Source organism: Olea europaea, chromosome 14 (genome assembly GCF_002742605.1).
Source record: "Olea europaea var. sylvestris chromosome 14, O_europaea_v1, whole genome shotgun sequence".
NCBI classification, from domain to species: domain Eukaryota; kingdom Viridiplantae; phylum Streptophyta; class Magnoliopsida; order Lamiales; family Oleaceae; genus Olea; species Olea europaea.
The window spans coordinates 4,537,678-4,602,677 of NC_036250.1; the positions used below are offsets into that span (position 1 = coordinate 4,537,678).

The window sequence follows — 65,000 nt, forward strand, 5'->3', positions numbered from 1 at the left end:
GGTGTTGATCTTCGTATCATTTCTGATGTTATTCAAACATTTGTCTCTGGTTTTGAAGAGTTTCTGCTTCTTGTCTTCTTGATTCATTAACTATGTCTGTCTTCAGATTATGACACGAGCCAGACATATCTGACACTACATGCTATCTATACATACTGAACATTTCTTTCGTTTCTTCTCTTCTTACATAGTTGAAATCAAGAGAAGAACAACCAGGCTTCTGAACTCCAATTGAAGTCTGTGCTGTTGAACTACCAGCACCACCTGTTTGTTGCTCGTCCATTGGAATTTGTTGACGTGCATTCTTAAATTCTACACTAACAATGCATCTAAAATAGTATGTTGGTTATCAATTAGTAATGATAAAGTCATATACTAAACTCTGTCCAATTCTTCATCAGTGGGTGCTAACACTGCAAGTACTTCAATCTACAAATATAATAAAATATTAGAATACTTTCCTCTTCCACGATTAAATAATTAGATAATTGATAATTAATTGTATATCTAAAATTATCGTACCTCTTAGGTAGTGAAAAATTGCTTTAATCTTCTCTCACTCATTATTTTTTTGGCTTCCATCTATGCATTCTTGGAGTCTGTAATGTCTTATACAGACGTCGTCCAAATTTGTCTTCAATTTGAGGAAATGCTTCGTATATCCAAAACTACAACAGAGAATTCAAAATCAATATTAAATACATATAAAATCAAAATATAGAGTAAATAAATTAGAAAGAAAAAAAATACTCGAAAGGCAAGGGGATATCCATGTAGTATATATCTACATTCATTTTGGCCAGACTGTTGCATTCTTTGTATTCTTTCAATATGTGATTGTTGCAATGACTTCAACAAAATGAAGTATGTCTTACGGCTCCAAGGATACAGTAAAAAATCGTTTAGCTGCTCAACCATGCCTAAAGTGCTGTAATCAATATATCTTGCCGTTGGTGTTAAAACACATTCTACCAACATCACCAATTGTAATTTTAATTTATTCTCTGGATTTTCACACAATTGGAATGCGTCGTAAAGCATTCTCATGTTAATTCTTTTTTTTCTTTCAAAATATTGATTTCTAAGTCGAGAATTATTGGGATCAAGATTAACAGATACTTCATGACAAGGTAACCCTGTGATTAGACAATTCTTGCAAGTCAAAACGAGCAAAATGACAGTCCAACCTCACCCATACATCATTCGTTTTACCACAGTCAACAAACCTCATTGTAAATTCATGTATTAGTTTACTGCTGAATTGTTGCTCTTCATCTTTATACATAAATCCATAAAGAAATCTATGAAAACTGCTACTGCTAGAGAGTAAAAGTGATTGCTCATCTACTTGAAGCAATTTTATACAATCTTTTACATATTGGTAATTGGAGTATTGAGTGATAGTAGCAGAAAACCATTGGTTTGGTGACAGTATTTAATCTAGAGACATCTGCATAAATAATAGAACATATATATGAAAAATGTCATAACGCATACCAACATATGTTTGTGATTTCATATACTTATATATGATATATCATGTAAGTTGGAAAAAAAAAATTGCTGTCAATGCATATCAATCATCAGATTTAATATATATTTTCTAATTCTGAGATTTTCTCTCCAATTTATATAAAAAAAATTATAATTTAACTTTAAAAAAAAGAATAAAAAAAAAGAGTGAGTTCTGGTCCCCGCAAACTCTCTGTATGAAATTGGTGCGGAGTCCCCGCACAGAATTGTTGCGGAGTCCCCCCATAGACTGTGCGGGGACTCCGCACGGATCGAGTGCGGAGTCCCTGCACTGCAGGCAAATTCCTCGCATGAAGCGGGGACTCCGCACGAAGCCACTTATTTTCCACACCACCAACTTCATTGTCGCCACAAACTTCACATTTCTTTCACAAATACCAACAAATTAAAAATAGTAAGTTATTCATATAAATAAAAATTATTCATAAAAATCAACTTATCTTATAATTTGTTGCTTAATTCGTTTGAAATAGACTGTAATTAGTTTGAGATTTGTTTGAGATGAATGAATTGAAGATGCAAATGAAAAATGAATGAGTTATGAATTTGAGGTGAAGAAATGAAGTAGGTTGGTGAAATAGTTACTAACATTAATTGTATTTGGCATTCTTGCAGCAAAATTCTTTCTTTTTTGACATTTATATTTTGCTTGCAAGATTCTTTGCTTTTTCTTTTTCTTTTTCTTTTGCTGTGCTCTGCAACATTTTATCATCCAAATTATTATCTTCTTTGACCATTTATATATATGGACCATGTCCACTGTCTCTCTCTTCCACTTCCAAGAAACCATCTCCAGACGCTTCCAAATATACACCTTCATTTGGTTTCTGTCGAAATTCAAATTATAAGTCTAATCTCTTCATATCATTTGCTTTCTAAATAATCTTAAGATTCCATCTTTACTACAGCAAAATTATAAATTATCTTTTACTTATATTCCCACAATTTTAAATCTAATTTATACTAACTGCCAGAGAAGATTCATACCAAAAAATTTAATTTAAACTTCAAAAGCATGTTAAAATTATGTCAAGAAAACTAAAATCTCTACATCACGCAAATAAAGACACATTAAATACAATAATTGTGCAACGCACGTGGGATCGACTAATTTATCTTTTATAATTTAAGAGGCCATTGTACTAATGAATGGTAAAAAAAATTTGGTCAAAGTGAAAATTGGTTAGTTTGACGTGGCTAAACTAAAAATACCCCGTTGGCTGTTGGTTAGTCCATGTTACCCATTTTTAGCAGCTGCTGAAAGTTTATGACAGTGTGCATCTAAGGAGATTATTGCCCGTCGGTCGGCGGTTGAAATTTGGTTGAGTAGATGGAGAGCAGCAAGAAGAAAGGCTACACGTGGGCAATTTCTGCTGGAGTCAACGCTGCTTTGGCTGCCATTTCTGCCAAATTCTTCTCATCTCAGGTAACTTGAACAATCTTTGATTAGTAACTCAAAACCCTAAATTGAAATGTTGTAGAGACATGAATCTTCGTTAAATTTAGAAATAGCATCTGCTTTCTGGGATGAGTGATGAATTATATCATTTGGTGGTATTATTATAGGAATACTTCAGCGACAAAACTAATTCGATACAAGAGAATTATCCCAAAATGGAGGGGGGGAAATCTCCCCTACTTTTGAGAAAGACATGAATGATACAAATCAAGACACATTTCCTACTTTTCATTAAGATATATACACATAGTTATTAATTTTGATAGCAGTACCAGAACTGTATTGATGATTAGGTTAGATGCCATGTATAATGTGGCTGCCTAAGATGTTTACAGCCTCTGTTGTTCTCTTCAGTTGTGTATTCTCTGGTTGATTGTGGATGTTACTGCATTTGGAAAATTAATAATATAGTCCAAGTTGCAAACAAAGGCGTCATTGCTAGTCTTGCTTTACTCCTTTACCATACTAGATTTATTTGTGTCGTATAATTTATTGCTTTCAGCATATAACGTGGGCAATGCGGGACTTATAGAGGGAGGCAAATATGAATTCAGGCCATTTGCCACCTGCTGAGGCAAATTGAAGACTGTATTATGGAGAATGGTGACTCAATTGGCTACCAACCTTCTGTACCTTATGTGTGTGTTGAAATATTGCCTAAGTTTCTTTCCTAATGGTTATGTCCCTGAGTCATGTCCATTTGAATAGTTGCATCGATTTGAAATGGACTGATCTCTTATAACATACAATTTTTGTAGCTATGGTGCACGACCAGTTGCCAAGCAAAATTGCTATGACTCAAATTAGATGTCATATGCAACTGGCTCGGCTTATCCTTTGAATTAATTATGTTAAAGCCTTCATATTATGCATTATTATGTATATGTTTACTAGGATAGGCAATTGCCTTCCATAAATATCACAAGGAAATGCCCTTTGATTTTTCTTATAATCAATACGATGAAATTTTATATGCGCATTCTTTCTCTAGTTTGATTATAACTGCACATGTAATATTTGGGTTGCTGCAATCTACATATGCATAAATCAACTTTGATGTATCATTGGTCGTTCTCAAAATGCTTGCAGTTCACTGAACTGGTACTGTCACATAAGTTGTGAGATACTTAACTGACACATTTACTTCTTGTTGACAGCTTAAATACGGCGTGGTTATAATTTTCAATGTTATAATGTGGGGATGTTATGTTAATAGCATGAAGGCTCTTTCATCTTTACAAGCTACAGTGACAAACTTTGCTACCAACTTCCTCTTTTCTGGACTGGCTGGATTCTTTCTCTTTGAGGAGGCACTACCTGCCAAGGTGATTTATTGTTTAATTTAAGAACCTAGATTGCTTGTTATACATGCTTGAAACGTTGACAGACACCCTTTGATGCTGATTCTTTTATAAAGTGAGATGCATCTGGCACTGCTAACTTTTCTGAGCTAGCAATACACTTTTCTACTATACATCTTGTAGCCATGGGACTTAATAGTGCCAAGGGATTGAATTAATCATTTGTACTAACCTTTGCTCTTGAAACAAAGCCCAAGTTCGAAGAAGTAGAGAAAACGATGTGATTTAGAACTACACAAGTTCCTGCAGTGGCCACCATGACAAAATGATTGGGATGTAGTCTTTGATTTGTTTTGTTGGTGTAGAATTTATGACAATAAGGTAGGATATCATCAGTAGATAATCTTTTTCAGGTCTGGATTTCTTTTTAGTGTAATTGAAGTATTTTCTTCAACATTTACCTGATTCTTGACTCTCCATGCTACCCCTTCTTGTTTTCCGCTTGAAGATCTATTCACCTTTGAGGCATAACCAAGACAGATTTTTATTTATTTATTTATTTATTTTTAAATAGGGAAAACGGATATAGTGGAATGGTATCAGTGGAGTATTATGAATTAGATTACAAGATTATTTTCCACATTCGTTGTTTGAGTGCTAATATATATTTATGAATCCTTTGATCTGACATTTACCACTGCCTTTGTACGATATACCCTTTGGATTTGTCTTCTTTTGGACCAAAAGGGAATAGACAATATTAAATTTTTTCAGGTGAAACTTTGTTCAAATTAAGCACGTTTTATGCCTGTTTAAATTAAGAAATCAATTTTAAATTACTTCAGGAAAATTGATAGAAAATCTTGCGCTTACTGAGTTTTTATCCAATAAGCAATTTTATCAGTTGCTTTTCTGAATATAAAATTGTTTTTGCAGTGGTTTGTAGGTGCCATGCTTATTGTAATTGGTGTAATTATTCTAAGCAAGTCGAGTATGGAGAAGAAAACGCATATGAGTTAAGACGTTTCTGGGCAGTTCTACATCTATTTGCACCTTCAATTGTGGTTAATTGTTCATTCTGTTTCCATAGAATGTAGACCATCAAAATTCTATTGTGATGGAGTCAACACTGCTTGCTTGATCGGCACAAAAGATTTCAGCTGATAAGAGTACTTTCAATGGATTTGTCTTTGTACATTGTGCAAATTTTTGTAGACCGGAGAAGATCATGTCTGATATTGCGATGATCTGATCTTTCTTTTCAGATGCTTTTATATATAAATGAAAAACCACTTGTTATATGTGAAGACTGATGGTTATTCACTATTTTTGTCAGTTGAAACAAGATTTGAACAAAAACTTCCTACGTTTGTTTATCGCCAAATGCAATTCGGAAATATGAAATTTAAGGCTGTTGTGTGGATGCTGAACAGACTAGCGAAAAAGTATCCGTGCAGTCGACTCAACTTTTTGGAAGTGATATTTTAGTGTCATGATTGTTGTTATGATTCTTTGTGAAATGGCTACTTTGTGGGCAAAAATAAGAAAATATTGCCAAATATGAATTGACCCAATCAATTTCTAGATATAATCAATAAGTCAACCTTACTTTTCAGCTGAAAAGTTAAAACCAATTCATATTTGTACAAAAGAAAAGGGAATCCAACAATAAGTATCAGCTATAAATGAAAAATAAGAAAATTATGTCAAGATTCATATCAGGTGTTTCTCACCATTTCAACTCTTGAAAGTAGTTATTCAATGTTTGTCAACTATGTTTGACATGGTAAATCATATAAGTTAGATTGAAAGGGGCCAAAAAAAAAATAAAAAAATACAGGAGTTAACGAGATATTTCAATTATGCATTTCATTAATTTTTATCAAAACTTATTAAAAATTTGATTTTTAGCTAAACTACTATGGACTAAATGTAATTCAAAGCTACTTTTTAAAAAAGTAAGGGGCTGTTTTTAAGCCGTTTTTTATTTTTCGATTTTCTAAAATGGTGAAAATGCGTTATCCTTCTCATTTTCGAAAATAACTTTTCGAAAAAAAAAATTGTACTAAAAACACAAAATGTAGAAAACATGGTAAAATTAAAAACATGGCAAACATCCTCTTTTCCATTACCGTGCGTGAGAGCAGAGAAGCAACGAAAATACCTCCCTCACGATCGAAGACCTGCTACCTTCTTCCTCAACAATCGACCACCACCCGCTACCTAGAACACCAGATTTCATAACCATTTGAACCCCCTCACCTCCCTCTTCAACCTCTTGTCATCACCTGGCCACGGAGTTGCCCAAAATAGCCCCAATCACCACCCAAAATCGCGCTATTAGTCACGATTTTCGCCATATTTCCACCGTCGTCGGCCACCGTTTCGAGCGCGGACCACCACCACTCCACTCCTCCCAACCAGGCGCATCCAGTACCAACATATGTCACCTGCAATTTTGTCCAGATTCGAGCGAGATTGTGAAAGTAGTCTTGTGTGGCAGATTCGGTCCCAACAAAATTGATGAAATTTTGTTGATGCAAACAATCAATTTTGCTTTCCAAACATCAAGGTTGGTTTTTTGAATGGGTTGGGTTTAGTTTTTGCACATTTATTTATGGTTTTTTGTATGTTATTGCATTTGTTGGCTACTTACTAATATTGAACTTTCGAAATTGGATGTTGAAAATTAGGTGACTCTCATTATCTTGTTGGCTACTTAATGTTTCTTAAGGAGTCTGCAAACTGGTAGTCTTAGTTTTGATAAGAAATTGTTGAAATCTTTTTGCTGGAGATAGGTCTCATTATTAGAGGATAAAAGGGGCATGATTTGGATAGAGAAACAATATGATCTTTGAATGAAAAGAGTTGGGAAGTTTATAAGTTATTGGAAAGTCTTGGACAAAAAATAATAATTTACTTCCATGTTCTATCAACTTTGTAGTTATGTCTTTGGGAATGATCTATGTAAATTGCTCTTGATCCAGAAATTACTTAGACCTTCTAACCTTTTCAATGGGTGATGTTATGAAGTCCATCTAGATTTCATGTCCAAACAAGAATGCAGTTAAAACTTAACATCTAAGCACACTAAGCCTTTGGCTGAATATGATCGTTTATTAAGTTCTTACCTATTTCAACATTCTTCATTTTTTAAAACAACTCCTCTCTTAGGCTTTTGAACTGCGTTACTTGATCTCCCATGAGAATCCAGTAATGCTGTTCAAACAGGATGCTTATTGCATATGGCTTGTGTATAGCTTAATTTTCTGTGATATGTTTCTTATAAGAAGTAGGAAGCATGATCGACTTAATCTCTGGTCATTCTGTTCATTATTTTGAATGGGTGTGTGCATCTTTGAATTAATGGGTCTTGGCTTAAATGTTTCAAATTTTTGAATTTATTGATAGTCAAACTTTATTTGTCTCCTGATCTAGTTCACACTTCTCCTAATCAGTCTTGAATCTGTTTGTGGCTCAAACCCAACCTGATCACTGATTCTGCAAGGTTCATTATATTCCAACCAGAAAGTTTGCCTAACTTATATTACAATAATAAAACCTCACTTTACTTGCAAGGAAAAAGAGCTAGTCTTTCTTTCCTTTTGCTAATCTCTTGTGCCCAGCTAACATATAGCTGTACATAAAAACTGGATTAGGTGCATTAGACTTGTCTTTTTCATTTTATGCTGATTAATGATTATTCTTTTGGTTTCTCAGATGGTGGTGACGATGGATTTGATGATGATTTTGACAAGATATAGCTTGGTAAGTGTAGCGTGTTACTTGCATCTGTGGCTCTGTGTGTGTGCATGCGTGTGTCGTGGGATGGGGCCTCTCTAGTGTTCTCAGAAATTTCATTTTGTTTTATTGAAATTTGCAAATGAAACCAACAAAAAAATTGTTGCCTCTTAACTTTCATTAGTTTTGCTGGCTTTATGAACTGATGTTTGATTACCAAATTCCAGTTGCAAAAAGAGCCAAATTTTGTATATACAGTGGATATGGTTAGGTTGCAGAAAGAACCAAATTTTGGTGATGTGCAACTCAATATAGATGGGATTGTTTCGCATTTGTACATACAAATGTATTATTTGCCTCAAAAGGACTATAGACTTTTGATGTAATTTGTACGCTTGAGGTTTCAATCAAGACAAGTTTTACATTTCACGAACATATTTCATGTTATTGAATTTCGACTTATGTTAGTGGTGGAAGTGAAAAATAATTACAAATGAAATTGGTTTTAAGAACTTCAAAACTATATTTGGCTCATATTTATAAACACTCAAATCATTTTTCATCGACACTTTATTAAATAATGTATAATTAAAAATGAGTTATTTAATACATTTCATCAACACTCAAATCATTTTTCACCAACTTTAAAATTTATATGTTATTTAATACTATATTAACATTAAAATATTAAAATTTATTGAATAATCAGATTTTTTGAATAAAATATTATAAAAAAATATTCTCAAAATTTAAAAGTAAATACGTTTTCCAATTTTATGTTTCCAGAAATAGTTTTCCAGAATGACAAAAAGAACGAATTTTCTACAATTTCAAAACGACCACTCAAAACACAAAACTCAAAAATGAATTCAAAATTCAAAAATACAAAATTGAAACACGAAGAGAACAGATCCTAAATTTGTAGATGAAAACGGCCATTTGAAAATTATGAGATTACTTTTTAGGGATCATTGGGCAAAGCAGAAGATATCAGGCCTGTAGGAGAATAATTCACGGGAAAACATGGACGCCCGATTCTTGATTTTAGCATGTTTAGCCTTGCGCGAGCTCCATTTTAATGAGGTCTTGGAAAAAATATATATTTAGAAATAGTAATTTTTTTTTAAGAATGTGTGATTAAAAAAAGAAAAGTTTTGGGTTGATGTATAACATCATTTTTTAGAAAAAGTTGTAATTGAAAAGAAGAAAGAGAAAAATATAATAAAATCAAAATGGAGCCTAAACATAGGCTTAGCTGATATATTTTAGTAAATTTTGATAGAAATTGATAAAAAGTATGGCTGAAAAGTTGCAAGACCTATAAAATATGTGGTTGAAATAAATTATTAAGTTTGACTTAAATTAAAATCTAAATTTTAATTGATAGCTCTAGTGTTGACAATCAAATGAAGGATTCAATTGATTGCTAAGGTTTATTTTCATCCTTTTTCCATTTTTATGCATAAATATTAATTAAATAGAAAAAGAAATGCTTTTGTTGGTCTAACAACGGACAACATATGCCAAATTATTTGGCTTTCTACAAAGGATTTTGCCAAATGACCCGCATGGTTGACACAACAGGTAATCGTACCCTCACATACCAAGGTGGCTCCCACCTGAATTTACTTCTGTAATGTGTTGTATGTCCCATAATAGGTCCCATTCTTCGACCCTTTCCCGGAAGTTGATGACTATTCATAACTATTACCTTGACACCAAAGAAGAGTTTGACCCAATCGGGTCAAGTTATACTTGTTCAAGTTGATTCTGTAGTAATACGATCAGCTAAGCCTTATTTGGCCACTCTAGAGCAACTGCTCATGGCCATTATGGAAGCGTGGAGGTTCGAGTCCTCTTCAAGGCATAATATTGAGAATGCTCATTGAATGAGCAATACCCATGCTTTAGCAGTTGGCGCAATGGCTCTGGTGCAACAGCAAGCACCAGTTTAACTTGAGACCAAAGGCAAGCATGACATCATTATGAACATAAGGTCCCAAGGTATGGAATCCCAGAGTGGACCCCTTTTTTTATTTCATTTCTTTGGACCTGGAAAGAATTTGTCGATATTTTCGATTAAATCTTCGAAAGAGAGGGGTACCTTCGGGAACGCGGACACAGGTGGTGCATGGTTGTAGTCAGAATTTCTTTTTTCATCTTTACAAAAACAAAAACAAAAAATAAAAAATAGGAGGAAATTGTGGCACGTTCACTAAAAAAAAAAAAAAAAAAAAAATCTTTTTGTAGTCAATCATTTATTAAGAAAAATTGATAAGACTCAATCGTCTTTCGAAAAGGGATGCAGCTATGTTGAAAAGGCAATTATCTCGCTTGCAAACATATCTAAGGAACTCGAATAAATAGCCCCGTAACTTCGGGGAAGGGGTGCCTCCTCACAAAGGGGGTCGCAGTGACCAGGCCGGGGCGATGGTTTACAAAAAGCACAGGTCTCATCAAAGTCATAAGACCATGTATGCCAGGCATAGCTTTTTATGATTATATCGGCAATAATTCGGCAAAAGGAGGATTATTCAAGGCAATTTCAATGGATAACGAAGATGGAATAGTGGTTGGAATGGGATTCCAACTCAGCACCTTTTGAGTGAGATTTTGAGAAGAGTTGCTCTTTGGAGAGCACCATACGATGAAAGTTGTAAGAGCTGTGTTCAGGGGGGTGCCTTCGGGAACGCAGACATAAGTGGTGCATGGCTGTCATCAGCTCGTGCTGTAAGGTATTGGGTTAAGTCCCGCAATGATGGCAACTAACTATCTCTGTTCCTTCCGTTTGAAGAAATGATGAATCCCAAAGAATCGATCTTTCTTTTGGTTGTTGAATCTCTCTTTGATTGATCAATGTGTGATATTCCAAAGGGACGCCTCTTTTGATGAATAAATGGAAATATTCACAAAAGAATTGAAATCTTAGCCCGGTGCTCGAACATTGGCTCAAGGCATTTTCTCTACCACTTCTTACCCTGAAAAAGCAGGGGCACGTTACGTTCTTGAACTGGAATCATAAGATAAAAATTTTTTTTTGATCAATTATTTGATAATTATTAGTAACAATCTAAGTATTTTGATTACTATTGGCATCGATCGTGATTCAGGCCCCAATATCGACCTTTTGGACTTGAGTAGTTTGAAAAAAGATATACAACCTTGGCAAGAACGGCGTTCCCCAGAATATATGACTCATACTCCTTTAGGTTCTTTAAATTATGTGGGTGGCGTAGCTACCAAGATTAATGCAGTTAATTATGTCTCTCCTAGAAGTCGGTTAACTACCTCTCATTTTGTTCTAGGATTCTTTTTCTTCATAGGTCATTTGTGGCACGAGCCATTACTATATTAACATAGTGCTAGAAAGAGTACCATGCCGCATCTAGACTTCAAACGGTCTTAACAGTCCCACATTATTAAGAACTCATACTGAAATTTACAAAGTCGTCTTTTTGAAGATCCAAGAAATTCTAGGACTTGGAGAAAACTTTGTACACAATCGAGTTCGTATTATTAGTTTATGCTCAATAAATTGATTGATAGGAGTCGCGAGATGGATAAATGTTACAAATGATGAATCAATTTCGTTTTATATGCGAAAAGATGTTCCGCTAGAAATATTTTTGTTATTGCTTCGACTCATATTTCCCAAAAAGTGGATCCCGCTCTAATAGCTCCGAATAAATTAAATATGTGCATTAAGATATGAAGGCTTCTTATTCCACAACAAATCATCAACAAAATCGATCTATTGAAATACTGATCATAAGCAAGTCCATAAATATACTCTTGAAAGATAAATGGATATAAGAAGTTGTGTTGTTGAGATCTATCTAGCTGTAAATATCTTTGGATTTCCTCCATTTGAAATTTTATTCGAACAATTCACATCTTCTTAACCTGAAATGAAATGGATGGGGAGGGGAGAGGAAAGGTTCCTTTTTTTTAGGGTACTTCTGAGAACAGATCTAGTGGAGAGGTCTGGTATATGAACCCACACGAAGAGTAGTGATTTAACTCTAAGAGAAAGGTCTAATGATCTCGATGTAACTTAAAAATACAGGCATTTGTGGGTATGCTAACCCAATAACGAAAGTTTCGTAAGGGGACTGGAGCAGGCTACCATGAGACAAAAGATCTTCTTTCTAAAGAGATTCGATTCGGAACTCTTATATGTCCAATGTTCAATATGGAACACATTCCAACCAATTCCCAAAAAATATAAATTTGTATCATATTGGAACTAGTAATCCAGTTCATATAATGTCTTTTTTGGGAGCTAGAGGAAATGCATCTCAGGTACATCAATTAGTAGGTATGAGAGGCTTTCACGGCTACTGAGAACGAATTAAATCAAATGGTTATATTTCTCAATCTTTCTGACTTGCTTTTATGGAACCAAGGTCAAAAAGATTGAAAAAATCAGTCATTCACAACCACTGATGAAGGATTCCTCGATCTCGCGAATTACTTCAACAGGCAATAGCTAGAATTTCCAGAATATTTGCCTTATGTAACACGTTGGGATTATTTAGCTACTGTGTTCACAGAAGCAATAACCATAAATGGACCAGAACAACTAGGCAATATTGTTACCCGGATCTTCTTCCATAATGGTACGGAACAATAGTCTCATTGGGGTAGATACAGAAATTACTTTAATTGACGAAATGCTTCAAGGAGTTGAAAATAAGCATAGATTCGAAGATTTCCGAATAGAGCAACCTTTCGAATTGTTGCTGAATCCATGGGCAAGCAAGAGACAACAGCAAAGTGGTCTCATAGTACTTCCCTCAGATTTAGCCAAGGAAGGCACAACGTTGATGCTCATTGATAAATAAAAAAGATACATATAGAATTCTGCAGAAAGCCGTATTCGATGAAAGTCGTATGAATCGAAAGATTCATGTTTGGTTTGGGAAGGGATTATGGAAAATCGGTGGTTTCTTGGTCATGACCAGTTACAGCTAAAGTTCCATTAAAGAGCGTTTCCACGTGGTAGAACCTCCTCAGGGAATATAAGGTTTTCACGTGAGCTGGGTTCAGGACGTCGTGAGACAGTTCGGTCCATATCTGGTGTGGGCGTTAGTATTTCATTGCTACAAGTATGGATCGTTGAAAATAATAATCCATGTATTTGGCTATTTCCCTTCAACCAATCATGTCAAATAAATGTACAGTTGAAGGAATTCTACCGGCAGAAACGAATCAATTTAGATAGTCCTTTTATGTCCTGTCGATTCATTTCTAGATCGAATTGATACATTATTCATTTATTATTGGATATTTAGAATGAAATGTAAGACAAGAGGTGTGATGTGTGCATTTATTTGCTTTCATATATCCCAAACCCACTCATACTTGGTAAAGCAAGGGAGGCTTATTTGGGTCGTGTATAAATGCCCTGTCTAAACCTTTTGATGGTAGAGGTGAAATTTCAACTTCGAAATCTCGATTAATTGAATCTCTCGCTCTAGGTATTATTTCGTGGTGTTTCGTATATGAGCCTCTTCATATTCCGACTTTTCTAGAGCTTCCGGTAGCACAGTCGAGACAGCGACGGGTTCTCTGCCTTTGTGGGGATTGAACGACAGAATTTTTATTTTTCATATTTTATTGCCTTGGACCTCTTGTTCACTTTTTCAAATTATATCAAGAAAACTATTTGTTACAAATAACATCTTGTTGTTGCATCAAAAAAATAAATGTTAACTAATCTGGCTAACATTAAACTTGGTAAAATGAAGTGGTTGAATAATTGAAAAATGAGATTATTCAGTGACTTTGGCACTGGACGTTCCCAAAATGGGTACAATAAGGTCGGGTGAACTCAATAATAGATGCCTGTTGGCATTCCAGCCTTGTAGATTCGCCAACTACCGATGGGGATCGGCACTACTTCCAACACTAAGATTTGGCTTCGACTAAAGCTACAATCAACATTCGAAACTATAAAACTACTATTACTCGCATGCGTACTACTACTGGTCTAAGAACAAGAGAACTAACACGTACTACCTCGTCTTTGGGTGCCTAGGTATCCACCGTAAGCCTTTCCTCGTTTGAACCTTGCCCTTCTAAGGCTATGCCATCCTAAGGTGCTGCTAAATGGGCCTATTCGAAAGAGAATCCAGTACTTCTTGGTTGTGAATATCTGAACTGGTTGTTCGCTGTTCAAGAATTCTTATTTGGGCAGTTCATACCATCCATACATAGTGTTTTGAACTAAGATTTCAATTCTTTCGTGTTTCAGCAGTAACATATTGCTCCACGGAGCAAATGTCCGAAATATGGAAGAAAGAAGAGTTTTCACGACTCTATCACCCAGTCAATTCTGTTCTACTTAATCCCTCTTTCTCTTTCATGGCCACATATCTTTCTTTTCAGAATTAAACGCGGATATATAGTTCGAAGACGTAGAACAAAAATTTGTTTACTTGCATCAAGCTTTCAAGGGGCTCATTCAAGACTTACTTGAACAATTACTTAACAGAAAATAAGAGCTTTGGTTTCGGCACCCGGATTTGAACTGGGGAAAAAGGATTTGCAGTCCTCTACCTTACCACTCGGCCATGCCGCCAAAATGATACAAAATGGATATGATAATTTTCCTGGATTACTAGTATTTGGGTATTTTTGCTTGAGCTGTACGAGATGAAAGTCTCATATATGGTTCTGAGAGGGGGATTTTTACCTATCTCAATAAAGTCTATGATTGGTTCAAATTCTTTTTACCATTGAACCTCCCCATCAAATTCGTCATAACACTCATAGTGATCAACTTTACGAAGGTCCCATTGTATTCTAGAAGCTCGTAGCATTGGTCCTAACAGTCAAGTGAAATCTAATCCACGATCCCTTTGAATTCCATATTCGAAGTTGTGATCGGATCGATTTATTAAAAAGAATCGATGCAATACATTTCTTACATACCCATAGGTACTATATTGGATTTGAGTCAGATTTCAGATCAATCTATATTGACTGACTGCCTCTATTATGTTATTGCTAGCAAATACCACTATTTTTAGTTGTAAAGGCAGAAGGGAGCTTGACTGCAAGACCCACCCATCGAGCAGGGATGAAAGTCAACCTTAGTGATCCGAGGTGCCGAGTGGAAGGGTCGTCGCTCAACAGATAAAAGTTACTCTAGAGATAATAGGCTGATCTCCCCCAAGTGCTCACATCGACGGGAAGGTTTGGCACCTTGATGTCGGCTCTTCGCCACCTGGGGCTATAGTATGTTCTAAGGGTTGGGCGCCCGAATTTGGAGTATCCTACTTTCACACAATTCACAGGGGTAAAAAAGCAATCAACATTTCACGATCAAGGGTGTAATACTCTTTGTAGTAGTCGCCCACACCAGATATGGATTGAACTATCTCACGACGTTCTGAACCCAACTCACGTATCGCTTTAATGGGCAAACAGCCCAACCCTTGGAACATACTACAGTCCTAGGTTGTGAAGAGCTCACATCGAGGGAAGGTATCTTTTTCTAGTTGCTCTGGAACAATTAGAAGATTCTCTAGAAGAAATACGGGGTTCTGCTTCTGGTGGCAACATGCTTGATCCTGCTTATGGGGTATCTGTGTTATGCTACAAGTCTAAGTTTTGAAAAAAAAAAGGGTTGAGATTGGGTTTCGTCAGATCTAAACAATCTTTTTTTTGAACATGAAGAGATAAAGAAGCCATTGCAATTGTCGGAAATAGTAGGCATAGTAAAGGCACAAAAATATAGGGAAAATTGAAAGTCGTCACATGAAGAGATAAAGAAGCCATTACAATTGCTGGAAATACTAGGCCTACTAAAGACACAAAAATAGAGGAATAATTGAAAGTTGTCATAAAATGGGTACCTCAATTTACTATTTATACCTGCTATTATTTATTTTTTATAAAAAATAAATATCTTATAATAATTATAATTCTTTACCAAATACCGTGGTCTAATAATCAAACATTCTGATTAGTTGATAATATTAGGGGTAATTGGCACAAAACGTCCCTACCTTTCAAGTCTATTGTGGAAAACGTCCCTACCTTTCATTTTTTGGCATTTTTGCCCTCATTTCAACCTTTCTTTGCGCTGGACGTCCTTCCATCCATATTCCGTCAGTTTTTCCGTTAAACATTCGGGTAATTAGCACAAAATGTCCCTACCTTTTAAGTCTATTGTGGAAAACGTCCATACTTTTCATTTTTTGGCATTTTTGCCCTCATTTCAACATTTCTTTGCGCTGGACGTCCTTCCGTCCATATTCCATCAGTTTTTCCGTTAATTAAATACAAAAATACATTTTTCTTTCCATAAACAAGGGTAAAATTGTCCTCACCCACTTCACCCCTTTTTCCCGCCATCAACTTAGTCCATAAGTAACAGTAGCAGCAACATGAATCTGAAAATACTTTAAATGATTAAGTTAAATAAAGAAAAAATATCGTGAACACATTATATTCCACAATTCCATAACTACTGTTGCTGTCATCTTGTGCCACTGGAAAAATTTAGAAAGACATATTAAATGGGTAGTCAATTTATAATGAGTCAATTTAAAATGAGCCATTCATCTTCTCCATTGAACCAAAAAGAGCCATTCACCATTTTGGCTCATTATAAATTGACTATCCATTTAATATGTCTTTCTAAAATTTTCCAGTGACACAAGATGACAGCAACAGTAGTTGTGGAATTGTGAAATATAATGTGTTCACGATATTTTTTCTTTATTTAACTTAATCATTTAAAGTATTTTCAGATTCATGTTGCTGCTACTGTTACTTATGGACTAAATTGATGACGGGAAAAAGGGGTGAAGTGGGTGAGGACAATTTTATCCTTGTTTATGGAAAGAAAAAGGTATTTTTGTATTTAATTAAAGGAAAAATTGACGGAATATGGACGGAAGGACGTCCAGCGCAAAGAAAGGTTGAAATGAGGGCAAAAATGCCAAAAAATGAAAGGTAGGGACGTTTTCCACAATAGATTTGAAAGGTAGGGACGTTTTGTGCCAATTACCCTTTAATTAACGGAAAAACTAACGGAATATGGACGGAAGGACGTCCAGCGCAAAGAAAGGTTGAAATGAGGGCAAAAATGCCAAAAAATGAAAGGTAGTGACGTTTTCCACAATAGACTTGAAAGGTAAGGACGTTTTGTGCCAATTACCCATAATATTAGTATTAGTTGGGAAGTTTGTAGAAGATTCATGTGAAAAGTTTCATTAACGCCTAATTCGTGTCGAGTAGACCTTGTTGTTGTCAGAATTCTTAATCCATGAGTTGTAGGGAGGGATTTATGTCACCACAAACAGAGACTAAAGCAAGTGTTGGATTCAAAGCTGGTGTTAAAGAGTAGAAATTGACTTATTATACTCCTAAATATGAAATCAAAGATACTGATATCTTGGCAGCATTCTGAGTAATTTCTCAACTTGGAGTTCCGCCTGAAGAAGCAGGGGCGGCGGTAGCTATTGAATCTTCTACTGGTACATGGACAATTGTGTGGACCGATGGACTTACTAGCCTTGATCGTTACAAAGGGCGATGCTACCATATTGAACCCATTCCTGGAGAAGCAGATCAATATATCTGTTATGTAGCTTACCTTTTAGACCTTTTTGAAGAAGGTTCTGTTACTAAAATGTTTACTTCCATTGTAGGTAATGTATTTATGTTCAAAGCCCTGAGTGCTCTACATCTGGAAGATCTGCGAATCTCTCCTGCTTATATTAAAACTTTCCAAGGCCCGCTTCATGGGATCCAAGTTGAGAGAGATAAATTGAACAAGTATGGTTGTCCCCTGTTGGGATGTACTGTTAAACCAAAATTGGGGTTATCTGCTAAAAACTATGGTAGAGCAGTTTATGAATGTCTTCGCGGTGGACTTGATTTTACCAAAGATGATGAGAATGTGAACTCTCAGCCATTTATGCGTTGGAGATCATTTCTTATTTTGTACCAAATTAATTTATAAAGCACAGGCTGAAACATCTGAAATCAAAGGGCATTACTTGAATGCTACTGCGGGTACATGTGAAGAAATGATAAAAGAGCTGTATTTGCTAGAGAATTGGGAGTTTCTATCATAATGCATGACTACTTAACAGGAGGATTCACTGCAAATACTAGCTTGGCTCATTATTGTTGAGATAATGGACTACTTCTTCACATTCACCGTGCAATGCATGCAGTTATTGATAGACAGAAGAAGCATGGTATACAATTCCTTGACTATGTAATCTGCTGGGTTATGGGTGGGCATTTTATAGAGGTTTCTAATCTATCCTTGTGTGATTCCTGTTGAAGCATATACTCGGGGATGGGTGTAGGGCAGACGATTTTCAAGGTAGGGCAGACGATTTTCAAGCAGACTCTCCATTCATTAGATAGAGAAGATCACCAAGATTTCGTGATTCCTTGCCGAACTTATTCCATATCCGACCTCTCTTATTGAATTGCTCATTCAATGAGTATTCATAACTTCCCTCTAGACCTAGCTTCTATCGAAGTTCCATTTACAAATGGATAAGACCCGATCTTAGTGTATAGGAGTTATTGAAAAAAAGAAAAAGAAAATAAAGGAGCAATAAATTCTTTCTTGTTAGCCAGGAGGTTTGCGTAGATGCAGCCACCCTTGAAAGAGTGCGTAATAGCTCACTGAACGAGGGCTCTTGCTCCGAAGATGAATGGAGCTAAGCAATCTGCCGAAGCTATGTCTCAAAGGATTGATTTTGAATATCGATTTATTAGTAAAAAACCTTCTCCAACTTTTGAATTGTCCAAACAAGAACTTTATGTAAGAGTCGAAGCACTAAAAGGAAAATTAGGAATTTTTCTGATAGGAGATCAGAGTGTTTTTGCTTGGAGATGGATAAAATTCGCTCGAATGACCCTTTGGGAATGTATATAACCCTATTCTGGTCTGGTCCGGTATGGAATGAACCTATAATCATGGAATCGACTCGATCATCAGATTATAAGTTCATAGCCAACCCATCAAGTAAGTGGAAGATTCATTAAACTGTGAAACGTTACCCTGCCATAATGTGATGTGCTTCCAATGCCAATAAAAAGTAACCCATCCAATAGTATTTAACATCCAAAAAACTGCTCGATATAATAAGTACCTTATGTCAGAATTGAGAAATTCTATGGCTCGGATCTTTAGTATTCTCTTATTTCTTACCCGTGTCTACTAATTGGTAGAATACCGTCATCCATTCTTACTAAGAAATGGAAAGAAACCTCTGCTTAACACATGCAAGTTGGACGAGAAGTTGTGTTTTCAGTGGTGGGCGGGTGAGTAATGCGTAAGAACCCTTGGGAACTTGGAAGTAGAAGTAGAAAAAGAAATAAATATAGTGATAATTTGATTCTTCGTCGCCGTAGTAAATAGGCGAGAAAATAGAATTTCTTTATTTGTCTTTTCGAACAAAATCAACACAAAGATGTTTTTTTTTGCTTTTATTTTATAGGCTCGTTTGATCTTTTTTTTTTCTCCTTTTCAAAAAATTGAAATGATTGAAGTTTTTCTATTTGGAATCGTGTTAGGTCTAATTCCTATTACTTTGGCTAGATTATTCGTTTTTATAGTTTACACACTTTTGTATTGCCACTTCTTACTACTATATTTATGTTAATGCACTTTCCAATGATACGTAAACAAGGTATTTCTGGTCCTTTATAGAGAAGATATATAATAGATATTTGTAATCAATCATTTATAACTTGGAGGAGGAATAATAGTATTTCATTGCTACAAGTATGGATTTCAATGAGGATTTGGTTCATCCGACACGTACACGTCATGGATATCCTGCCTTTCTATGTTCTATAGACTTGCATGTAACTATTGAGAGCGAAGATATTCTACATAATGTAAATATTCCATCCAAAAGTGTTGGGGCAGAGAACCCGTCGTTGTCTCTGCTGTGCTACTGGGGGGATGATGGAAACTATTGTCGTAGCCGAAATGGTGGATTCCCCCACTACATTACAATACCTTGCTCAGCCTTTCCTACATGCCACAAATGAACTACAAAGAAAAAGAATCCTAGAACAAAATGGGAGGTAGCTAACCAACTTCTAGTAGAGACATAATTAACTGCTACCCAATGCCAAATGCAGAGGCGCATAATAGATCGATATTAATATCATGAGCTGTCCCGTAATAAAACTAGTTGTTGTTGATACCTTTTTTTGGTTCCTTCTTCCATAACCTGAGCTCGGAGAAGAAAGAGATAAGAGGGCCCTATGGAGAATGTGGTCAAAATTTTGACTTCTGGTTCCGGCGAATGAATAATCATTGAGTCCTCCTCTTTCCGGACAACACATACAAAGAGACCCGCTAACAATCAAATAATTAGTAAACCTTTGAGAGATATTTCTAATATGATATCTATCTTGTGTGATGTATGGAATATATGACAAGGGTGGAGTATTTCTATTGATCGGCCCTAGTTGGTCATCCAATTGCTTCGATTTGAATTATCCGGAGAATGCCTTATGTATATGTCAAAAAGATGGCCAATCAAACCTATTTCTCAATTCAGTAGAAGCTCAAAGAGGTGAATAGGGTCCCAAATAATAAGAGATATGTAAAAAGTAGGTACGATTACGCCTATTTCTAATCCTAAATAGAATGGAACGACGTAGGATTCCATATGTAAACATAGTATCTATTTAGATACGCTCAAATAACCCCTTGAGAATGTATATAACCCTATTCTGGTCAGGTCCGATATGGAATGAACTTAGAATGGAAAGAATTAGGGAAAGAAGGACCCATAGGAAATGAATGGGAAGATTGAAAGGTTGGAAGAAGAAAGGATTTTTTAGTTAGATGCATGGAATTGGATAAGCATTTTATTTGAACAAATATAGAACCAGAATGGATGGTTTTGTATTTATTACCAGTTCTTCCTCTTGAGTTGAGACCCATCATTCAGATGGATGGAGGTAAACTAATGAGCTCGCACTTGAACGCCCTTGTTGACGGTCCTTTACTTTGACAGCATCTAGGGTTCCTCGAACAATATGATATCTTACACCGGGTAAATCCTTAACCTTTCCCCCTCTTACTAAGACTGAAGAATGTTCGGTGATAAGGGCTAAAAGATCTACTACTTTAATTCCTGTTTCAAAAATAGATAATTTTGTATCTAACTGTATAAAGGCAGGCACAGATCTATGAATAGGACAAGAATATGTGGAGTTGAGCATGTCCGGAAGCACAAGAGAACGTTCTTTTGCCGATATTATTACCAATATTCGATACTGGGTCATTCATAGCATTACTATACCTTCCCTAACATACTGAAACGACTGCTATTATTGGTATCAAACCAATAGCAATTCATACAAGCTAAATCTTCTAATCGATAATTAGGCTAAAGAAAAGACAATAATCACCTCGATAGAGAGATAAATCAATTAATGAAATTGAAGTTCTTTCTTTAGCCTAATTATCGATTAGAAGATTTAGCTTGTATGAATTGCAATTGGTTTGATACCAATAATGGCAGTCGTTTCAGTATGTTAAGGATACATTTGGCGTAATTTTTCCACCACGTGTGCATTCCCATAATGATGGTGTTTTTCCGAAATCAAACTTTGTTGTTCAGCATCTTGAACATGAATTTACCTCCGAAGATTAATGATGAAAGGTTGGTTTGTTTATCCACGATTGGATAAATATCGATTCGATCCATTTTTCTTTCAGTTTTCTATTCTGCTTTAAACGATTCCCATGAATGAGTTTATAGGAATAATTTTGATTTCGATGAACCAACCCAACAGGTCAGTTACAAGCAACAAACAATATTGAAGAAATGAAAATTAGAATATTTTCTATTTTTCATTTTTATTTTATTTTATAGGGCTCTAGGGCTATACAGACTCGAACCGTAGAACTTCTCAGTAAAACAGATCAAACTTATTATTATCAAAATGATCTGAACTGTTTCAAAGACCCAACATGCATTTTTTTGGTTGTCTTGGGCTCTTTCATTAACTGATAGAAATATCAGCCAGTCTGCCATATTTTTCAAAATATGATTCCATTGTGGAAGACACAATTTTTTTTGAAGAATTCGCTATGATATACCTGATCCATGCATAATATCATGAAAAATGGATACAAATTTTTGTCTGCTACTTAGTATTGACAATAGATGAATTAATCTCCGGTTCATTTCGCCATCCCGACTAGCGAATCATTAAGATTTATTTTTTCAATAAAATCTTTTGCATGCACAGGTTCCATCGTTCCCATCGCTTCGTACTTAATGATTAGGTCCGAATTCTACAATGGAGCTTATAATCCAATTTATTCCTGAATCAATCCCTTTGCCCCTCATTCTTCGAGAATTAGAAAGATCCTTTTCAAGTTTGAATTTGTTCATTTGGAATCTGGGTTCTTTTACTTAATTTTTATTTAATGTTTTCCCTCTTTTTTAATTTTTTATTTTTCTTATATATCGTTCCTTAAGTCCCATAGGTTTGATCCTGCAGAATTTGACCCATTTTCTTATTGAACAAAGTGTACGAAATCAAAATATATTGTGTCCAATAGGATTTGAACCCATACCAAAGGTTTAGAAGACCTCTGTCCTATCCATTAGACAATGGACACTGTTCATTCTGATTTTTTTGTATTTTGACTTTTCTACCTCTTGTTTGAAAAAAAAAATTGGATTGTATGTAAGAAATTTTTTGGAATTGTATATTCAATGATTCACTAATTCTAATTAGAGTATATTATAGAATATAATTTGAATCGAATATTTAGAAAAATGATATAAGCGGGTAGTAGGAATCGAACCTGCATCTTTAGCTTGGAAGGCTAGGGTTATAGTCGACGTCGATTCAGCATTTTGAGCGTCTCTAATTCAAAACCGAACAAGAAACTTTGGTTTCATTCGACTCCTTTATCGAAGATGAGTAAATTCCTAGATCTAAGTTGTGAACAAAATTCTACCCATAAAACCTATGCCAACTTTTTGTTTGAATACAGACAAAACGAATCGCTTTCTAGATGATCCTTCTAGAAGAAGGTGATTCTAACAATCTTCATAGTTACTTTGTTCTCTATTGAGGATCTTAAGGAAAAAGATTTTGTTTCCACCGAGCTAAAACAATATGTTGATGTCTCTAGTAAACCAAAGTCATCGTTTAATAGCTTCTTTCTCTACAAATAAAAAATGGAAGATTTAGTTACAATTAGATATTTACTTTCTATCTTCAACCATGGATCCTTTATTCATACTTATGCAATTGGAAGTCTTGATCCAATTCAAAAATTATGTTTCGCAATTTCATAATCCAACCTTTCACTTTCTAAGTGACTCATGGATAGAAATCACGAGAATTTTTATTTTTTTTCTCAAATTTTTTCAATGAGAGGTAAAGGATTAAATCCTTTTAAGAAATAAAGTTTTTGATTGGAATATGAATAAGACCGAAAGACCCTTTAACTATTAAAGGGGTATATTTTTGTTACCATGAGACATACTGGCAGTCGCTGATTATTTGATTGAACTGAAATTTGGAATGGGTACACCTGACGATATGAATCATTTGAAAAATAAACGTATTCGTTCTGCAGCGGATCTTGTAACATTTTCCAAGTCGATACGATCCATTCGTTCATAGAACTATTTACTCAATCGTAGACATTTCTGGAACACCTCTAACAGAGGGACAAATAGTCAATTTTGAAAGAATTTATTGTCAACCTCTTTCAGATATGAATCTATCTGATTTAGAAGGGAAGAACTTGCATCAGTATCTCAATTTCAATTCAAACATGGTTTGATTCACACTCCATGTTCTGAGAAATATTTACCATCCGAAAAGAGGAAAAAAATGGAGTCTTTGTCTAAAGAAATGCGTTGAGAAAGGGCAGATGTATAGAAGAGATAGTGCTTTTTCAACTCTCTCAAAATTGAATCTATTCCAAACATATATGCTATGGTTCCTTACTTCGACAGGGTACAAATATCTAAATTTGATATTTTTAGATACTTTTTCAAACCTATTGTCGATACTAAGTAGCAGTCAAAATTTTGTATCCATTTTTCATGATATTATGCATGGATCAGGTATATCATGGCGAATTCTTCAAAAAAAAAAATTTATGTCTTCCACAATGGAATCTGATAAGTGAGATTTCGAGTAAGTGTATATATAGTCTTCTTCTGTCCGAAGAAATGATTCATCGAAATAATGAGTCACCATTGATATCGACACATCTAAGATAATCAAATGTTTGGAAGTTCCTCTATTCAATCATTTTCCTTCTTCTTGTTACTGGATATCTCGTTCGTACACATCTTCTCTTTGTTTCTCGAGCCTCTAGTGAGTTACAGATAGAGTTCAAAAAGGTCAAATCTTTGATGATTCCATCTCTATGATTGAGTTGCGAAAACTTTTGGATACGTATCGTACATTTGGACTGGATTCTTTCTGGTTAAAAAATCTCTTTACAATTGCTTTGGAACAATTAGGAGAATCTCTAGAAGAAATACGGGGTTCTGCTTTTGGAGGCACTATGCTTGGTCCCACTTTTGGGGTCAAATCAATACGTTCTAAGAAGAAATATTTGAATATCTATCTCATCGATCTCATACCAAATCCCATCAATCGAATCACTGTTTCGAGAAATACGAGACATCTAAGTCATACAAGTAAAGAATCTATTCATTGGTAAGAAAAAGAAAAAACGTGAATGGGGATTGGATTGATGATAAAATAGAATCCTGAGTCGCGAACAGTGATTCGATTGATGATGAAGAAAGAGAATTCTTAGTTCAGTTCTTCACCTTAACGATAGAAAAAAGGATTGATCAAATTCTATTGAGTTTGACTCATAGTGATCATTTATCAAAGAATGACTCTTGTTATCAAATGATTGAACAACCGGGAGCAATTTACTTACGATACTTAGTTGACATTCATAAAAAGTATCTATTAAATTATGAGTTCAATACATCCTATTTAGCAGAAAGACGGGTATTCCTTGCTCATTATCAAACAATCATTTATTCACAAACTTCGTGTAGGAATAATACTTTTCATTTCCCATCTCATGGAAAACCCTTTTCACTCCGCTTAGCCTTATCCCCCGCTAGGGGAGATTTTAGTGATAGGTTCTATAGGAACTAGACAATCCTATTTGGTCAAATACCTAGCGACAAACTCCTATGTTCCTTCATTACGGTATTTTTGAAAAAGTTCCTGGATTACAAGCCTAAAGGTTTTCTTATTGATGATATCAATATTGATGTTAGTGACAATATTGATGCTAGTGACGATATCGATCATGACCTTGATACGGAGCTGGAACTGCTAACTATGATGAATGCGCTAACTATGGATATGATGCCGAAAATAGACTGATTTTATATCACCCTTCAACTCAAATTAGCAAAAGCAATGTCTCCTTGTATACTATGGATTCCAAACATTCATGATCTGGATGTGAATGAGTCGAATTACTTATCTCTCGATCTATTAGTGAACCATTTCTCTGAAAAATGTTCCACTAGAAATATTCTTGTTATTACTTCAACTCATATTTCCCAAAAAGTGGATCTCTCTCTAATAGCTCCGAATAAATTAAATACGTGCATTGAGATATGAAGGCTTCTTATTCCACAATAGCAAAAACACTTTTTCACTCTTTCATATACTAGGGGATGGTGCTAGAACCTTGTTCAGAGATGTTTTTGCCGGTATTGACCCAGATTTGGATGCTCAAGTAGAGTTTGAAGCATTCCAAAAACTTGGGGATCCAACGACAAGAAGACAGGTAGTCTGATACGAGACTGCAAGGAACTCCCAATTCTCTAGTAAATACAACTCTTTTGATCATTTCTTCGCATGCACCCGCAGTAGCATTCAAGTAATGCCCTTTGATTTCACCTGTTTCAGCCTGTGCTTTATAAATTGCTTCGACACAAAATAAGAAATGTGATTCTTTTTGTGGCATATACAAATCCACGCAACTCAATTCAACAACAAGTATAAAAAATTGAACTAATAGATTCAATTAATCTCATATATGAAACGATTTCGAAAGAAAGAATTTTTTTTTAAGTTCAATATTTGTTGGAATTGATACTTTAGATGCAGATAAATCATAGAAAAGAAATAAGGGAGGTCTGTGATATTTTTCAATCTTTTCTACTAGGTAATCTATTATCCTTATGCATGAAGATAATCAATTCGGTCATTATGGTCGGACTCTATTATGGATTTCTGACCACATTCTCCATAGGGCCCTCTTATTTCTTCCTTCTCCGAGCTCATGTTATGGAAGAAGGAATCGAGAAGAAGGTATCGACAACAACTGGTTACCTCATATATATGTCTCTCTTTCTGCCATTTTTCCCATGCAATTTGCAATACTTAAACGGTCGATTCTTTTTTCTTTTTTTTTTTTGTCTTTTCTTTCCCCTTTACAAATGAAAGCGAAGGAATGTTTGATTAGTTCAGGTATAGTAGATGCTATCACACATACAATCATACTCAATTCGATGGAATTGTTTGATCTTAAATGAGATCTTCTATAATTTTGCACGTAAGGGGTGATTTTTTGGTTTCGTCCAGTCATTAATAACTTGATTATTTTTAGATTATAGTAGATAGAAACAACCATTTATGAATCTTTTTTCGGTTTATACCCCTTATCTCAAGTTTTGGATTGAACTAATCCATTGACACAAATAGTTCATGGGAGAAAATTGAGTTATTTAGGCCCTGGAGGACTAACAGAGTGAACTGCTATTCAGATACGAGATATCCATCCTAGTCACTATGGGCGTATTTGTCCAATTGACACATCTTAGGGAATCAATGTTGCAGGTGAACAAAGGAAAGAGAGGGATGGGGTTTCTCTCGCTTTTGGCATAGCAGGCCCCCAGTGGGAGGCTCGCACGACGGGCTATTAGCTTAGTGGTAGAGTGCGCCCCTGATAATTTTGTCGTTGTGCTAAGGCTGTGAGGGCTCTCGGCCACATGGATAGTTTAATGTGCTCATCGACGCCTGACCCTGAGATGTGGATCATCCAAGGCACATTAGCATGACATACTCCTCCTATTCGAACCGTGGTTTGAAACCAAACCTCTCCTCAAGAGGATAGATGGGGCGATTCGGGTGAGATCTAATGTAGATCTAACTTTCGATTCATAGAAAATGCGTATACACTTAACAAAATGACTTCTTCTTTGAATAGTCAAGAGGGATAAAAAAAAGGTCTGGTCTTCCTCAGTATCCATCTAATCTATAAGGATAGTAAGAGCCCCTTAATTGAAATAGAAAATTTCAGAATAATTAGATTGGACTCACAGAAATACCCCGGGTCTGTCCGACGTACAACAATGTGTTGAACTATTTCAACAAGTTTGCGCGTGAGATATCCAGCATCGAATGTTCGTATAACCCCTTTACGGGCTTCATAGCAAGAAATGATATATTCTGTTAAAGAGAGTCCTTCGCGTAAATTACTTGAATGGGAAAGGAAAAAGAATTTCACGCTCTTCCTTTCGAGAATGGAGGATTAGGGAAATCCTCTTGATTGCAGCTTTCTCCATACCTCCGGGAAAAGCATGAAAAAAATGGCTCGAATGGTACGATCCCTCCGTCACCTTGGAATTCTAACATTGTGTCGGGACCTATGGGCCAAGGGACAGTCTCAGGTAGACAGTTTCTATGGGACGTAGGCCTCCCAAAAGGTAATGGAGGCATGCAAAGGTTTCCTCGGGTCGACCAGAATAAATAGACTTTTTCGAAAAAACCTACTAGTGAAGGAAGACCTCCTAGGGATAAGAGACATAAGGCTAAAGAGAGAGCCAAAAAAGGATCTTTTGTGTATAATCCTGCATAATTTCAAATGTTATTAGTTTTGGTATTTTTCCTTTCTATTCACTCAGATTTCTTCCATTTCATCGATTTTGTTTGGATCCTCCTTTTCTTCCGAAAAATAGGAAGGAGAAGGGCCTTCTTCGACGGATCTCTCTTGTTTCCGCTGTTTTTTACTACCCAAGGCTTCGATGCATTTCGCAATCAAGAAATTTCTATTAGTGCAGGTGCTATCCGAGAACAATTACCCGATCTAGACTTACAAATTATTCTAGATAATTTGTTAGTAGAATGGAAAGAATTAGGGAAAGAAGGACCCACAGGAAACGAATGGGAAGATCGAAAGGTTGGAAAAAGAAAGAATTTATTAGTTAGACGCATGGAATTGGCTAAGCATTTCATTCAAACAAATATAGAACCAGAATGGATGGTTTTGTGTTTATTACCAATTCTTCCGCCTGAGTTGAGACCCATCATTCAGATAGATTGGGGTAAACTAATGAGCTCGGATATGATATCCATGGTTTTTTGTGTTTTTTTGTTTAGTTTAGTCTATTTCTTATCCGAAATCCTATTTTTCTTTCTTAATTGTAATTCATTTTAACCCCAAATAGGATTTTTTTCTATTTAAATATGTTATATATAATGTCATTTTTTACGCTTCCTTGAAAGACTAAGATATACTCTGTTCAATCTATTTCTTTTACTTTCCCATGAATCATATGTTTGTAACAATAGGGACAAAATTTTCTCAATCCTAATCGATTAGGCGTATTGTGCCGGTTCTTTTGAGTAATATATCTGGAAATGCCCCTTGATACCTTCTTAACACCATTTCAGACACAACTGGGATATTCCAAAATCATCGTTACTCGCGCATCTTTCCCCTCAGCCATGAACCTCCTTTGGATTTTTAATTTACTCAATTCTTTTATTTTCGATTCGAAACGAAGAAAAGGAAGGAAAAAATTAGAAGTTACTAACTTGAAATCCAATTCTAAAAGATCAAAATCAATAAAGTAATAATAAATCAATGCCATAGTAAACAATAAGTAAGACAACGGATTTCTAAATTATATTTAAAATTGAAATATGGTATTTCAGTTAAAGATCTTGTTCTTGTATTCTTGCCCTAGATCTGCATTTTCTACTCTATCCCCATTCATCTATTATTAATATTCATTATTCATTTAATTCGAACTTGAACCCAAGTCTCGCAGATGTTGGATCTACTTTTATTCTTTCTCTTTCCTCCCTTATTCTAAAAAGGGAAAAAGAGAAAAAGGGAGGGGGGATTAGTCACAGATATTTGATTGTATCTCTAATCTTCTTCATTCCTTCCCATGTCAATAACTAGAATGAAAAAAAGGGAAATGTCAACGCATTCGGAAAAAAATGATTAATCTCTATCAATAGACCTACTAAAGCCCCGAACCATAGCGTACTTAGTACTGGTGCAACGAAGAGATATGTTTTTAGATCTCGCATTAAATACCCTCCTTCTTTATATCGGAAAAAAGAATGATCCATCGGGTTCAGGATTGCTCTCTGATAATGGATCAAATTGAACCAATATCAATCCATTTTCTTCCATTTATTCCAAGGCAAGAATTCAACAAGTTCTTTCTTTGACCTTCCCAAAAGCTTCTTCCACTTTGCGGAGAGTATATCGAAGTTGGATTTGGTATTTGGATATTATTTGTATCAATGATCTGATCAATCATAAATAATTATTCTGAAAGCTTGGAAATAGAAAATTTTCCTAAATTAAATGGATGAAGAAATAACAAAATAAAAATGTGATTTCCACTCTTGATCTTGATACGGAGCTGGAACTGCTAACTATGATGAATGCACTAACTATGGATATGATGCTGGAAATAGATCGATTTTATATTACCCTTCAATTCGAATTAGCAAAAGCAATGTCTCCTTGCATATTATGGATTCCAAACATTCATGATCTGGATGTGAATGAGTCGAATTAATTACCCCTCGGTCTATTAGTGAACCATCTCTCTGAAAGATGTTCCACTAGAAATATTCTTGTTATTGTTTTGACTCATATATTCCCAAAAAGTGGATCCCGCAATTTTTTGAAAGGTAACTATCTCGATTTCATATATAAATTTCTATAGAATCTTTGAAAAAGACTTTCCTTCTTAAGAAAGAAAAGACTTACTATCTTTGGGATATGATGCTGCACCGTTGCTAAAGACTTTAGTGGATCGACTCTATTACCTAAGTTGATTCGAATTTTTATCTCACATCATGAGTAGGTATATCTACCATCATGACATAAGTACGCAGTTATTATCGTATCGGCCCAAAACCTCGCTAATTGATCTTTACGATGCTTCCTCGATCAATTAGATCCTTTTTTATTCATAAAAAAAAGTAGCAAGGCATATTTGTTTCTTCATATTTTGACTTCTATGAAGTTTTTTTCTTTGCTATAGCTGATAAAAATCGTTGTTTTAGACGATGCATATGTAGAAAGCCTATTTTTTTCGTATTTACTAGCAGATTTTTTCTTCTTTCTATAGTGGAGATAGTCGCACGTAATGACAGATCACGGCCATATTATTAAAAGCTTGGGGGTAAGAATGGATTTCGTTCTAGTGCTCGAAAATAATATTCCAAAGCTTTCGTATGTTGTCCATTACTTGTATGGATAAGACCTATATTATAGAGTATATAACTTCGATCATAGGGATCTAGTCAAGCATGGGCTAATTCATAGATCTTTGGTAGCGACAGTAAATTCTTTGGCGTTGAATCAAGATATTCAAGAAGAAGAGGTTGTTCCAGCTCGACACCGTCAAGAATTCCTGACTATTGCATGGGAACAGGTTTCTTTGGGCATTTATTAATTGTATAGTATTCGCGATTTATTTAGATATTCGAACCAATATAAAATGGAAGGGTATAAATTTTGCAATTGTGGCATCTGACGCCTGACCCTGAGATGCTGATCATCCAAGGCACATTAGCATGGCGTACTCCTCCTGTTCGGACCGGGGTTTGAAACCAAACCTCTTCTCAGGAGGATAGATGGGGCGATTTGGATGAGATCCAATGTAGATCCAACTTTCAATTCACTCGTAAGATCGAAGCCTTGGGTAGTAAAAAACAACGGGATGTTGTATTTCCAAGATTGAATTTCAAGTTTGAATAACGTAATCGTAAGAAAGATAAAGCATATATGATCAGATAGATATGTAGTTAAGGACTACTTATAGTTGTACATGGAATCCCTAATTCAAATTGAAATGTACAATGATCCATAAGATTTTCGTTTTCTTAAAACAAAAAAACAAAAAAAGATCCCATTGTAGCGAGTAGTGTCCGAGCGTGTCCTACCGATGTATTAGAAATGATACCTTGGGACAGATGTAAAGCTAAATAAATTGCTTCTGCCCCAAGGACCGATGACTGTGTTGGTTGTAAGAGATGTGGTTAGAACCTCTAAAAGGTCCAAATGGATTGGACTTGAGTAGGTTGTATTGCGAACCGTATGCATCAAAAGGTGCATGTATAGTTCCTAAGGGATACAATTTTACCCAAATCAACCAACTTTATCGAGAAAGATTACTTTTTTTAGGCCAAGAAGTTGATAGCGAGATCAAATCCAAAATACTACCTATGGGTACATAAAAAATGTATTGCATCGATTTTTTTAATGAATCGAACCGATCGTAACTTCGAATATGGAATTCAAAGGGATCAAATAGGAAATGATACTCTGAATCATAGAACTATAATGAAATTTCAGGAGAAATGGAGGTTTGGGCTCTAGAAGGATTGGGTGTTGCTCATATTTTACAAGAGATGCTTACTTATAAACCTGATCATATTAGAGAGAGCCAAGAAGTACTTGGTACTATAAAAATAAATATCTTGTAATAATTATAATTAAGAATTGTAATTATTATTAATTAATTAAATTTCAAATTCTTAGTATAGAAATAAGTATCTATATATATAAGTGAGTATATAGAATAAGTCCAAGGAATGTTCTCACAAACTGAACTGAATTGAGTTCAAATGACACGCATCTGGACTTGAATCTATTTTTTATCAAGTAAGATGAGAACATGGATCAAAACAAAAGAGTTTGAATTCAAAAAAGTTGGGTGGGCTTTTCATCATATGTTCATTCCCTTTGATATTTAGGGAAGTTAGTTACTTGGAAAAACTTTCCATCCTATATCTTCCAAAGATGTCTGTTACTGAGCCATCTTATTGGGAATAACAAGAGCATCTCTCAACACTCAAAGTTTCATATCTAAAGCGAGTTTTCAAGAAACTGCTCCAGTTTTAGCAAAAGCAGCTCTCTGGGGTCAAATCGATTGGTTGAAAGGCCTGAAAGAGAACGTTGTTTTGGGAGGCATGATACCCCTTGGTACCGGATTTAAAGGATTAGTGCGCCCCTGAAAACAAGATAACAACAGTCTTTTGGAAACAAAAAAAAAAAATCTATTCGAGGGGGAAATGAGAGATATTTTGTTTCACCACAGAAAATTATTTGATTCTTGTCTTTCAAAGAATTTCCATGATACATCAGAACAATCATTTATAGGATTTAATGATTCCTAAGAACAGATTCATCTTTTTGATTATCTGTATTTGGTGCAGTCATTTGATTTGGTAATCAAAATAATAATGAATCAAAAAGTAATGGCTTGTTCCTCCTTTTTTTTTTTTTGGAAAAAAGGGGGGGGAATAACAAATTCTTAATTGTTGGTACCAAAAATAAAGCAACTGATTCAGTAGCATGGGCTGCGATAAAGGCCCGGTGTCATTATGTTAATAAAATATGGCTCGGTGGTATGTTAACGAATTGGTTCACTACAGAAATGTGGATTTTTGTTCATCCTTCATCATAATAATATCTCGGGGTTTGCAGCGATAACTTGGTATATCTACTATATGCCCATTAACTAAAATATGTCTACGGTTAACTAATTGGCGGGCTGCGGGAATAGTTGAATTTTTTTTTATGAATGTAATGAGCCTATCCTCTTTTCTTTATTCATATTAAAAAAAACTTAATCTAATGCAAAACCAAAATACTCGAAGGACTCTTCTGACAAAATAAAAAATATGTAATTGTCAGCAAAGTTGTTTCTTTTTTCTTCACTTCAAATCCAAAAAATTCTTCTGACTTATACATAAGACATAGGTCGTCGATTCAGCATTGGATAAAAGAGAGAAAAATGCCCATTTTCGAACAAGTGTTTCAAATCATTTTATCGAGATGAGTGTTCTATATCGATAAAATATTCATTTGAAAACCATCACTGTATTAACATAGTGGTAGAAAGAGGCTCAACACATATACTCTTTACCTACTTATGCATTCATAGCACAAGACTTTACTACTCAAGCTGCATTATGGACTCATCACCAATATATCGTAGGATTCATCATGACAAGAGCTTTTGCTCATGGAGCTGTATTTTTCATTAGAGATTACAATCCGGAGCAGAATGAAGATAATGTAGTTGCAAGAATGTTGGACCATAAAGAAGCTATCATATCTCATTTAAGTTGGACCAGCCTCTTTCTCGGATTCCATACCTTGGGACTTTTTGTTCATAATGATGTCATGCTTGCCTTTGGTACTCCAGAAAAGCAAATTTTGATCGAACCTATATTTGCTCAATGGATACAATCGGCTCATGGGAAAACTTCATATAGGTTCGATTTACTTTTATCTTCAACGAGCGGTCCGACATTCAATGCGGGTCGAAGCATTTGGTTGCTTGGTTGGTTAAATGCTGTTAATGAAAATAGTAATTCAATATTCTTGACAATAGGTCCTCGAGACTTTTTGGTTCATCATGCTATTGCTCTGGGTTTACATACAACTACATTGATTTTAGTAAAAGGTGCTTTAGATGCACGCGATTCCAAGTTAATGCCAGATAAAAAGGATTTTGGTTATAGTTTTCCATGCGATGGCCCGGGACGAGGGGTACTTGTGATATTTCGGCATGGGACGCATTTTATTTGGCAGTTTTTTGGATGTTAAATACTATTGAATGGGTTACTTTTTATTGGCATTGGAAGCACATTACATTATGGCAGGGTAATATTTCACATTTTAATGAATCTTCCACTTACTTGATGGGTTGGCTAAGAGATTATTTATGGTTAAACTCTTCACAACTTATCATTGCTCATAAGTACTATGATATTTATAATCCATCGATGGCATGGGTTCCATTTGGTTATCTTTGGGATGATAAATGACCTACTTAACTCAGTGGTTAGAGTATTGCTTTCATGCAGCGAGAGTCATTGGTTCAAATCCAATAGTAGGTAGAACTTATTAGATACCGGAGTCAATGGCGCCTAGAGGAAAAAAAGTCCGTACTCAACTGCCAAATTTATTTTGTACACGGCGAGGGGTTCCGTTTTTCTTTTAATGGGAGTTCTGGGTATCGATTTATATGGTTCTAATGAACCCACATTAGTTTTAGAAATATTAGCCAATCAGTCCTATCCTGTGGCCTTGGAAATAATATTTTATATTGGATTTTTGTATTGCTTTTGCTATCAAATTGCCGATTATACCCCTACATACATGGTTACCAGATACTCATGGAGAAGCGCATTATAGTACTTGTATACTTTTAGCCGGAATCTTATTAAAAAGGGGAGCATATGGATTAGTTCATATCAATATGGAATTATTACCCCATGCTCATTCTATATTTTCTCCTGGTTGATGATAGTATGCGCAATGCAAATAATTTATGCAACTTCAACATCTCTCAGTCAACAGAATTAAAAAAAAAAAGAAAAGAACAGCCTATTCCTTTGTATCTCATATGGGTTTCATAATTATAGGAATTGGTTCTATCACCGATACAGGGCTCAATGGAGCCCTTTTACAAATAATCTCTCATGGATTTATTGGTGCTGCATTTTTTTTCTTGGCAGGAACGACTTATGATAGAATACGTCTTGTTTATCTTGACGAAATGGGTGGAATAGCTATCCCAATGCCAAAAATATTCACGATGTTCAGTAGCTTTTCGATGGCCTCCCTTGCATTACCAGGTATGAGTGATTTTGTTGCCGAATTAATAGTATTTTTTGGACTAATTACCAGTCAAAAATACCTTTTAATGCCAAAAATACTAATTACTTTTGTAATGGTAATTGGAATGATATTAACTCCTATTTATTCATTATCTATGTCACATCAGATGTTCTATGGATACAAGATATTTAATGCTCCAAACTCTTATTTTTTGATTCTGGACCGCGAGAGTTATTTCTTTCAATCTCTATATTTTTACCCATACTAGGTATTGGTATATACCCCGATTGTGTTCTTTCAAATCAGTTGACAAGGTCGAAGTTATTCTATCTAATTCTTTTTATAGATAGTTTTAATGAATTAAAAAAATCCTACAATTTGTTTTTAATCATTTGTTGTACAATGAAAAAAAGAAGGCTTTTGCTTCTTCTCTTAAGTTAAGTAAATGAATTTGAATCGGCGTGAACCCTGTGAATCACTACAATATTTGATTCACAAGGTTCTCATCAGTTCACATAAAGTTTTTTTTTTTTTTTTTTTTTCATTTGCACTGTACACTTTTCTATTCGTAAGAGTCTTTTTTGAATCCTTTTGAATTCAATTAGATGTTAATGTAAATGAACCATAACCATGTAGTCCTATTCCTAATAGATTGACCCCAAAATAGCATATCCAAATTATAAGAAAGCCAATAGATGCCACAATTGTGGAATTTATACCCTTCCATTATTGATACTGGAAAGCGGTTTTCTTGCTTTTTTGTGCCAGCTCATGATCTAAACAAGTCACACATACACCCTAGTACATGTTCCTCAATGCTGAGGACATCCTTGAAGGGCGGGGGATTTTGTGATATTTCAAATTGACTGTCTTGTGTTTCCAATAAATTGTTTAATAGTTGACATGTTGAATCATATACATAATGGGTTAGTTTAGATTGATCCAAACCAGATGATTATGAATTATTTCTATTTCATAGAATATTAAACTCGTAGATAAAATCTCAAATCACGGATTTTTAGAAAATCCATTTATTTTTATTCAACTGCTACAAGATCAACAATTTCATAAGCTTGGGCTTCTGTTGCTGACATAAAAACATCTCTTTCCATGTCTTTAGATACAACCCATAAGGGTTTGCCCGTTCTTTGTACATAAACCCTTGTGAGGGTTTCGCGTAGTTTCAGTAGTTCTTCCACTTCCAGGATAAATTCTCCCGTTTGTGCCTCATAAAAAGAACTAGCAGGTTGATGGATCATTACCCTGATGATATAACAGTTCTCTATCTAGCGTGATGAAAAGAAGAGAGAAGAAAGAAAGATAAAGAATAATAGGAGAAAAAAGAAAGAATTGAACAACCGTATGGGCATTTTCTTTTGTGTATTGCATACGGCTCTACAATAAAATTGACCATTACCTTCCATTGAAGAAAAAGAAAAATAGAATCTATCAGACCCAGATGGATAAATGATCAAATTGTCACCCTTCTTTTCAGAGGAGTTAAAAAAATACTATGATGGCTCTGTTGCTTTCTATTTTAAAATTGATTCTTTTTTTTGTCTTTGATTCAGTAATCCCAAAGTTTCTTTTTGATCCAATCAAATAAGGAAAAATCTTTTTTTTTTCGCCCTATTTTTTTATAACATAAATATTGTTAGGAGCCCTTCGCTGTAAAAATAAAAAAGTTTATGACGCTGAATTGAACTCCCAATGGATAAAAGAAATCAAAAACACCTTTTATCTCATACTATTCTCTCGATAAATAATCGAATCTTTTGGAAAAAAAAAAAAAGACAAAAATTTTGCATATAGAATTCGAAGTGCCATGCTATTATTACTTAATATTCATATGGCGAAGGCATAGTCTTCTTTTTTCTCTCAAATAAAAAAAAAAACTCATTGGTGCCAAGTGTGAGGGAATGCTAGACGTTTGGTAATTTCTCCTCCAACCAAGATAAAAGATCCCATTGATGCGGCTAATCCCATGCATATTGTATGGACATCTGGTCGCACAAATTGCATAGTATCGTAAATAGCTACTCCAGGTATTACCCATCCGTCAGGAGAGTTTATAAACAAATACAGATTGTTGGTATCATCCTCGATACTGAGATATACCATAAGATCAATAAGTTGATTTGAGATCTCGCTATCAACTTCTTAGCCTAATGTTCATGTGAAACTCGCAAGCGTACGAGATCGTTGACAAGTAATAGATTTAGTGAGTTAGAATATCGTCCCACGAGGAATAAAATTTAACTGAGTGTACTAGTCCTTAATTAGATTCAAAGCGAACAAATTAAAAGTAATTTTTTTATTTTTAATTATTCAAATTTAATATACAAAAACGTATAAAATGTGAATTTAAAATGTATATGGGAAGAGTGCATTGGATTACGAATCCACCTATTATTATCTATTCAAATTCTTAATATACAGCTAGTTTCGTTCTTGCATTCATAACAATCGATAATTCTATTGTAATTAATTTTCTTTTCCAGGCAGTCGCAACACTTTGTAATTCCCACTAGTTGGCATGCAATAATCTCCAGCAACTACCAATATTTTTCTTTAAAAACCCCTTCCAATTGTTTTGTGGGCCATCCCTTTTATTTCTGTAATTTTCCCCAGGATTTGTAGTCACGTTCATATATACACACACACACACACACACACACACACACACACACACACACACACACACACACTCTATAACCGGTGGGCCCCAGGGATCCCTATTCTCATTCAATTCCAGTCACCTACTACTAGTAAAAAAAGGGCCCAATTAGATTGATATTTTCTTTGGAGTCCTCAATTCTTCCATGCAATACAAGTTCTTCATTCTTTCGTCGACTTTTATCCTTCAACTTTTATTCCGGCGAGGTTTAGTCCACAAACTTCAATTTAATAGTCAATTGATCATTTTCTTTCTCAATTTCTTCAAAACAGGTCCTTCACTAAAAACAAAAGAAAATTAACCTAAGTTAAATAGAAATTAATAATTTGATGACTTAAAAGTTTAATAATGTGGTATAAATAAATATACAAATTACACTTATCAAATACCCCCAAACTTAAACTTTTGTTCATTCTCGAACAAAACTATAACTTAAATAACAATAAACATACAAGCATGCAAAAATATTTGGTTAAACGTTTAGTTTTTTATCTCAGGGTTTGAAATCGCGGCATTAAATCTACAAACTGCTTCAAAGTCACAATACCAAATCAATTTCCACTTTCCCAATGCAAAACTAACGTGTGTGTGTGTGTGAAGAACTAAGTTGACATTAATGAATTCACAAGTTGTTCCAATTTCTGACCCTCTATGGTCAAATATATCATTTCATCTCTCATAAGATTCACACACCCCCAAACTTATTCTTTTTCACTGTTTTCCCAGCATGTGATTTAAGATTGAATTTTTCATTACCATCCTTACCCTCTCCAATTTAGGTGGACGTCACTAGTTGCAAGTCAACTTATCAATGAATAAGGATTCTCCAATTAATTGATTGCTTCGATTGTCAAGACTCAATTAAACTAATTATCCTTCGTCAAAAGTCAAATTCACTTGAACAAGTGTTGGGACTTAACAAGGCAATAATTGTTTTCGCCTTTTTTTTTTTAATTTTTTTGTCTCTTTCTTAAGCTTTCTAGGTGACCTATGTAGCAGACTTTAGGCCGATATCTCCTAAGTCAGATAACTTTAGGGCACCAGATTTTCAAATACCCTTATAGGCTTAATAAACCGAGTCAAAAAGGCTTCGAAGAGAACAACTTTTTTTTGTGCAACTTCATCTTTGATTGCTTTTTAAATGACCCCTGTAACGAGCTTCAGGCTGATGACTTTAGGACACCAGATTTTAAGATACCCTTGCAGGCTTAATTGCTCGAGTCATAAAGGTTTCAAAGAGAAGTTTCAAATTTCAAAATATATGCCTTGATCAGTGCAATGTTCTTTATCACACACTCATTCAAGCAAACCGACCTCCAATTAAAGACTTTCATCCAATTTTATCCTGTTAATCTCAGACAATCCACACAAATTTTTTCACACAAGGAATCCATATTCATATCTGTATTTTCTTACAATGGTAAGATCCCCAAATTGTGCTAAATTTGGTCTAAAAATAGATAATTAGTATAGTTTGGGTAAAGCATCTATGTCCAGTTACATCAATCTGTCACATAAATGAATCAACTTATTTCATCACAATGTCAGCTCAGTTCTAGTGTGCATATAATATCAAGTTTTGCAAGTTTAAGTTTCAATCAATCTAGCATGCTCCATATCCACAGTTCATAAATCAATATCAAATCTCAAATTTAATCATCATTGTTAGCCAAACTGTCTAATCCACACAATCACACAACCAAACATAAACAATAAAAAAAATTAACAAAATAAAAAAAAATTTCAATTTTTTTTCTTTTTTACTTAACACACAAAAACATACGAAAACCAAAAACTTAAAATTTTTCCCACCCCCAAACTTAAACCTGACATTGTCTTCAATGTCTTAAAGCATAATCAAGAATGTAAGGGGATGGAAAAAGAAAAGGACGAAGGTACTCCTTGAATTTTTCTGTTAAGTGTGGAAGACTACGGGTGATGGCCGGATAATGTTCCTCATCATGCTTTTCCTTGGTCTATATTGGTTTGAGTGTTCCACGATGTCATGTTCCTGCATATGGCAATCAAATCAACATTAGAGATCAAATAATCTAGAACGTGTCTTACTTAGCCCAAACACTTGAAATAACCAATATTAAATTTAAGGGCCTTAGCGAAAATATGATCAGATGAAGATACCCTATAAATTTAAACATGCCTAAATCTAATACAAACTAATAATCAAAACAAGTCTATATGCAATGTGATGCAGAAAACAAAATAGATAAATGGTAATGAAATTGGGTTGCCTCCCAATAAGCGTTTAATTTATAGTCTTTAGCTAGACTTTGTTGTTTTGGCTATTCATGGTGGCTTGAAGAGAGAAATTTCGACTATGCATTTTATGCATTGATTGTATTTCCTTCTTTTATCTTTCACCCTCCACACAAGTAAGTTTCCATTGTTGTCCCTACCAACAATTCCACCTTCATTTGGCCTGCCTTTGTAGCTCTCTCAATGATCAACTCGTTGAAAATCCTCAAAGTATGATGGTTGCTTGTTTGGATTTTCCATGATGAAGCTCTGTTGCTTATCCTCCACCCTCAAGACAATCTCATTAGCATCAAAATCTAGCAAGGTTCGACTTGTAGAGAAGAACGGCCTCCCCAAAACTATTGGCATCTGAGATGCCTCTTCAATGTCGAGGATGATGAAATCAGCTGAAAAAATAAACTCACCCGCCTTGATAAGAATGTCTTTGACTATTCTGTAAGGGTGTTTCAGTGATTGGTCCACTAGCTAAAGGATAATAGATGCCGCCTTAGGATCTCCTAATCCCAGTTTCCTGTAAAGAGGTAAGGGAATTAAATTAATACTCACTCCTGAATCAATTAAACAATTTATATCATTTAAATTTCCTATGGAACAAGATTGAGCAAAACTCCATGGATCTTTAAGTTTGGGAGGGATCCTGTGCTGGATGATAGTACTGCACTCTTCAGATAGTGCTATTGTTTCATGTTCTGGTAACTTTCTCTTATTAGTCAACATCTCCTTCAAAAACTTAACATAATTTGAAATTTGTAGAATAGCGTCAATAAAAGGAATGTTGACGTGAAGTTGTTCGAGGGTGTTCAAGAAATTCTTGAATTGTTTGTTCGTTTTATTGTTCTGTAACCTTTGAGGGAATGAAACTAAAGTTGTATTTTTATTGCTAAGAGCAGTCGCCTTGACCTTTAGATTGTTTGACTATTCTTCTTGATCAACATTTGATGATTTTTTAGACTGACCCACTTGTTCTTCCCCCGAGGTAGGTACTCGATTTCCCTCAATCCCGTTCTTCTTCACTGTGATTTCTGGAAACTAAACTCTGCTTCTCATTGTGATAGCCTAGAATTGTTCATTTTTAGGTTGTCTTTGAAGCCTTTGAGGGAATGGGATAGGCGGCATATAAGCTTGAACAAGTATAACAGGCTTGATTGATGGTGTCTCGATAGTTGCATAATTTATAGCTTCAACAGCTAATACCTGCTCCTTTGGATTCTTTTCTGTATCGCTCGGTAGAGTACCTTGTACTCTGTTAGCTAATGTAGTTGCTATCTATCCCACTTGTTTCTCTAAGTTATGTATAAAGGCTTGTTGATTCTGTATCATCGTCTCAGTCTTGATGACATACTTGACAAGTAGATCCTCCAATGATTGCCTTTTTTCTTCTTGTTGTTGAATTGTTGGTGGATTGTCCCTTATCTGATTTACTTGATCTGAACTATCAACCCACGCGTAGTTAGGATACTTGTTCAAATTCAGATGGTAGTTGTATGGGTAAGGTCCATTTTGCCCTTGATAGTTTTGCACATAACTGACTTCAGCTGGCTGAGCTATGTGATTAGAAGCCAAAGGGCAACTTGCAGTAATGTGATCTGCCCCACAGCCTGCGCATTTTGGAGCTGGAGTCTGTACTATATTCACAGAATGGGTCAAAGACTCAATCTTTCTAGTTATTGACTCCATCTGTGCTGTCAATGCTATCACTGCATCCACATTATATATACCAGTTGTTTTCCTCGGGACTTCCCTGTTGCTCGGCCACATCGATTGATTTTTTGCTATCCTCTCATACAGATCATAAGCATCATCCGCATTTATAGTCATTATCGATCCTTCCGCTGAAGCATCTACCATATTCTTGAATTCTTGGCGTATTCCATAGTAAAAGATGTATATTTGTGCTTGTTTAGGAATGTCAAGATTGGGGCACTTCCTCAATAAGTTCTTATACCTTTCCCATGCCTCCAGATAGCTCTCAAGGTCTTTCTGCTTAAAGGTATGGATTTCATTCTGAATTTGATGAACTCGAGTTGGCCAAAAAAACTTCGTGGTAAATTTTTGAATCATGTCATTCCACAATATAATGCTCCCAAGAGGTCGTGACATCATCCATATTTTCGCACATTTCTTCAAAGCGTGAGGAAATAGACGCATTCGAAATGCATCCCGTGACATCCCCTCGTGGCTAATTACATCACATAGCATGGTAAAAGTTTGAATGTGTTCATGTGGATTTTCTAGCTTTCCCGTTGAACCTGATGACTTGATGATTTTGAAAAAGGTTTATGACATCTGGTCGGATGTGGAAGTTAGCTTGTCTAAAGGGTGGATAGATGATCGGAGGTTGATTCGGTGTTAGCATTGGATTTACAAAATCTCTCACTAAAATTTCTCCATGATTTGCTATTGCCCTCGGCTGATCTAGCTGAATCGGCTGAGGTAGTGGCAAAGGGTTATGAGCTTGATTCTGATGTTGATTTTCAGCCATATCTCTTGCTTCTCTATGCTCTCTTCTTTGCTGTTTGAAAGTTCTTTCGATTTCTAGATTTATTGGAAGAAGCTCGATCTCGTCAGAATTTTGCATAAACTATGATTTCTTGAAAAGAGTAAAACAAGAGATTTAGATCGTTCAATGAATAGCCTTAAACAAAAAGGAATAAAAACTTCAAATCTAAAAATAACTAATAAACTCAAATTAAATAAATTATTCCCCAACAACAACGTCAAAAACTTGTTCGCGTGAAACCCGCAAGCGTACGGGATCGTTGACAAGTAATAGATTTAGTAAGTTAGAGTATCATCCCACGAGGAATAAAATTTAATTGAGTGCACTAGTCCTTAATTAGATTCAAAGCGAACAAATTAAAAGTGATTTATTTTTATTTTTAATTATTCTAATTTAATCTACAAAAACATATAAAATGTGAATTTAAAATGTATATGGGAAGAGTGTATTGGATTACGAATCCACCTATTATTATCTATTTTAATTCTTAACTACGTAACTAGTTTCGTTCTTACATTCTTGACAATCGATAATTCTATTGTAATTAATTTTCTTTTCCAGGCAACTGCAACACTTTTGTAATTCCCACTAGTTGGCATGCAATAATCTCCAACAACTACCAATGTTTTTCTTCAAAAACCCCTTCCAATTGTTTCGTGGGCCGTCCCTTTTATTTCTGTAACTTTCCCCAGGATTTGTAGTCACGTTCTCTCCTCTTTTTCTTCTACTGCATGTGTAAGAATATATATATACACACACACACACTACAATCGGCAGCTCCTAGGAATCCCTATTCTCATTCAATTCCAATCACCTACTACTAGTCAAAAAGGGGCCCAATTAGATTGATATTTGCTTTGGAGTCCTCAATTCTTCCATGCAATATAAGTTCTTCATTCTTTCATTGACTTTTATCCTTCAACTTTTATTCCGGCGAGATTTAGTCCACAAACTTCTATTTAATGGTCAATTGATCGTTTTCTTTCCCAATTGCTTCCAAATGGGTCCTTCACTAAAAACAAAAGAAAATTAATCTAAGTTAAATAGAAATTAATAATTTGACGACTTAAAAGTTTAATAATGTGGTATAAATAAATACACAAATTACGCTTATCACCTAAAAAAAGTAATCTTTCTCGAAAAAGTAAAATTGTATCGCTTAGGAACCGTACATGCACCTTTTGACGCATACGGTTCAAAAAATAATTGCAAAAAAAAAAGAATCAATGTCTAGATTCAAGTCCTCTTTCTTTGTTCCCATTCTTTTTTCAGAGCAGGTTTTTTCTGACTTCTAATGAAAGGACATTTTCTTCGATTTTTCAATAAAGACGAATTTGAACTTCTTTCTTCCTTATAATAGAAAAAAGTCACTAATCTTATCAAATTAACTTCTCATTTATGTATTTTTCATCCAGATTCAATCCAAATCACGATGGTATTTTCTTATTCCTGAATGGGTCTCTTTCATGTTTTTAGGTTTATGCTCTACTCCGGGTAAAGATCCGCCCGATTTTGATTTGCACCTACAGGACAAATCTTTCCATTACCATTTCTTTTTGTTATGACTTTTTTTTTTCAAATCATTTCATACCTTTCACCAAGTATTTAGTTTGAGATTCCCTCGCTTGACGAATAGGATCCTTTTACAAATACCAAACAGGAATCATTTATGATACAAGTAGTAATCATAGATATGTTACCAATTTGGTTTTTTTCTAAACGGAGCCTGGATACTTCATTTTTTAGTCCAACCAAGCCAACGATAAATTATTCTAATTGATAATAGTAATTTGAATCCCCCCCAAACAATGGATCTAATTGTGCTTCACGTTCCAAATTTTTGATGATTCAATTTATCTTTCTTGGGCGAAACAGAGGATATCTCGATTGGGAGAGAGAATGGGGAAATCCCATATAACCCAATATATCTGACAAATCGCACTATACGGCAACCGAAGATGCATCTTTCTCTCTAGGACTTCGGAAAGGTACTTTTGAAACACCAATAGGCATTAATTGAAAGAAAAAAGAACTAAGTACTATAATTTATTTTGATGTGGAAACGTAACAACATTATTTTTTTTGTCTTTATAATATTGGTTTTATCTTATTTATTTTTTCCATAGATTATAAAAATTCATAAAGAAAGACAAAAGAAGAAATAAAGGAAAATTTTGACGAATAGGGCCTTCTAATGAGGAATAAGGAAGGACACATTTACTGATAGAAAATGGTATCAACCACCCATTTCGTATTGGTACTTATCAGGTATATAATAAATCTGCTTCTCTTTGTTCCTACGAATGGAATTGTTTCATTATTACCAATAGAATAGAACAAATAGTAACCATTATTCAGTGGATTATTTCAGAACACGGGGAGTGCATAGAATAGTCATAGTATAGCTTTTCCAATGCAATAAAGTTACGTAGTGTCTATTTATCTTTGATAAAGAGGTATTTTCCATAGGTTTACCTTGGTATCGTGTTCATACCGTTGTATTGAATGATCCCGATCAGTTGCTTTCCATTCATATAATGCATACAGCTCTGGTTGCAGGTTGGGCAGGTTCATGGTTCTGTATGAATTAGGAGTTTTTGAACCTATTAACCCTATTCTTGATCCAATGTGGAGACAGGGTATGTTTGTTACACCTTTCATGACTCGTTTAGGAATAACCAATTCATAGGGAGGTGGAGTATCACAGGAGGGACTGTAACAAATCTGGGGATTTGGAATTACGAAGGTGTAGCTGGGGCGCATATTGTGTTTCGGGCTTATGCTTTTTGGCAGCTATCTGGCATTGGGTCTATTGGGATCTAGAAATATTTTGTGATGAATGTACAAGAAAACCTTCTTTGGATTTGCCCAAGATCTTTGGAATTCATTTATTTCTCTCAGGGGTGGCTTGCTTTGGTTTTGGTTCATTTCATGTAACAGGCTTTTATGGTCCTGGAATATGGGTATCTGATCCTAATGGATTAATGGGAAAAGTACAACCTGTAAATCCAGCGTGAGGCAAGGAAGGTTTTGATCTTTTTGTTCCGAGAGGAATAGCTTCTCATCATATTGCAGCAGGGACATTGGGCATATTAGTGGGTCTATTCCATCTTAGCATCCGCCCGCCACAATGTATATACAAAGGATTACGTATGGGAAATATTGAAACCGTACTTTCCAGGAGTATCGCGACTGTCATTTTTGCTGTTTTGTTGTTACTGGAACTATGTGTATGGTTCAGCAACTACCCCCATCGAATTATTTGGGCCCACTCATTATCAATGGGATCAGGGTTACTTCCAACAAGAGATATATAGAAGAGTTAGTGCTGGGCTAGCAGAAAATCGAAGTTTATCAGAAGCCTGGTCTAAAATTCCTGAAAAATTAGCTTTTTGTGATTATATCGACAATAATCCGGCAAAACGAGGATTATTTAGGGCAGGTTCAATGGATAACGGAGATGAAATAGCGGTTGGATGGTTAGGACACCCTATCTTTAGAGATAAAGAAGGGTGTGAACTTTTTGTACATTGTATGCCTACTTTTTTTGAAACATTTCCAGTCATTTTGGTAGATAGTGACAAAATTGTATAGTGTTGAACAAGTAGGTGTAACTGTTGAGTTTTACAGCGGCAAACTCAATGGAGTCAGTTATAGTGACCTGCTACTGTGATAAAATATGCAAAACGCGCTCAATTGGGTGAAATTTTTGAATTAGATCGCACTGCTTTGAAATCCGATGGTGTTTTTCGTAGTAGTCCAAGGGGTTGGTTTACTTTTGGGCATGCTTCGTTTGCTTTGCTCTTCTTCTTTGGACACATTTGGCATGGTGCTAGAACCTTGTTCAGAGATGTTTTTTGTCGGTATTGACCCAGATTTGGATGCTCAAGTAGAGTTTGGAGCATTCCAAAAACTTGGGGATCCAACGACAAGAAGACAGGTAGTTTGACACAAGATTGCTTTGGTATCTTTCGCCTCTATTTTCTTTTTTGGGAGGAATTTTACATAGAGTATCGGAGTGGATTTGAATCACTACTTTTTTTACTCTTGCTCTTTCTTTAACGAGAGATGATTCCCAAATAAACCAAAAAACAAACAGGTATGGAAGCTATAATTGTAAACCACGATCGAATCTATGGAAGCATTGGTTTATACATTCCTCTTAGTCTCGACTCGAGGGATAATTTTTTTCACTATCTTTTTTTGAGAATCGCCTAAATTCAAACTAAAAAGATGAAATGATTTTACATTATCTCAATTGAAGTAATGAGCCTCCTCATATTGGGAGGCTCATTACTTCAACTAGTCCCCATGTTCCTCGAATGGATCTCTTAATTGTTAGGAAGGTTGCCCAAAAGTAGTATATAAGTCGTACCCAGTAAAACTGACAAGTAAACCAGATATAAAGATGGCGACTAGGGTTGCTGTTTCCATTATGATTATATAATTTCAAGATCCCAATGGATCTATGATAAGATCGTTTATTTACAACGGAATGGTATACAAAGTCAACAGATCTCATTGAATACAATAGGATTTATGGCTGCACAAACTGTTGAGAACAGTTCTAGATCTGGTCCAAGATGAACTATTGTAGGGAGTTTATTAAAACCATTGAATTCGGAATATGGTAAAGTAGCTCCCGGGTGGGGAACGACGCCTTTGATGGGTGTCGCAATAGCTCTATTTGCGATATTTCTATCTATTATTTTGGAGATTTATAATTCTTCCATTTTATTGGATGGAATTTCAATGAATTAAATCTATAAGAACTGCAAAGTCATGTCTTTTCAATAAAAAATGAATCAGTTAGAGCTCGAATTTCTAGCCTATTCTATTTTGGTAGTTCGATCGTGGGATTTATTTCTTTCTGCATTTCTGGAATATGAGTGTGTGACTTGCTATAATTGATCCTATTGATAGTACAGAGAATGGGTCTGTTATCTTGATAGAGATGTTTCTACTTCGTTGGATATTTATTCTAGTATCTGGAACACGGAATATATGAACTAGATTAAGAAATATTTGAACCATGATTCATACTTAATATTTGATCTCGTGTCTGGACTCCAAAAAATTCAAAGAATTAGAATTAAAAAAAAAAGTTTTTTTAGTCTATCTATTGATGGAATAAGTGATGATCCAACTATTCTTACTCAGATAATCCTTGGCTTAGTTTAGTTGAATCATCGTGGTTTTAGTATGAATTTGAGGTTTTAATCTATTCATAGGGTCTTAACAAGATAGTTCCTATCAATTCAATAATAAAGAAAACAAAAAAAGCCACAGTAGTTACAAAAACAAATTAAAGAAATAGTTAAAGAGATAATTCAAGGACCCGTAAGGATTAAAGAAATAGTTAAAGAGATAATTCAAGGACCCGTAAGGATCAACAAAAAGACGATTGAGCCAACTTGATATTTTGGTATTATCGCCACAAAGAAGAGCTTTCGGATTTTTTTATTTTTTCGTACATTCAGATAAGATTGAATCAGAGATTAAGAAGTTTCAAACTTTCTATTACATATCTGTTGCAACTAGTATTTGGGTGTTTTTGCCTGAGTTGTACGAGATAAAAGTCTCATATACGATTCTGAGAGGGGAATTTTCACCTATCTCAATAAAGTCTATGATTGGCTCGAAGAACGTCTCAAGATTCAGGCGATTGAGGATGATATAACTAATAAATACGTTCCTCCCCATGTGAATATATTTTATTGTTTAGGGGGAATTACGCTTACTTATTTTTTAGTACAAATAGCTACGGGGTTTGCTATGACTTTTTACTATCGTCCGACCGTTACAGAGGCTTTTGCCTCTGTTCAATACATAGTGATGGAAGCTAAGGTTGGTTAATTCGATCAGTTCATCGATGGTCCATAAGTATGATGGTCCTAATGATGATCCTGCATGTTTTTCGTGTGTATGGATTTAAAAAAACCTCGTGAATTGACTTGGGTTACAGGTGTGGTTCTGGGGGTATTGACCACATCTTTTGGTGTGACTGGTTATTCCTTACCTCGGGACCAAATTGGTTATTGGGCGGCGAAAATCGTAACATGTGTACTTGAAGCTATTCCTGTAATAGGATCACCTTTGATAGAATTATTGCGCAGAAGTGCTAGTGCAAGACAATCTACTTTGACTCGTTTTTATAGTTTACACACTTTTGTATTGCCACTTCTTACTGCTATATTTATGTTAATGCACTTTCCAATGATACGTAAAGAAGGTATTTCTGGTTCTTTATAGAGAAGATATATAACAGATATTTGTAATCAATCATTTATCACTTAGAAGAGGAATAATAGTATTTCATTGCTACAAATATGGATTATTGAAAATAATAATCCATGTATTTGGATATTTCCCTTCAACCAATCATGTCAAATAAATGTAGAGTTGAAGGGAATTCTACGAAGAGAAAATGGATTATGGGAGTGTGTGACTTGAACTATTGATTGGTCTGTGTAGATATATGTCTGCCACATTGGAATTCACAACCAAATGTGTCTTTGTTCCAATCGTCACGTAAGCCCTATACAGAAGATAGGCTGGTTCACTTGAAGAGATTCTTTTCTATGACTTGACCGAATCATGCTGTACATGAGTAGGCTCCGTAAGATCCAGTATAATTATAATAAGTGAAATGGATAAACTAAAACAGAATCTTCATCTATTTCACTTACTTAATACTTAAAATTGAATAGTATGGAAATGCATTTATTTCCTCTGCATTGATATGATCGATAATACTATCGGAGGTTGAAACAGGGGATTTAAAGAAAAACATAGGCTAGACTAGATTAGTAACAAGTAAAACTTTTGTGTGTATATCTCCAAATATTTTGGAGATAAATACCAATCCTAAGGTCTGAGACGACCCAGAAAGCACTGGATCATTTCATGATCAACTTTTTAAGCCAACTTGGGTATTGAGTCTTTACTTAGAGTCGAATTTTTTGAAATGGGTAGTTGTAATTCCGGAAAAAGAGTCAAATTTTTCTTACAATGAATCATTCATAATGTGTATATCATATATATGTCTATAGGCAACATATAGATTTTTTATGGATTCGTTTGGTTCTTTTGAATCTTTCTCGAGCCTGATGATAAAAAATTATCATGTCCGGTTCCTTCGGGGGATGGATCTATAAGAATTCACCTATCCCAATAACAAAAAAACCTGATTTGAATGATCCTGTATTAAGAACTAAAGTGGCTAAAGGCATGGGTCATACTTATTACGGAGAACCCGCATGGTCCAATGATCTTTTATATATTTTTCTAGTAGTAGTTCTAGGTACTATTGCATGTAATGTAGGCTTAGCGGTTCTAAAACCATCAATGATTGGTGAACCGACAAATCCGTTTGCAACCCCTTTGGAAATATTACCTGAATGGTATCTCTTTCCCGTATTTCAAATACTTCGAACAATGCCCAATAAATTATTGGGTATTCTTTTAATGGTTTTAGTACCAGCGGGATTATTAACAATACCCTTTTTAGAGAATGTTAATAAATTCCAAAATTCATTTCGTCGTCCAGTAGCGACAACCGTATTTTTGATTGGTACTGCAGTCGCTCTTTGGTTGGGTATTGGTGCAACATTACCTATTGATAAATCCCTAACTTTAGGTCTTTTTTAATTTGATTCAATTGTGAAATAACACGATGTGTGTATCTAGGGAATAGTCGTTTGAAAGCAAATTTTCCCTAGATATATCTATTCAATTCTGAATTTCTTTCGAATATATGAATTGTGCTAAAGATTCAAAACCTATTTTCATCTTAATGAAAATAAAAAGTCGAAAAAAATCCAATAGATTTAAAACTTCTTTTTTGGTAAATCAATTGTGAAATGTTTTTCTAAAATGACCAATATTTGTTTTATATCTTCTAGGCGCAAATGTTCAATTTTCATGAGATCTTCCGGACTATTATTCAAAAAGTCCAATAATGTATATATATATTGGACCTTTTACGGCAATTATAGACCCTGGGAGAGAATTCTGATTGGTCAATAAAAATCGATTTCAATGCTAATTTTTTCCTAGGTTTATCCAATTTATCGTGAAAGGTAAGAGGGGATAAAGGAACCGTGTGTTGATTGTCCTCTAAAGGTAAGTTTTCTTCTTCCTTATGTAAAAAGGGAATAAATCAATCAATCAAATTTCGGCAGGCTTCATGAAGTGCTTCTTTCGGAGTTAAACTCTCATTTGTCCATATTTTGAGAAACAGTATCTCTTGTTTTTCATTCCCATTCCAATAAGAATGAATACTATGATTCACATTTCGAACATGCATGAATACAACATCTATAGGATAACTTCCATCTTGAAAGCTATGTGGCATTTTGATAAGATATCCGCGATTTCTCTTGATTTGTAATCCAATACACAAATCAATTGGTTCTGTCAAGCTACCTATATGTTATGTACAACGATTTCTACATAAGGTGGTAAGATGATATCTTGAGCAGTTACATATCCTGGACCTCTGACACAAATAGACGCATCACAAGTTCCATATAGATTACTTCTCAATACAATTTCTTGTAAATCCATTAAAATTTCATGGACCGATTCTTGAATACCCGCTATGGTAGAATATTCATGTGGGACGTTCTCATATTTTACACATGTGATACATGTTCCTTCTATTTCTCCAAGTAAAGCTCTTCGTATCGCAATGCCTATTGTGTCGGCTTGACCTTTCATAAGTGGAGACAGAATAAAGCATCCATAATAAAGACGTTTACTATCTTCTCTTGATTCAACACACTTCCACTATAATGTCCGAGTAGATACTATTACTTTCTCTCAAACCATAGTAATATTATTTGATTTGATTTAATCATTTATTTCTCTTGTTTTTCTTAAATTTCTTCAATGTTTATTTCTACACACATCTTTTTTTCGGGGGTCTGCAACCATTATGTGGCATAGGGGTTACATCCCGTACGAAAGTTAATAGTATACCACTTCTACAAATAGTTCGTAATGCCGCGTCTCTTTCGAGACTGGGACCTTTTATCATGACTTATGCTCGTTGCATACCTTGATCTACTACTGTACGAATAGCATTTGCTACTGCAGTTTGAGCGACAAAGGGTGTCCCTCTTCTCGTATCCTTGATTTGACAAGCATCCACTAAGGACCAAGAAACCACCTGACCCCGTACATATGTAATCGTGACAATGGTATTATTGAAACTTGCTTGAACATGAATAACCCCCTTTGGTATTCTACGTGCACTCTTACATGAACCAATATGTCCATTTCTATGTGAACCAATTCTCGGTATAGCTTTTGCCATATTTTATCATCTCAGAAAGATGAGTCAGAGATATATGGATATATCCATTTCATGTCAAAATAGATTCCTTATTTTTACATCGAGTCCTTTAGTGAGTCTGATTATCTTTGTCTTTGTTTATGTCTCGGATTGGAATAAATTACTACTGCCTATGGATTAGGCGACATTTTTCACAAATTTTACGAACAGAAGCTCTTATTTTCATATTTGTCATTCCTTATCTTAATTTTGAATCTACTTTTTGGAAGAAAATAAGTTTCTTGCAATTTTTCATCTCGAATCATATTGAATAAAAACCACTTAATCCTTCCAATCCTTGTTGCGAAGTCGATAAATTATACATCCTCTGGTTGAATTATAGCGGCTTACTTCAATTTTGACTCTATTTCCTGGCAGTATCCATATAAAACTACACCGAATCTTTCCTGAAACATAACCCAGGATCAAATCTTCATTATCTAACCGAACTCGGAACATACCATTGGCAAGCGATTCAATAATTAAACCTTCATGAATCCATTTTTGTTCTTTCATTCCAGGTAAAGCCTCCTTAAAGTATTAACTAATGGAGGAGGAACGATATTAGACAACTTGTCCCTTTTTTTTTTTTAGAAATAGGAAGAAGTTTCGGATCCAATTTGAATATTAAAAGGATTACCATATATAACACAAAATTTCTCCACCGATTCCTTCGAGTCGAGCCTCTCGGTCTGTCATTATACCTCGAGAAGTAGAAAGAATTACAATCCCCATCCCACCTGAAATTCTAGGGATTCGTTGAGAGTTAGAATAGATTCGTAGATCAGGTCGACTGATCCATTTTAAATTTAAAAAATTTCTATAGAGTCTTTTCCTTTTCCTTCTATGCCGCAGGTTCAACACCAAAAAAGATTTATTTTTTTCTCGATGTTTTCTAACATTTTCAATAAAACCTTCTCAGAAAAGTATTTTCTCAATATTTTCCATAATATTAGTACATGCGATGCGAACCACTCTTTTTCTATCCATATCAGCATTTCATATAGAGTTATTATCTCTGTAATAGTGTCCCTACCCATGGTGAACTAAAATTATGGGTGCCCTTAAATTGGATATAATCAACATGTTTTTCCTTTTTTTACTTAATTTATTTTATGAATATGAATTATTAAAGGTATATTCGTGAGACACAATCTACTAATTAATCTAGTTCTTAATCTATTTCTTTCAAAAACCCATTATAAACATATGAGTGATCTCATTTTCTAATACCTCGAGAGCTAATGAAACTATTTTAGTAAAATTTAATTGTCTCAATTCCCGGGGGATCACACCAAAAATTCTATTTCCTTTTGGATTTCCTTCTTGATCAATCACAACTGCAGCATTGTCATCATATCGTATTATCATACCGCTGTCACGTTTAAGTTCTTTACAGGTACGAACAATTACAGCTCTGACTACTTCTAATTTTTCTAGGGGCTTATTTGTATTGCTTCTTTGATCACAGCAACAATAACGTCACCAATATGAGCATATTGACGATTGCTAGCTCATATGATTCGAATACACATCAATTTTCAAGTCCCGTTGTTATCTGCTACATTTAAATGGCTCCGAGGTTGAATCATATCAATTTTTTAGTCTATTCTTCCAATGCAAAGGATGAAGGAAAAAAAAGGAATATTTTTTGTCCAAAAAAAGAAACTTTCATCCCTAAGATTCATTTCTGTTGGTTCTACATTTTTATCCTGAAATAATGAATTGAGTTCGTATAGGCATTTTGGATGCTGCTATTGAAATAGCCCTTCTAGCTATATTTTCGGTTACTCCCCAGCTATATTTTTGGTTACTCCACCCATTTCATATAGTATTCGACCTGGTTTAACAACAGCTACCCAATATTCAGGGGATCCCTTTCCCGAACCCATACGTGTTTCAGCGGGCTTTACTGTAACCGATTTGTCTGGAAATATACGGACCCATATTTTTCCACCACGGTGTGCATTTCATGTCATTGCTCGTCTACTTGCTTCGATTTGTCTAGATGTGATCCAAGCAGGTTCAAGTGCCTGAAGAGCATATTTACCGAAACAAATATGATTACCTCAATAAGATATTCCCTTCATTCTTCCTCTATGTTGTTTACGGAATCTAGTCCTTTTGGGGTTATAGTTGATGGTGTTTTCACAATTCCATCTCTACTACAGAACCGGACGTGAGATTTTCTTCTCTTCCAGCTCCATACGAATAAAAGGATTAAAAACATTTAATTGAAATGATTAACATTTTTTTTAAAAAAATAGTTTTTTTTTAGAACATTCTAAAAAATCTTTATTTTGTTTTGTCCTTTATCCAAGTTTAGCAACTAAAAAAAATAGTTTTTGCGGGCGAATATTTACTCTTTCAATCTCTATTTCATTTGTAAGGCTCGTTCGTGACTTCTCCCAATAGATGAATTAATCTCTGGTTCATTTCGCCATCTCGACTAGTGATCATTAAGATTCATTTTTTCAATAAAATCTTTTGCATGCACAGGTTCCATCGTTCCCATCGATTAATACTTAATGATTAGGTCTGAATTCGACAATGAAGCTCATAATCCAATTTGTTCTTGTGTCAATCTTCTTAGTCTTCATTGGCTCCAAGCTCTTTATTTATTTTTCTTGATTCATTTAATATTTAATTATGGATGAATCAATTAGTATTGATGCTTTATTACACTGTCTTTTATGAGATGACTCGTAGACCTTACGTATTGGAATTCAATATCATTGATATTCTTTTTCACTCTTTCTCTCATCCTCCCATTTATCCACATCTTTACTTCTTTAATTTTTTTTACAACTTCTAATTAAAGTTTATGCAAAAAAAAAATAAAATCAGTTGCTAAAAGATATGACTGATTTATCATATCTTGACTGGTTCTTTATATCCAGATAATACGAAGTGATGAGTTGGTTATTAGTTCATACTATAATACAAAGTGATGAGTTGGTTATTAGTTCATACTACGGGGTTGGTCCTTTTTTAATCCTAACCCTAAAAAACCAACGAGTCACACCCTAAGCATAACAATTATATCAAATGGTCAACTGAATTTTTATTCAACCCTATAGAATTGAGAATTAGAATTGCTCATTTTGATTCACCAGAAAAAGAATGAACGAGTTTCCATTTTTTTTCTATCAATGGATAGAAGGGAAAGACAAGTAAAGGTTTCTTATTCTTCGTCTATAAATATCCAAATTTTGATACCAAAGACCCATAGATAGTTCGAGTTGTATAGGAACAATAATCAATTTTAGCTCGAATGGTTTGTAGGGGAACCCTACCTTCTCTGATCCATTCGACACGTGCAATTTTTTTTCGTTGATACGTCCTGCAATTTGTACTTGAATTCCTTTTGTATTTACTTGTTCAGTTAATTCAATAGCTATTTTCATTGCTTTTCGAAATGAAACTCTATTCTTTAATTGTCTGGCTATAAATTCTGCAAGAATATTAGGGTTTCCATAAGGTTTTGCAATTCTTGTGATAGCAACGTTAAGTTTTTGGTTCACATAATTAAATTCTTTTTCTAGATTAATCTGTAATTCTTGGATTCCTCGCGGTCTATTTTCTATTAATAACTTTGGGAATCCCATAAAGATTATGACCTGGATCAAATCAATTCTTTTTTGAATTTCTATATGTGCAATTCCCTCGACGCCAGAGGATATTCTCATATTCTTTTGTATATAATTTTTTATAAAATCTCTTATTTTTTTATCTTCTTGTAAACCCTCAGAATAATTTTTTGGTTGTGCAAACCAAAGGGAATGATGACCTTGGGTTGTACCAAGTCTGAAACCAAGTGGATTTATTTTTTGTCCCATACTCCCCCAATACTATACATATCATGATATACCATAGTTGTATACTTATTTTTTCATCTAGTTTTTTTAATAAATATATCTGTTCATATTCATCATGTAAAGATATATCTTTCACTCCAATAGTTATATGACATGTAGGTCTTTTTATCGGATAACTACGTCCTCGAGCTCGAGGTTTGAATTTCTTCAGGGTAGTACCCTCATTAAGTTCGGCCTTCCTAATGACTAAATTGGCTTCGTTGGAACCCATATTGTAACTAGCATTTGCTGCTGCAGAGTAAACCAATTTAAAAATGGGATAACATGCTCTACAGGGCATGAGTTCTAGTATCATAAGTGTTTCCTCATAGGAGCATCCACGAATTTGATCAATTACTCTTCTCGCTTTGTCAGTCGATAGAGACATATGTCGACCTAAAGCGTATACTTCTATTTTTTTTCTTCTTTTGCATAGGGTGAACCTCATATTAATGAATCATAAGTATTTATCTATAATATATATTTTTTTAAAAAAAGATTAACGCCGAGATCTATTTTTGCTTTTTGCATGTCCTCGGAAATTTAAAGTAGGTACAAATTCTCCCAATTTTTGTCCAAACATACGATCTGTTATATAAATAGGCAAATGGTCCTTACCATTACGAATAGCAATTGTATGGCCAATCATTGTGGGTATAATGGTAGATGCTCGGGACCAAGTTACTATTATTTCTTTTTTTGCTTTTTTATTAAGCTTATCAATTTTTCTTAATAAATGATTGACTACAAAAGGATTTTTTCTAGTGAACGTACCACAACTTCCTCCTATTTTTTTTAATTTTTTTTTCTAAGACAAAGAAAGAAATTCTATTTTCTCGCCTATTTACTATGGTGACAAAAAATTAAATTATCACTATATTTATTTCTTTTTCTAACTTCTGCTTCCAAGTGCAGGATAACCCTAGGGGGTCGTGGATTTTTTCTACCAATTGGGGCTCTCCCTTCACCACCCCCATGGAGATGGTATATAGGGTTCATAACTACTCCTCATACTACAGGACGCTTACCTAGCCAACAAACTTTTATGGTTCTCCCCAGCATTCCTCACTTGCCCGACTGTTGTTGAGCAGTTGTTGGATATCAAACGGGCCTGGTCGATTTTTCCTCTTTTGCAATCAGTTTCGCTATGGCACCCGCTGCTCTAACTAATTGTCCGCCCTTTCCAAGTGTGATTTCCATGTTATGTATGACCATGCCGAAGGGCATATTGGTTGAAGTAGATTCTTCTTTTTGATCAATCAAAACCCCTTCCCAAACTGTACAAGCTTCTTCTAAAGCTTACAGCTTTCTGGATGTAGAAGATGATATCTATACAGATGGATCTTTCATATATCGTACAATGAAGTACCACATGGGTGGATATCTATATGAATCCAATTCTGTTGAAACACTCATGGTATAATCTTCCACATCCTAGGTCTTCCCATTCCATCATCTAGCTTATGTTCTTCATGTAGCATTCAGACCGAATGACTCTATGAAATTACATCGATACTTCCACATATTATGGGTAACGTAGAAGACATCTCTATTTTTCCCCTGAGAAATCTTTAGAATTACCACTGCTTAGCTTTCAATTCGCCTCTAACCATCAAATGAAATGTGAATAACCCATCCTCCTCTCTTTGAAAGTTTGAAAGAATGGGTGTTTCCGATTCTGTCGGTGCTTGAAACAACTTTGTCTTCTCCATATTATTATATCTCTATAGTCAATAATTTTATATGAGGAACTACTGAACTCAATCATTTGTTGCCGCTACTCTTCAGTTTTCTGTTGAGGTCTATCCTGTAGAGGTACTCAAATTGGATCAGTGATCGATTTCTATGTTTTGTCGTAAACCTAATTGGTTACTTCCAATTACGTAAATCAATAGTTCAAACCGCACTCAAAGGTAGGGTATTTTCCATTTTTATAGGAACTTCTGGACCAGAAACAATGGTATCTCCAATTATAGTCCCTCTAGGATGTAAAATATATCTCTTCTCACCATCCCCATAGTGTATGAGACAAATGTATGCATTTCTATTAGGGTCATATTCTATTGTTACGATTATACTATATATGTCTTTTTCATTCCGTCGAAAATCGATTTTACGATATGGATTCTTATGACCACCCCCTCTATGCCTTGCGGTAATGATTTCTCTGGCATTACGACCTTTACCACAATGATGCTGTCCATAGATCAAATTATTTTGTGGATTGGATTTCACTTGATTGTCTACAGTTCAATTGTGTATGCTCGGGATAGAAGTTTTGTATAAATGTATAGTCATGCTATTAAGTATTTTGCTTTAAGTTCTTTTCTTTCTAAGAGGTGGAATGGAATAACCCGATTGAAGCGTAATGATCATCATCTGTAATGCATTGTATGTCCCATAATAGGTCTCATTCTTCAACCCTTTTTCGGAAGTCGATGACTATTCATAGCTATTACCTTGACACCAAAGAAGAGTTCTACCCAATGCTTTATTTCTGTCCTAGTTGATCCTGATTTGACATTAAAAGTATATCGATTTTTCCCCAATAATCGAATACTTTTGTCTATAAATACTACATATTTGATTCCATCCATAAATCAATTTTCTTCCCTATGAGTTCTAGTCTCAATAAGAATGCTAGTTCTTACTGTTCACATATTATGATATGAATATATCACACCAATTCGTTATGTATGGATGATGAGATTCCATTGATACAAAGCCAATTCCAATAGACTTATTGGAGGGACCTATTAGCGTGCATCTAGTAGGAATTGAACCTACGAATTCACAAATTATGAGTTAGGCTCTTTAACCATTCAGCCATGGATGCTTAGCAGGGATCCTCGTACATGGTGAATAACCAAATTCCAATTGAAATGAAATCTTTAGGATAAATCAATGCAAGTTAGGAGGAATCAATGAAAGGATATCAATTCAAATCCTGGATTTTCAAATTGAGAGAGATCAAGAATTCTCACTATTTCTTAGATTTATGGACCCAATTCAATTCAATGGGATCTTTCATTCACATTTTTCCTACCAAGAACGTTTTTTAAACTCTTTGACCCCCGAATTTGGAGTATCCTACTTTCACGCAATTCACAGGGGTTAACAAGCAATCGATATTTCACGATCAAGGGTGTAATACTCTATGTAGTATCAGTCCTTATATATCGTATTAACAATCGAAATATGGTCAAAAGAAAAAATCTCTATTTGAAAGAGCTTTTTCCTATAGCTATGAATTCCATTGGACCCAGAAATGATACATTGGAAGAATCCATTGGGTCTTCCAATATCAATAGGTTGATTGTTTCGCTCTTGTATCTTCCAAAAGGAAAAAAAAGATCTCTCAGAGTTGTTTCCTGAATTCGAAAGAGAGTTCTTGGGTTTTCCCAATAACTAAAAAGTGTAGCATGCCTAAATCTAACTTGGGTTCATGGTGGTGGAGGAACTGGATCGGAAAAAAGAAGGATTCTAGTTGTAAGATATCTAATGAAACCGTTGCTGAAATTGAGATCTCATTCAAAGAAAAAGATATCAGATATCTGAAGCTTCTTTTTGTATATCATATGGATGATCCGATCCACAAGGACCATGATTGGGAATTGTTTAATCTTCTTTCTCTGAGGAAGAGGCGAAATAGAATCAACTTGAATTCAGGATCGCTAATCGAAATCTCAGTGAAACACTAGATTTCTTATCTCATGTCTGCTTTTCGTGAAAAAATATCAATTGAAGTGGAGGGTTTCTTCAAAAAATAAGGGGCTGGGTCAACTATTCAATCAAATGATATTGAGCATGTTTCCCATCTCTTCTCGAGAAATAAGTGGGGGCTATTTCTTTGCAAAATTGTGCTCAATTTCATATGTGGCAATTCCACCAAGATCTCTTCCTTAGTTGGGGGAAGAATTCGCACGAATCGGATTTTTTGAGGAACATATCGAGAGAGAATTTGATTTGGTTAGACAATGTGTGGTTAGTAAACAAGGATCAGTTTTTTAGAAAGGTACGGAATGTATCGTCAAATATTCAATATGATTCCATAAGATCTAGTTTTGTTTAAGTAACGGATTCTAGCCAACTGAAAGGATATTCTGATCAATCCAGAGATCATTTGGATTCTATTAGTAATGAGGATTCGGAATATCACACAGTGATCAATCAAAGAGAGATTCAATAACTAAAAGAAAGATCGATTCTTTGGGATCCTTCTTTTCTTCAAACGGAAGGAATAGAGATAGAATCAGACCGATTTCTGAAATGCCTTTCTGGATATTCCTCAATGTCTCAGCTATTCACGGAACGTAAGATCTACTTTCGGAAGAAATCGAAAAATTTCTTAGGATTCCTACAAGATCCATTTGTTCATTTTTCTCTTATAGATGGTCAGAACTTCATCTGGGTTCGAATCCTAATGAGAGGTCTACGAGAGATCTAAAATTGTTGAAGAAACAACAAGATCTTTCTTTTGCCCCTTCCAGGCGATCAAAAAATAAAGAAATGGTTAATATATTCAAGATAATTATGTATTTACAAAATACTGTCTCAATTAATCCTATTTCATCAGATCTGGGGTGTGATAGGGTTCCGAAGGATGAACCGAATATGGACTGTTCCAATAAGATTTCATTCTTGAACAAAAATCCATTTTTTGATTTATTTCATCTATTCCGTGATCGGAATAGGCGAGGATAAACTTTACACCACGATTTTGAATCAGAAGAGAGATTTCAAGAAATGGTAAATCTATTCACTCTATCAATAACTGAGTCGGATCTAGTGTATCATAAGGATTTGCCTTTTCTATTGATTCCTACGGATTGGATCAAAAACAATTCTTGAATGAGGCCAAGGATGAATCGAAAAAGAAATCTTTATTGGTTCTACCTCCTATTTTTTATGAAGAGAATGAATCTTTTTCTCGAATGATAAAAAAATGGGTCTGGATCTCCTGCGAGAATGATTTGGAAGATCCAAAACCAAAAATAGCAGTATTTGCTAGCAACAACATAATGGAGGCAGTCAATCAATATAGATTGATCCGAAATCTGATTCAAATCCAATATAGTACTTATGGATACATAAGAAATGTACTGCATCGATTCTTTTTAATGAATCGATCCAATCGCAACTTCAAATACGGAATTCAAAGGGATCAAATAGGAAAGGATGCTCTGAATCATAGAACTATAATGAAATATACGATCAACCAACATTTATCGAATTTGAAAAAGAGTTAGTTCGACCATCTTATTTTGATTTCTCGAACCGAGAAATCCATGAATCAGGATCTTGATGCATAAAGATACAAATTGTCCAATAAGAGCAAGAATTTCAAGGAACATTTGGAACATTTCGTTTCTGAGCAGAAGAGTCGTTTGCAAATAATGTTCAATCAATTACGTATTAATTAATATTCGATTGATTGGTCTGAGGTTATCGACAAAAAAGATTTGTCTAAGACACTTCGTTTCTTTTTGTCCAAGTCACTTCTTTTTTTGTCCAAGTTACTTTTCTTTTTGTCTAACTCACTTCCTTTTTCTGTGTGATTTCGAGAATATCCCCATGCATAGGTCCGAGATCTACATCTATGAATTGAAAGGTCTGAATGATCAAATCTGAAATCAGTTGTTAGAATCAATAGGTCTTCAAATTGTTCATTTGAAAAAATGGAAACCCTTCTCATTGGATGATCATGATACTTCCCGAAAATCAAAATTCTTGATCAATGGAGGAACAATATCACCCTTTTTGTTCAATAAGATCCCAAAGAGGATGATTTACTCATTCCATACTAGAAATAATTGTAGAAAATCCTTTGATAACACGAATTCCTATTTCTCAATGATATTCCACAATCAAGACAATTGGCTGAATCCTGTGAAACCGTTTCATAGAAGTTCATTGATATCTTCTTTTTATAAAGCAAATCGACTTTGATTCTTGAATAATCCACATCACTTCTACTTCTATTGTAACACAAGTTCCCCTTCTCTGTGGAAATGTCCATATCTATAATTATGATTTTACGTATGGACAATTCCTCAATATCTTGTTCATTCGCAACAAAATATTTTCTTTATGTGTCGGTAAAAGAAACGTGCTTTTGGGGGGATAGATACTATTTCACCAATCGAGTCATAGGTATCTAACATATTCGTACCTAACTATTTTCCACAAAGTGCTGATGAAACGTATAACTTGTACAAATCTTTCCATTTTCCAAGTCGATATGATCCATTCGTTCGTAGAACTATTTACTCGATCGCAGACATTTCTGGAACACCTCTAACGGAGGGACAAATAATCAATTTTGAAAGAACTTATTGCCAACCTCTTTTAGATATGAATCTATCTGATTCAGAAAGGAGAAACTTGTATCAGTATCTCAATTTCAATTCAAACATGGGTTTGATTCATACTCCATGTGCTGAAAATATTTACCATCCGAAAAGAGGAAAAAAAGGAGTCTTTGTCTAAAAAAATGCGTTGAGAAAGGGCAGATATATAGAAGAGATAGTGCTTTTTCAACTCTCTCAAAATGAAATCTATTCCAAACATATATGCCATGGTTCCTTACTTCAACAAGGTACAAATATCTAAATTTGATATTTTTATATACTTTTTCGAACCTATTGCCGATACTAAGTAGCAGTCAAAGATTTGTATCCATTTTTCATGATATTATGCATGGATCGGGTATATCAAGATGAATTCTTCAAAAAAAATTGTGTCTTCCACAATGGAATCTGATAGGTGAGATTTTGAGTAAGTGGTTACATAGTCTTCTTCTGTCCAAAGAAATGATTCATCGAAATAATGAGTCATCATTGATATCAACACATCTAAGATCACCAAATGTTCGGGAGTTCCTCTATTCAATCATTTTCCTTCTTCTTGTTGTTGGATATCTTGTTCGTACACTTCTTCTCTTTGTTTCCCGGGACTCTAGTGAGTTACACACAGAGTTCAAAAAGGTCAAATCTTTGATGATTCCATCATCTATGATTGAGTTGCGAAAACTTCTGGATAGGTATCCTACATCAGAACTAAATTCTTTTTGGTTAAAGAATCTCTTTTTAGTTACTCTGGAACAATTAGGAGATTCTCTAGAAAAAATACGGGGTTCTGCTTCTGGCGGCAACATGCTTGGTCCCGCTTATGGGGTCAAATCAATACGTTCTAAGAAGAAATATTTGAATATCAATCTCATCGATCTCATACCAAATTCCATCAATCGAATCACTGTTTCGAGAAATACGAGACATCTAAGTCATACAAGTAAAGAGATCTATTTATTGATAAGAAAAAAGAAAAAACGTGAACGAAGATTGGATTATGATAAAATAGAATCCTGGGTCGCGAACAGTGATTCGATTGATGATGAAGAAAGAGAATTCTTGATTCAGTTCTCCGCCTTAATGACAGAAAAAAGGATTGATCAAATTCTATTGAGTCTGACCGATAGTGATCATTTATCAAAGAACAACCGAGAGCAATTTACTTACGATACTTAGGTAACATTTATAAAAAATATCTATTGAATTATGAGTTCAATACATCCTGTTTAGCAGAAAGACGGGTATTCCTTGCTCATTATCAGACAATCACTTATTCACAAACTTCGTGTGGGACTAATACTTTTCATTTCCCATCTCATGGAAAACCCCTTTCGCTCTGCCTAGCCTTATCCCCCCCCAGGGGGATTTTAGTGATAGGTTCTATTGGAACTGGATGATCCTATTTGGTCAAATACCTAGCGACAAACTCCTATATTCCTTTCATTATGGTATTTCTGAACAAGTTCCTGGATAACAAGCCTAAAGGTCTTCTTATTGATGATATCAATATTGATGCTGGTGACGATATTGATGCTAGTGACGATATTGATCGTGACCTTGATACGGAGCTGGAACTGCTAACTATGAAGAATGCACTAACTATGGATATGATGCCGAAAATAGACTGATTTTATATCACCCTTCAATTCGAATTAGTGAAAGCAATGTCTCCTTACATAATATGGATTCTAAACATTCATGATCTGGATGTGAATGAGTCGAATTACTTATCATTCGGTCTATTAGTGAACCATCTCTCTGAAAGATGTTTCACTAGAAATATTCTTGTTATTGCTTTGACCCATATTCCCCAAAAAATGGATCCCGGTCTAATAGCTCCGAATAAATTAAATACGTGCATTAAGATACGAAGGCTTTTTATTTCACAACAGCAAAAGCACTTTTTCACTCTTTCATATACTAGGACTTGGAAAAGAAAATGTTCCATACTAATGGATTCGGGTCCATAACCATGGGTTCCAGTGCACGAGATCTTGTAGCACTTACCATTGAGGCCCAATCGATTAGTATTACACAGGAGAAATCAATTATAGACACTAATATAATTAGATCCGCTCTTCATAGACGAACTTAGGATTTGCGATCCCAGGTAAGATCGGTTCAGGATCATGGGATCCTTTTCTATCAGATAGGAAGGGCCGTAGCACAAAATGTACTTCTAAGTAATTGCCCCATAGATCCTATATCTATCTATATGAAGAAAAGATCATGTAACGAAGGGGATTCTTATTTGTCCAAATGGTACTTCGAACTTGGAACGATCATAAAGAAATTAACGATACTTCTTTATCTTTTGAGTTGTTCTGTCGGATTAGTCGCTCAAGATCTTTTGTCTCTACCCGGACCCGATGAAAAAAATAGGATCACTTCTTTTGGAATTGTTGCGAATGATTCTGATCTAGTTCATGGCCTATTAGAAGTAGAAGGTGCTTTAGTGGGATCCTCACGAATAGAAACAAATTGTAGTCAGTTTGATAATGATCGAATGGCATTGCTTCTTCAGCCTGAACCAAGAAATCCCTTAGATATGATGCAAAACAGATTTTGTTCTATCTTTAATCAGAGATTTCTCTTTGAAAAATACGAATCAGGGTTTGAAGAAGGGGAGGGAGAAGGAGCCCTTGACCCGCAATAGATATATGAGGATTTATTCAATCACATAGTTTGGGCTCCTATAATATGGCGCCCTTGGGGCTTTCTATTTGATTGTATCGAAAGGCCCAATGAATTGGGATTTCCCTATTGGTCCAGGTCATTTCGGGGCAAGCGGATCATTTATGATGAAGAGGATGAGCTTCAAGAGAATGATTCAGAGTTCTTGCAGAGTGGAACCATGCAGTATCAGACATAAGATAGATCTTCCAAAGAACAAGGCCTTTTTCGAATAAGCCAATTCATTTGTGACCCTGCAAATCCGCTCTTTTTCCTATTCAAAGATCAGCCCCCTGGCTCTGTGTTTTCACATCGAGAATCATTTGCAGATGAAGAGATGTCAAAGGGGCTTCTTACTTCCCAAACAGATCCTCCTAC

At 35.0% G+C, this 65,000-nt stretch overlaps 5 protein-coding genes, 1 long non-coding RNA gene, 2 other non-coding genes and 1 pseudogene across 8 annotated transcripts; 6 read left to right on the plus strand and 3 right to left on the minus strand.

Moving 5' to 3' along the window:
* Positions 1 to 2,759: 2,759 nt before the first annotated feature.
* On the plus strand, positions 2,760 to 5,705 carry LOC111408857. Its single transcript, XM_023038668.1, has 3 exons — positions 2,760 to 2,959; positions 4,150 to 4,317; positions 5,230 to 5,705. The coding sequence occupies exons 1-3, from the start codon at positions 2,864 to 2,866 to the stop codon at positions 5,311 to 5,313; spliced, it is 348 nt and encodes a 115-aa protein (XP_022894436.1). The 5' UTR covers positions 2,760 to 2,863; the 3' UTR covers positions 5,314 to 5,705.
* Positions 5,706 to 6,409: 704 nt separating this feature from the next.
* On the plus strand, positions 6,410 to 8,467 carry LOC111408859. Its single transcript, XR_002705370.1, has 2 exons — positions 6,410 to 6,865; positions 8,014 to 8,467. It is a non-coding gene; the product is annotated as an uncharacterized LOC111408859 (long non-coding RNA).
* An 8,751-nt stretch (positions 8,468 to 17,218) lies between these two features.
* Positions 17,219 to 18,735, plus strand: LOC111409413 (annotated as a pseudogene).
* Positions 18,736 to 22,600: 3,865 nt separating this feature from the next.
* TRNAR-UCU lies at positions 22,601 to 22,672 on the minus strand. The gene has a single exon. It is a non-coding gene; the product is annotated as a tRNA-Arg (tRNA).
* Positions 22,673 to 34,157: 11,485 nt separating this feature from the next.
* Positions 34,158 to 34,230, plus strand: TRNAM-CAU. Its single transcript has one exon. It is a non-coding gene; the product is annotated as a tRNA-Met (tRNA).
* A 5,316-nt stretch (positions 34,231 to 39,546) lies between these two features.
* Positions 39,547 to 42,104, minus strand: LOC111409414. Its single transcript, XM_023039466.1, has 4 exons — positions 41,181 to 42,104; positions 40,452 to 40,805; positions 40,098 to 40,370; positions 39,547 to 39,642 (listed from the first exon to the last, which is right to left on the minus strand). Exons 1-4 carry the CDS (start codon positions 42,102 to 42,104, stop codon positions 39,547 to 39,549), a joined length of 1,647 nt encoding a protein of 548 aa, XP_022895234.1.
* A 13-nt stretch (positions 42,105 to 42,117) lies between these two features.
* Positions 42,118 to 46,078, plus strand: LOC111409415 (photosystem II CP47 reaction center protein-like). Its single transcript, XM_023039467.1, has 7 exons — positions 42,118 to 42,253; positions 42,325 to 42,419; positions 43,882 to 43,963; positions 44,875 to 44,980; positions 45,095 to 45,407; positions 45,502 to 45,876; positions 45,980 to 46,078. Exons 1-7 carry the CDS (start codon positions 42,118 to 42,120, stop codon positions 46,076 to 46,078), a joined length of 1,206 nt encoding a protein of 401 aa, XP_022895235.1.
* Positions 46,079 to 46,944: 866 nt separating this feature from the next.
* On the plus strand, positions 46,945 to 49,028 carry LOC111409416 (cytochrome b6-like). Its single transcript, XM_023039468.1, has 6 exons — positions 46,945 to 46,981; positions 47,886 to 47,945; positions 48,032 to 48,256; positions 48,371 to 48,486; positions 48,880 to 48,936; positions 49,020 to 49,028. The coding sequence occupies exons 1-6, from the start codon at positions 46,945 to 46,947 to the stop codon at positions 49,026 to 49,028; spliced, it is 504 nt and encodes a 167-aa protein (XP_022895236.1).
* Positions 49,029 to 50,832: 1,804 nt separating this feature from the next.
* On the minus strand, positions 50,833 to 51,724 carry LOC111409417 (DNA-directed RNA polymerase subunit alpha-like). The gene is made up of 2 exons (XM_023039469.1): positions 51,466 to 51,724; positions 50,833 to 51,119 (listed from the first exon to the last, which is right to left on the minus strand). The coding sequence occupies exons 1-2, from the start codon at positions 51,722 to 51,724 to the stop codon at positions 50,833 to 50,835; spliced, it is 546 nt and encodes a 181-aa protein (XP_022895237.1).
* Between the last annotated feature and the right edge of the window lie 13,276 nt (positions 51,725 to 65,000).

What these genes read in the sequence shown, in the direction of transcription:
- LOC111408857 (XM_023038668.1), top strand. Translation starts at nt 2,864, where the DNA reads ATGGAGAGCAGCAAGAAGAAAGGCTACACGTGGGCAATTTCTGCTGGA. An exon ending in CCAAATTCTTCTCATCTCAG is followed by an intron (nt 2,960 to 4,149) that starts GTAACTTGAACA and finishes TCTTGTTGACAG; the next exon opens with CTTAAATACGGCGTGGTTAT. An exon ending in AGGAGGCACTACCTGCCAAG is followed by an intron (nt 4,318 to 5,229) that starts GTGATTTATTGT and finishes TTGTTTTTGCAG; the next exon opens with TGGTTTGTAGGTGCCATGCT.
- LOC111409414 (XM_023039466.1), bottom strand. Translation starts at nt 42,104, where the DNA reads ATGCTATGTGATGTAATTAGCCACGAGGGGATGTCACGGGATGCATTT. An exon ending in TACATAACTTAGAGAAACAA is followed by an intron (nt 40,806 to 41,180) that starts GTGGGATAGATA and finishes AACAATCTAAAG; the next exon opens with GTCAAGGCGACTGCTCTTAG. An exon ending in ATTGTTTAATTGATTCAGGA is followed by an intron (nt 40,371 to 40,451) that starts GTGAGTATTAAT and finishes ATTATCCTTTAG; the next exon opens with CTAGTGGACCAATCACTGAA.
- LOC111409415 (XM_023039467.1), top strand. Translation starts at nt 42,118, where the DNA reads ATGTGTTCATGTGGATTTTCTAGCTTTCCCGTTGAACCTGATGACTTG. An exon ending in GCAGGTTGGGCAGGTTCATG is followed by an intron (nt 44,981 to 45,094) that starts GTTCTGTATGAA and finishes ACCAATTCATAG; the next exon opens with GGAGGTGGAGTATCACAGGA. An exon ending in TAATGGGAAAAGTACAACCT is followed by an intron (nt 45,408 to 45,501) that starts GTAAATCCAGCG and finishes TGGGCATATTAG; the next exon opens with TGGGTCTATTCCATCTTAGC.
- LOC111409416 (XM_023039468.1), top strand. Translation starts at nt 46,945, where the DNA reads ATGGCTGCACAAACTGTTGAGAACAGTTCTAGATCTG. An exon ending in AGTGATGGAAGCTAAGGTTG is followed by an intron (nt 48,257 to 48,370) that starts GTTAATTCGATC and finishes CTTGGGTTACAG; the next exon opens with GTGTGGTTCTGGGGGTATTG. An exon ending in GTGTACTTGAAGCTATTCCT is followed by an intron (nt 48,487 to 48,879) that starts GTAATAGGATCA and finishes TGGTCTGTGTAG; the next exon opens with ATATATGTCTGCCACATTGG.
- LOC111409417 (XM_023039469.1), bottom strand. Translation starts at nt 51,724, where the DNA reads ATGGCAAAAGCTATACCGAGAATTGGTTCACATAGAAATGGACATATT. An exon ending in TCGTACAGTAGTAGATCAAG is followed by an intron (nt 51,120 to 51,465) that starts GTATGCAACGAG and finishes CACTTATGAAAG; the next exon opens with GTCAAGCCGACACAATAGGC.